This window comes from Pinus tabuliformis, chromosome 3_2 (genome assembly GCF_031772625.1).
Source record: "Pinus tabuliformis cultivar Carrire ecotype Pingquan chromosome 3_2, CPIR1, whole genome shotgun sequence".
Taxonomy (NCBI): Eukaryota; Viridiplantae; Streptophyta; class Pinopsida; order Pinales; family Pinaceae; genus Pinus; species Pinus tabuliformis.
In genome coordinates this window covers 400,337,583-400,409,671 of record NC_142302.1, presented here as the reverse complement: position 1 = coordinate 400,409,671, position 72,089 = coordinate 400,337,583, and positions in this window count along the sequence as shown.

Here is a 72,089-nt window from a genome sequence, read left to right as displayed (position 1 = left end):
AGGGCCTTTGATATGACATCCATTGATTGTGCAATACTTTGCACCCCCAACAGATGCAGTGGCAACTTTCAAAATAACAACAGAGCATATTATATTATATCTATCTGGTTTCTTGTACATAGTAAAAGATATATTGATAGAGGAGTTCTTCTCTTTTGTGGCCAAGAAATAATATGTTTCTTTTCTTGCACAATTATACATACGTATCCAAAGTTTAGGGATGCATATTGGTTTTATTTGGCACATTAGGAGAATTGAAAATGAACTTAAATTCCAGATAGAAGCTGAAGCATGGAAGAAAATTGATATTAAAAGAAAAAAGGAGGGATTTTGAAAAGAGCTTGCAGTATAATGGTCGCTTGTCTAGATGATCAGAGGAGTTATGAAATTTGAAATTATGTCTATGCAGATAATTAGGATAAAATCGTTGTGACACAACAATGAAATAAAACAAATGGAAATGCCATCAATTGGTCACTTGCCTGAAGGTTTGACATTATGAGATGCCAGATGGACAAAGTATAGAAAATTATAATGATATGTTACTAGGTTATATGCCAACGACCCTGAATCTTCAACAATGATGGAGAAGGTAGAATTGATAGCAAGGTTCAGAGGTGAAGGGGCTAACAAGGAGACAACTAAGGCATTAGGGACACAAATGTGTTATTTCCTAGTAGGATGAATGAATGCTACTTGTTGTGTGGTCAATGAATTCTATCAGTAGAATTTCTGAAGAGGTATCATCTATGTGTTATGGCAGTGTTGGCAGCGCTACATAATTATTAAAAGCTTTATATTCAACGTTATATTAAAAAAGTTCACAACGTTATATTCAGTGTTATATTATTCAACGTGTAACAAACAATATATATCGTCTAGAACACCTCAAATTCCCAATTTTTCAGTTATTCGGTATTCATTTCACATATCAACGTTGTATAATGTGTATAATGTGGTAGCAATAATATATGGATGACATTGATATTACTTCATTGAGTACACTATATCCGAATTGACACAAATGTCATATTACAATGATGGATATGTTGATTGGTATGAGGACAACCAATGCACCGAATAATACATCACAGAGAGCATTCAAAACAACACCTTGAGCTCTCAAGATGCCATTTCTTGAGAGCTTTCATTGAAGTGTAAGATGCATTAAGGGAAAATCCACCTTTGCACCCACTTCTATGTTATTATTTCTAGATCTAAGATCCGAGAGGCCTGCTTGGTTTGCACCGATCCAAACCATTCCTGCTCCACGAAAAGTGGTCGATGGAGAAAGTTAATATGGAGAAGATTAATATTAGTTGAAACTTCAATAATTAAAGTCACAAACTTTGATAAATGATATATCAAAGTAAGTATATATATATATATATATATATAAAAGTATATATATATACACACACGTTGCTTTCTTTAAGTATTAACGTTAACATTTTATTATAATGGAGTGTTATTATTATTGAGCATTCAAATATGTATTATGAACATCCTCCATTATTTGGCATTGATCTCGAGTCTTTGAATCTATATTATGGAGCATATATAAGCAACGTACATTACTGCAATGAAGCGAGCAGAATGAACCAACATTTGTTGTCTTCATAAATGTAAATGCATGCAGTGCTATTGGTTGCATAGAGAAATGCAATTGTGCGTTTATTGTGAAATAAATTCTCCGCACTTCACTGAAACTACACAATTTCTCTACAGCTCCGTGCATAGTGATCCAAAAATACATATAGTGCAATTGGTTACAAAAAAAAAGGGTGTTGTGCATATACTGCCCCATTCAGCAATAAATTCCTTTTGGTGGAATAATTCCCTCTGCAGCTCTGTCATGAAGATCCAAAATAAAAATAAAAAGTTCTACCAATAGCAGAGATTCAATGCAAATTCACTTTATAGCTCATTCATTATGTTTGGCCGTAACGGGAAGCCAAGTGTTTTTGGTGTTTGACAGGAAACTGATAAGTATTTAAGGGCCTTATAGCGATTCTAGTGCCCAACAGGGTAGGGTAGCAAAGAGAAGTTATGTTGTTTCAATGTGCCGGCTCAGAAGTTATGGAGCAGGTGATTCAGATATAGAAACACAATACAATTCCTTGGGTGACGTCAAACCATTTTGTTTAAACCATTGAACTGTAATATATATGTATTAGGGTTTTATACCCTAATACATACATGGCAACGGTTATTCATTAACGCAGGGCGGCAAGTGGAAATCAGGCGTGTTTCTCTCATAAACTATGGCCCCGACTATGAGAAACATGAGAACGTGGATTAGTATATGCATAGTTGGTTTGCATGGGATATTTAATATTATCCCCAAATGGTGAATGTAATTCAAATGTTTGATTTATGCCGTAGATCTCCCACGCATGTCAACAAATGACTTTATTTGGAAATTTTGAACAGTGCTCAAACTGAAAAACCAATTTCAATAATATTCCTGCATTGAAGATCACCCACAACTAAGAAGTTCGATGCACATCGCTCAAGATTTTACAACACATGCACATGCACACACAAACGACCAATTTCCAAATCGATACAAAGAATCCAAAACAAAAAAACTCTTTGCGTCAGAACAACGAACCACTGCTTCAGATATGCATCCATACATCATAGTTTTCTGAATGAGTGATACTCTATATATATTTTTATTTTTTTTTACAAATTCCGCTAGTGGTTGTATTAAAAAAAGATAGGGAGGCTAAGTTCCAGTATTACATGAGTAGAGCTCGCAGGATGAGCTTGGAATTGGATTACATTAAAGCATTCTGCTAAATTGCTTTCATTTTCAACTTGAAAAGTACTGAGACAATAATAGATTCGGATAAACTGAAAAAGAAGTAAACAAACTTTACAAAACATCTAATCTATACTTATGTGACTGATCTGTCGAGCAGTGGACTCTTCAAGTTTGTCGTCGGCGGACTTGCTTCAAGCTTGACGACCTTGTTGGAGCTGTGTTTTTCTTGTTGGAGCTGTGTTTTTCTTTTTTGCTGTTCCGTTTTTCCTGCTGTTCCTTTTCTGCTCTTTCGTTTTTCCTGCTGTTCCATTTTTTTTTTTTTGCTGTTCCTTTTTTGCTGTACCTTTTTTGCTGTTCCTTTAGATCGAATGTTCCTTTAGCAGTGATTATCCTGGTAGCGGAATCAATTTTCTCATCCAAGAGGCATTGATGCGTTTTGATTTGCTCAAATTCTTCCTTCAAGTCTCGACAGTGAAGACAATCTTCGCTGCGTGCCATCTAGAGGTCCTCGGCTTTGTCCTGAAGAAACGCTGAAATAATGCTCCTGCAAGCTGTAACCAACGAGACAGTGAAAACCAAACAAGGGATTTGAAGAGCAGGGAAGAGGGGGGAAAGAAGGCTCAGAGAATCGAGAGCAGAGCGATAAGAAATTTTAGAAAAAATAAAGTCTGATGCTGAAGCAAATAGGTGGTCATGGATTCTGCATGGGCAACATAGATTCAAAAAATCTGAGGAGACTGCAGGGAGAAAAGGGAGGATTTCCGGCGGCGTGGAACAGATAGCCTCGGGATTGTTTTTGATTTGGTCAGGGTACGCCCTGAGCAAGATGTGAGTCTTTAGATATGAATTTTTTTTAAAAGTCATGGGAATCAAGGAAGAAATTGGAATTGTTCCTCGTTGTTACAGAGGATATTTCCTTTTGGTCTTATAAAAGCTTGGATGGCACGTTTATCAGCTTCCCGATTGATGGTCCGAAGGATATGGTAAAATTGGAAATCTTGAGTTTGATTGATCATGACTTGGCATCTTCTGATGGTTTGCTGTAAGAAGATGTTGGAGGCTTTTCGTTTGCTAGTCATTAAACTGATAATGATAGCAGAATCGCCGAAGATCATAGCTTTCTTGATTTCATGAATTTCTAGTTGAAGAATTCCTTGATAGAGCACGTTGTTTGAAAGGATCCCTAATCCCCACTCAAAGGTGACTAAGGGGTCACCATTGGGTTTGTAGATAACTCCCCCTGCTCCCGCTGCTCCTGGATTTGATTTGGAGGCACCGTCAAAGAACAAGGAGTGGGTGTTGCTAGTGCGGAGCCACTTGTTGAAGTCATCCTGCTTTAGTCAGATTTTCAGTTGTGACTGTGATTGCTGTTGATTTTTGCTGCTGGCAGGATACTGATCTTATCTATCAAACTCCTTATGAAATCTTTTTCTTCAACCCAAAGACTTGTCATGTCCATTTTTTTGTGCTCTTAGAAGCGGTGGTTTCTATTGCAAGGCTTTTAGCCTTGCTGCAAAGATGCCTGATTGTGGTCTCTTTATCTTTAAAGATCTTGCTGTTCCTAGCAATCCAGATCCTCCATAAGAGGGCAAATGGGAGGGCATCCCACACTCTCTTGGCAATGTTGTTTTTCATGGATTGCCAGGGGTAGTTTTTTTTCCAGTTGTTAAGGACTTCCCCAATGGATTGCTGAGAGTTCCAGGTAAAGGGAACGATTGGGGTAATACTGTTCCAACAAGAAAAAGAAAAAGGACATGAAATGAAGAGGTGCTAGATGGACTCCTCCGCTTCTTGGAAATTAGGGCATCTGGAGGGTCTAGCAATGCCTTTTTTTTAAGATTTTCTGCGGTGAGAGTTTTTTCTTTTAAGAGGGTCCACATAAAAAATTTCACCTTAGGGATGGCTTCTGATTTCCACACTGTTTTCCAATGTGTCCATGTTGGTGCCGGGTAGTCCCTGTTGCATAGATAATTGTATCCTGCTTTTATTGAGTAGTTGGTGCCAGTGGGGTCCCATCATAATCCATTGTTGCCATTTTTTTTTTTATTGTAGGAGCAATATTGTGGAGGTGTATCTAAAATTTGTCAAGATTCTCTTTGAGTTGTTGAGGGATGGGAGGGAGGCTCCATCTCTTCCAAGCTTGGGTATTTGTATCCATTGCGAAATTTGATCTAAAATGTATATTCCTTTACTTTGAAGAAAGAGAATTATTGGAGCCATACCTGGAAGACTGTTAATTGGTTGATTCCCCATAATTTTATCAGTGCCAATGTTGATTTTGCTGCCGCCTTTGGGAACCTTGGAGACATTTTGAGCCATAAAGGAGATGGCTTTTTTACAGAGTTTCCAGATCCTTGTGCTGTTCTTGTTGGGTATTTCAGTTGTAAGCAGATGCTGCCTTGGGTGGCTGAGATATTTGGCCTCCAAAACTTTTTTCCACCAAGTTGATTGGTCTTCAATAAGCCTCCAGACTATCTTGCCGCCAAAGGCTGAATTGGTGAGAGATGGGGATCTAATTCCAAGACCTCCTTTTTCTTGGTTTTGAATTACTTGTTTCCATCCAACCAAGTTATATTTTCTCTTTTCATTTTTCCCTCCCTGCCAAAGGAAAAACCTGAGAATACTGTCCATTTTGCGGAGAAAAGAGGCTGGAGCCTGGGCAAGGGAGAATTGGTAAAGAGGAAGAGAGGAAAGGCCCAATTTGAGCAGTACCAATCGTCCAGCTGGGTTGAGCCAAGAGGCTCCCCACTTTTGAACTTTTCTTTTCATTTTATCTAAAGTTGTTTCCCAAACATCAACTCTTGCATTTCCTATATTCATTGGCATTCCCAAATAACTGAAATGGTGCCAATTTAACTTGCAAGGGACATCGAAGATGTTGGCTATGTTTTGAAGCATTTGAGCTGAGGTGTTCCATCGATAAATACAACTTTTGAAGTGATTAATCATTCCCCCTGAATATCTCATGAATTTGTCTAATAAAGATTTGAATCTTCGAGCTATGATTGTGGACGCCCCTTGAATCAGCAAGGTATCATCAACAAATTGGGAGTGATTGATGTTTTTCACTCCATCTTCAAATTTGATTCCAGTGATGAGGCCTATCTGTTGCTTATGGTCAAGGGCGCAACTGAAGGACTCAACCATTAAAAGGAAAAGGTAGGGGGACTGAGGAAAACCTTGCCTTAATCCTCTTGAAGATTGAAAGGCAGGGCCGGGTCTGCCATTGATAAGGGGAGCTATCCAAGGGCCAGAGATATAGGCTCTTATGAGATCAATAAAGAAGGATGAGAAGCCCATTTTTTGAAGAACAACAAATAGAAAGAAGTGTTTAACCCTGTCAAAAGCATTTGCCAAGTCCAATTTCAGGATGAAGCCCTTTTCATTTCTAGAATGGCTTGAGTGAATGGCTTCTTGGACTAAGAGAATAGAATCTGAAATATGCCTATTTGTCATAAAGCCACCTTGGTTTTCAGAGATTAACATAGGCAACCTCGGGAAGCAAGAATTTTTGTGAAAATTTTGTAGGAAGAATTACATAAGGATATGGGCTGGAAATGGGAGAAATTTGAAGGCCGGTTCTCCTTTGGAATGAGGGCTAGATGTGTTGAATTTGTGTAGCCTCCTAATTTATTTTCCTCTGAATCCATTTAAAGTATTTGATGAGGTCCTTTTTGATCATTTCCCAATATTCCCTATAAAAACAAATAGGAAAGCCGTCTGGCCCTGGTGCCTTGTCTGGCTGGAGGCCCCAAATTGCTTCCTTGATTTCTTCTTCTTTTATTTCCTCTATCAGCCTTTCATTTGTTTCTGTTGCAATCTTTTTTGGAAAATGCTGTAGGAAGTCAGTGTAGTTTTTGTCCTCCCCTGATTCAGTTAGCAGCTCTTTAAAATGTTCTGAGGCAACGTTTTTTATGGCAATTTGATCATTGTGTTGAGTGCCTGCGTTATCTGTGATAGATGTTATATTATTCCTGATTTGCCGAACAGTGGCTTGCTTATGGAAAAAAGCTGTGTTCCTGTCTCCACTCTTCAACCAAGTCTGCCTTGATTTAATTCACCATTTTTCTTCCTCTTCTCTTCTGACACTGTATCGCTGACTGTAAAGATTTTCTTCTTGATTTTTTTCAGCCTGATAATATTCTTGCTTTTCTAGTGCATAGTGAAGTTCTTCAATTTTGGTTTTCACTTCTCTTTTCTTTGCTTTTGGCTCTTTATATTGGGTTTTTGCCCAATTCTTGAGAGCATTCTTTACACTTCTAAGTTTGCTTTCCCAAATAAAACTTGGGGATCCTTCAACATGTTGGCACCAAGTTTGCTGGACCAACACTTTGGCTGCTTCAATGTCATTCCATAAAGCACTGTATTTAAAAGGGAGAGGGCCCAGGGGGCAGAGAGATTCAAGGGTTAAAGCAGTGGGATGATGGTCTGATGCAGAAAAAGGAAGGATGGAAGCGTTGACAACTGAAAAGGTGGAGAGAAGTGATACATTTATAGGATTTGGTCGAGCCTTTCCATACTATTATTTCTCCTTAATCTGCGATTACTCCAGGTGTATTTGTGATTCTTTTGAATGATATCGACAAGATCACCATGTTGCATAACATTTTCCAACTGATTTCTAAAAGGATCTTGGTTGAAGCTGCCTCCACGTTTTTCATTAGCATGTAAAATGAGGTTTAAGTCACCTCCTAAAATGATGTTGCTGCTGTTTTCTTCTGCTATATTATTGCTGAGAGAGTCCCAACAAACTTCTTTATCCCTGTAATGATTCGGGACATAAACATTGTAAATTACTATCTGTTGACTGCTGATAATATTCTGCAATAAAATCTTGACCCAATGCTGTTCTACTATAGCAATTCCTCCTGAGGCTCCTCTGGAATCACATATACATCCTTTGTAGCACTTATGTTGTTCAATAATCTTGTTCATCTCTGGCTGTCTCTGCTTTGTTTCTTGGAGTAAAACAATGGTTGGTTTCTCTTGGTTAATAAGATCCTTTAAGGCATTTGATTTGGAGGGGTGCCCTAGTCCCCTGCTATTCCATGAGAGGATTTTAATCATTTCAGGTGAGAGGTGCGAGGAGTTGCTCTCCCTTGTCTTTGTTTGCTATGTCTTTGTCTATTGGTCCTTGAATATATGATTCAATGGGGTTTTGGAGCCCCAATGCTATGTCTTTTTGTGCATTTTCATACCTGTGCTGTTTGGAAAACTTTCTTCCAGGCTTCTTTTGATTGTCTAGAATGGATCCATGCTCCTTGAAATTGCTTTTGGTTATTTTGAGAGGGGGAGGATCAGACAGGAGGGAAGAGGAAATGACCTGGGGAAGGGGAGAAGAGGTAGGATCATATTGAATCAAGGGAGGGGATTCCTCGGGAAGAGAGAGGATGTGAAAGGGATTAGAAGAGGGAGAAGAGGTAAGGGGATCCGGCTGGTGATCAGAAGATAGGGGAGGTTGTGGCGAAGAAGGGGGAGGAAATGAAGGCGGGGGAGAAGAGGGAGGGGAAATTGGGGGAGGTCGAGAGGAAGGGCCTGCTTCATGGGATGGTTTAGGATTAGGGGTTGTCTTTTTCTTTTTAACGGTTTCCCACTGCTCTTCTTGAGGATTATTTTCTACATTAGAAAGTTTAGTGCAACAATTAGCAAAGTGACCATACTCGTGACATACCTTGCACTTGAAGGGGATCTGTTCATAGTCAAGCTGCTGAATGTGCGTCCAGTCGTCAAACTTGAGCTTGATGGCTTCTGGCAGGCCTTTACCCAAATCAACTTCTACACAGATGCGGGCACAGGCCTGCATGTTATCTTTCGGTTCACTTCGATCAATGTATTTCCCAACAACATTCCCAATAGCACGCACAAATTCGTCTCCCCAGCAATGCAAGGGGAGGTGAGGAAGCCAGACCCAAACAAGGACCGCACTAGGAATATCAAGCTCCAGGTCAAAATCCGGAGTCCATTTGTTTAAATATAAACCTCTGGAATCCATGAAATAAGGCCCATTACGGAAGATTAAATCCTTGTCTTCTTTGTCTCAAAATGAAATGTAAAATATCCCTTTCCACAAAATCTGATACAGATTTTTCCTTGTATTTTGTCTGTCCAATTCCTTTCCACCCACCTCTGGACTGTTTTTGGAGAGGGCCAAAGTCCTATAAATTGCCCAATAAGTCCTTTTTCTACCAAGGCAAGAGCATCCATTCTGGGCAAAGTTGGAGGGAGAGAAACTTCCTGTAACCCATCAAGTTTTTTCATGAACTTTGATATTGAAGGGCGAGCTTGCTGAGGAGGCATGGACTTGATCAAGGCAGAGAAGGCATGTTGGTGAGCTGCCTCCTTCGGCGAAGCATCCGGAGGGGCCATCCCGAGCGGTCGAAGATCGGTTCAGACCTAATGTTTGCAGGCGGTGGCGGGAGTAGAGCGCGACAAGTTTTTTTTGATACTCTATATTTATAATAAATCAAAAGTTCCAAATTAAGGGATATGCCAACATATCCAAGAACAATTTGTTTTAATATAATTTAAAAATGTGAGGCATATTAGAACGTTCATCCATACTTCTTGATGCTAAATGTTTCCATACAGGATGTGATCAATGGGCCCCTCATTTATTTATACAACATTATATATGTCTTCATGTTTTGAATCATGCTACTTAAGAGATATTTATGCCAGATGAGCATGTAGGTGTTAACAAGAAGAATGAATGAAGGCAGAGGCACATCATATTCACAGAATCACATAGCCCCCAGAAAATAAGAGTAATCAAGGGAAAATCGATGTTATTGTTGATAATTATTCGCACAACAGTGTAAAGTTTTTGACCTTTGAAGAATATATCGAAGAATGAATGAATGAGGAAGCACATGGGCACATCAGATTTAACATGTGGTTATTATTATTAAGAAAAATATTGAAGAAGCGTTGCAACCCTGTTGGGATTTTGGGTACATCCAAAACAGGCTCTGAAGGTGGTTTTAACACATGGGAATGCTATCACAACATGGGAAATACAGACTCAAATGGTTTTGTGCTCAACACAAGTGTTAAACTTTTATCAAAGGCTTCATATTCTACAAGAGTTTTTTTTCATATTTGTATGGTCAGGGATTGGAGTGCCGCCCCACAAGGGTGTGGATTAAAATATGTTGTAAGTGAGAGGTTCCACGTATGGATTTTTTTCCAAATTAAAAGGCTCGATATATCTATGGAAAAAGCCACATCTGAAAGGCATAATATGGAACAATTAATATGCACATAAGTTTATTTAGGTTGGAAGTCGAGACCAGGAAACCAAGTGTTAAGCTATGGAATGCAGATGGGCTAAGAATCCCAATCAACAAGCCAATGACCGTAGTCAGTGTGTGAAAAAAAGGGGCATATGATACAACTCAGACAATGCCAACATTCCTGAAAGCATGTATTTATATATGTACAGTAAATGATATAGGGAATGATACGAGGTGTTATAGAGTGGCCTTTACAACAAACTATGGATGGTATTGATACCCCTAGTATGGCCACGACAGGGGTGAGCCTACAATGGAGAAGGGGTCATGAACGCCGCCAACTAGGAATTGGGCCATAGGGCCATGAGGGTGGCTTTTTCAGCACTGAGAGCTTGGAACTTTGATATGGCAATGGATCCAAGATTGGGTTGGGGGAGTTTTCTCGAAGCAGTTTTTTATAATATTGAGATTCTTGTAGGGCCTATGGTAACATTAATTTATCATCTATATTCCTCCATCAAAGAGAAATAGAGTTCGTCTTGGTTAGATGAACAACAATGGCTGGCGTTCTGTACTCATTCATTACATTATTTGAGATTTCCTTCTCTCGGGTGCTAGAATGGTTTCCATTTTGGCCTATGTCAAATTGATAGCCACCAGCTGGGTGGTACTGCCAGTGTTCAATGGGGTAGCTTATGTGTATGAAAACTTTGTCAGACAGATGCTTCTGAACCCCAATGCAAGGTTAGGCCCTGGTTAGAGGATTTTGAAGGCGATAAGCCCTAGTACCTGTTGTGGTCACCAACAACCCCCCTCTTTGTTTGATATTAGTAATAACATCAAGCAAAGGGGGACCCTTAACCAAAAATTCAAAAAATATTTTTGTTTGAAAAATCTTTTGTATTAACTCCCTAAGAGCTATATCGCGTCGCAAAGGAAAAAGAGGCGCTCTCCCAAAGCGCATAAATACACAAAAAGGGAGCGACGCGAGAACTCATCGCACCGCGTGCATTAAAAGCGCTCAAAAAGGGAAAACCTAAAGAATCGCCGACGTCCGATATGCGACGTCGCACGTCGCAATGTCGCATAAGCAGCACAAAATGACAAAGCGAAAACCTTGCGACCTTGCGATCTTGCGATATGCGATTTGCGACCATGCAAAGCTGCGACCTGCGATCTATGGTTTGCGACGAATGAGACCATCAATTGCTGCGATACCACTTATTTACATCGCAATCTTCGACGCTGCGATGCAAATCGCAGAAGCCATTCGTCGCAGGCATTCCTCGGCATGATCTGTGAGCCCAATATTAGGCGCGCACCTTACGGGAAATTAATGATTATACGCCTGTGTATCCAAAGATGATTATGTTGCGTTTTTCGAAGAGTCAAGTCATAATGGGTGACATGATTATGCATTCATTAGAACTTAATTGCTTTCATGTCAATCTTTTCTTCTGTCTCTTTTCATTTACGTGAACTATAAGTCAGCAACTGATATAAATCTATATGCAGGAAACATCTAAGGAAAAGCGCCAGAGCTAGAAGAACAGAGAGGAGATGACTTCGCAGATGGATACCGCATACAGCAGGGCCGCGGATTCCAGAGTATCACTCAACAAATGCTGATGGAAATAGGCTATCCAGGACTCAGAGTCAAAGGCGCACAAAAGCAAAGCGTTTATGAAAGATCCTGAGTCCCAAATTGGGTAAAGCAAAAAGAAAAATGCTTAAGGGGAAAGACGTCTTAGAAAAGCCTGGAACAAAGAATGGAAACAAGTTTCAATTGAGAAAATTGTTCAGGCAACAAAATCCCCAGCTCATTGAGTCATTCGCACGGCCGGAAACCGAAATATCAACAGCACAATCAGTTTGAAAGAAATCTGAGTTGTACTAAGTATACACGCCGTGAAGACACTCCTCCAGAAGAACACTTTCAAAAATATCTTCTAGTTTGTCAGAAAGAGGTGCCAGCTCTTGTTATTTCTAATTTTCAAGCTCGAACAAAAGGAAAGGACAAGCAACCGACTCTTTCACGGCGAACAGCGCATCGCTTACAACACTAAGGAGCAGATACAGAAATGGTTAGAAATTAGATTCAGTTTTTAGAAATAAATTTGTTTTAGTAAAAGGGCGGTCATTTGAAGCCGTTCCCTAAATTTGTGTAATTAAAATTAGCCGGTTAGTAGTATTTAACCCTTCTCGTTGCATTGGAGAAGGGTCCGGAAATTTGTCAAAAAATTTGTCCTCAGAACATGCACTTTTGCACCCTCGGAGGGGGTTTTTGATGAATGGACGGATCGAGATTTATTTATGTTTGCATTTTAATACCTGCTACTGATGTTGCACTTCTGTACTCTTAGTAGGCATTAGAAGTAAGTAGAAATAGATCGTTATTGCTTAAGGTCTGTGAGTATAAAATCAGTCATAAATGGTACTTTTATCTCTTGACGAATTTCTGCTTGCATTCTTAGAGTAATATACAACTGATGTTGTTTATATGTTAATGTATGAATGAGTGGACTACCATTTGGCACTTTTGTACGGTGGATTCATTGATTTGTGCTTAATACATGAATAACTGATTATGCGATATGCTGTTCACAACCGCTTTGCTTAAATTTTTATGCAGGATGGTTCATCTTAATTGATTTATATTCTCATAATAGCTGAATAATCTTCATTACCAGTTATTGTGTGAAATCTTTCTAGATCGCATAATGGAAAAAGTTCTATCCCGGGTTAGCGTAGATTAGATGTGTTGTTCTTGATATATTAAAGTAGTATAAAATTCAGTCTCAGAGTTTAGAATTAAATTAGCTTAGAAATAATTCCAGATTTTCATTATCATATTCTACACACACACACATCACCAAACTCTACACACACACACCCCTTAAATCAGGAAGCTGGTCCCGTTATCCCCAGTCGGACCCGCTACACCAAATGGGCACGGAGCCGCCAACCAGGTTCCCGACTGGGTGGGTATCCCCCTTGTTGTTGACCCGATTTCAGGGCCCTCAACATATTTGGCGCTAGAAGGAGTGAACGAACTATGAATGGCACCTAAAGCAATATCTAAATACCATTCTGAGAGTAATACACCCTCATCAACTCCCTCGACTTCTCCAACACGGTTAAACCTGGAATTTGAAGTCGCTCGAGTATCTACCACTGCTACATATTCGAATATATCAGACCAATCTATCATTGAACCCCCTGAAATTCAAACTTTGATTCGTAAACTCCAGGGATTCTCTATTTTTAACCAGAAGTTTGATAAATCTAAAAGCAGCGTGACTTCGCAGTACAATCTTGCTCATCCCCTTACCAGATTAAAGAGTGAAAAATTTGGCATACAACCAAGTGAACTCCCTCTTCCTACCAGGAAAAGAGCAAGGAAAACACCACCAGAGTCTGACAGTAAGACTCCTTCATCCACTTCGTCCATATCAACTCCCTCACCGCGAAGTCAACCACCCACTCTTTCATTCCAACTCACTCACCCATCTTCTACAAACCTTCCTCTTCAAACATCAAATATCTTTATATCTTCATCTTCTCAGCATCAGGGATCATATTCTGCACTTCCATTAACTAGCAGCTCAACGATGGCCCAGTCTCCATGGAACAATCCTGGGGCGGTTTTAATGCCTCCACCCCTGAGCCCTATACCGGCCCATCCTGAGAAATGGCTGCCTAAATTCAATCCGGAAGCAGGCATGCTAGCCGAAGAACATATCAATAATTTCATGCTTTCTGTTAATCTCAACGGAGTCACTAACGAAGACGCTGTTGTCCGGCTTTTCCCTTATACAATGCAAGGAACAGCCGGGTCATGGTACTTTTCGTTACCTTCCGGATCCATCACAAGCTGGGACATTTTTCAAAGTCAGTTCCTCACCAAGTTTGGTGATGACAGATCCACGGTGACATTGATCAATGACCTATCTAATCTTAAGGCTGAGGCTAGAGAACCCATTAAAGATTTTAACTTACGGTTCAATAAGATCCTCAACAAAATCCCCGCTGCTTCACAACCCAGCGAGGAAGTAAGATGTGAATGGTACATCATGGCTTTACCTCCAAACTTGGCTATCTTCGTAGATAGGGAAAACAAGACCACCTTAGTCGACAACTTGACAGAAGCGTTAGCAGTGGAAAAACGCGTGGTAGCCCTAGAAAAGAGATCTGCTATAGAAGAATGCAAATCTAAGAAGATCTCTTTCAAAGAAGACACCAAGAAGAAGCAAACGAAAGACCCTTTCGATTTGGAAGGATTACAAAAAGTGTTGAAAGCCATGTCCAATGAGATGATTGATATTAAGAAACAAGTAGCAGAGACTTCTTCGAAAAAGCCCTTTAGGACTTTTAAAAGAAATCCTCCCATGGAGGTAAAACCACCTAGTGTTGTCTCAAACGTTGAATCTGAAGAAGACGAAGAAGAAGAGAATACCACTGAAGGGCAGACTGACGAGGAAGAGGTCGTAGAACTACAAGGAATGTGGGACTTCATCCTCCCACAAGAAGAGGATCAAGAAGCATTTCCTGTTAGCACGAGAAGCAAAAATCAACTCGATCCTCCCCTAACTACCCCAAAACAAAAGGGCGCAAGCCCTGCAACAAAAGAAAAGGTCGCAACAAAAAAGACAACTGCTAAAGCGACCCAGCTTAGCCCAGTCCAATCTGATCAAACGCCTCCATCAAGAACACTAATAGTGTCGGATGAAATGGAGTATAACATCATTGATGACATGAAGAAGACTAGGGCTAATATCACTCTGTATGAATTGAGTAAATTGAAACACCAGCAGAAAATAATGATGAAAGAATTACATGCTGTGCCTACTACATCTTTACCTACAGCTGTAGCTTCCCACAATTTGGGAAGGCCTCCAACCAACGCGATCAATAAAATTGATCCAAACGACATCGCCTTGATTGGAGGAAGATCAAGATCTCATACTCCTCCTTTCCTTCTCACATATGAAATCTTCAATAAAAACGTGCACAATTGCTTGGTCGATTCTGGTGCTTCAACGAATATTTTACCCAGGTCAATATGTGCCAAATTGAATGTGCAACCTCAAAAATCCACAGTACGTATAGTTCAACTTGATCGATCCCAAGTCGAAGTGATTGGTGAACTTAATCAGGTGACCATAAGATTGTCATCTAACCCAAAAGTGTGTCAGGTTATCGACATTCTAGTAGCTGATATCCCTGAGTTCTATGGTTTGATTCTTAGCAGGGATTGGTCAGAGAAACTCCACGGATATTTTTCAACCGATTGGTCGCACATGTGGTTACCATACAATGGTAAACCAAATCAGATAAAGGTTGAACGAGAGTTGCACCAAAAATACATAGTGACAGAACTGGAAGGAGAAAATGAAGCCATAACATACAATAGCAGCATTGTAGGCAATTACGCAATAGATTCTTTCCTAGGTAATTTCAATGCTCATATTTCACCATACTTAGAGAATTCAGTTTTATCCCAAGTTGAAAATTTCTCCCAAACTGATGACTCAAAATGTTTTAGTTTTTTAGATAATTCTGTAAATACATCTTTATTTTGGAAATTATATTTTGACGGATCTAAATCCAATGAGGGAGCAGGAGCAGGATGCGTTCTGATTAACCCAGACGGGAACAAGATTATGCTCACATGCAGACTTGAGTTCGATTGCACGAACAACACAGCGGAGTACGAAGCCTTGGTTCAAGGCCTATACAAAGCAATCGGATTAAACGTTAAGTATCTTCAAGTCTTTGGAGATTCGGAGATCGTCGTAAAACAGGTACGTAACACCATACATTGCCTGTCAAGTCATTTAAAGCATTATCAATCATTAGTTCAAGATCTCACTGCACATTTCGTAGCATTCAACATCTCGTCAATTCCAAGAATTCAAAACGCGAGCGCAGACCTGTTAGCTAACGTAGCCTCTAGACTTATCCCTTCCGAAGATTTTAGTCCTGATAGGTTTTCAATAGAATTAATCTTTAGACCATCCATCCCTGACAATATCACCAATTGGAGAGTGTTCAACGACGATCCTGACATCGTAAATTTCCTTACTTCTGAAGGATCCTACTCAAATCAGATAATCGACGAAGACCATCATGATCACCAAATACAACAAAATGGCTCTGACAATGCTATACCGAAATCAGTGGTCAAGTTAGACGATTTATATGATTTGAAAAGTCGGTTTAAAAGGTCCGCCAATGCTAAACTTTGCAGTTCTACCCTGAACTATGAATTAGTAAACCTAGGGACCGATCAGAAGCCACAAAACGTTAACCTAGGTCACGGCCTAGCCCCTGCAGAGAAATCAGCATATATCCGTCTTTTGAGACAATACAAAAACGTTTTTGCCTGGAATTACGATGAGCTAAAGACATACAACACTTCTATCATTCAACATGTTATCCCTATGATTGACAATGAAAAACCTGTCCAGCAGAAGCTCAGAAAAATACACCCTAACCTAGAAAATCAGATAAAAACTGAGCTTAATAAGTTGTTGAGAGCCAGAATAATCTTCCCCGTAAGGCATTCTAAATGGGTATCCAATATGGTGCCCGTTAGGAAGAAAAATGGAGACATTAGAATCTGTATCGATTTCCGAAATCTCAACAAAGCCTGTCAGAAAGATAACTTTTCCCTCCCACCTATGGAGCAAATATTACAGGCAGTAGCAGGCTCAGAATTAATGTCATTCCTGGATGGATTTTCAGGATACAATCAAGTACTGGTGCATCCCGATGATCAGTTAAAGACTACGTTCCGAACCAAATGGGGCACTTATGCATATCGGAAGATGCCATTTGGTATGATCAATGCCGGAGCTACCTTTCAGAGAGCCATGGACATTGCGTTTAAAGGGTTAGTCAATAAATCAGTAGTGATTTACCTGGATGATATAACAGTGTACTCCAAAAAACGAAACAACCATCTCAAAGATTTGAAGCAAATCTTTCAAAGATGCTTGAGGTATGGGATTTCGCTCAACCCAAAGAAATCTTTCTTTGCATTAAGCGAAGGGAAATTGCTCGGATTCATAGTGTCGAAATCTGGTATTCACATAGAACCCGACAGAATCAAGGAAATTTCCGAAATATCCATACCCCATATCAAGAAAGCCATGCAATCCTTCCTTGGACAGATCAATTTTGTCAAAAGATTTGTCCCGGATTTTTCACGTATTATTTCTCCCTTACAAAATATGATAAAAAAGAATTCAAATTTCAAATGGGGTCTAGATGAGCACGAAGCGTTCAACTTAATCAAACAAGCTATCATCAATGCTCCGTCTTTGGCCACCCCAAATTTTTCGGAATCTTTTATCTTGTACACTTTTGCTTCAAAGAAATCCTATGCCGCGATTTTGACCCAAGCAAATCAAGAGAAAGCGGAAGCTCCAATCGCATTCTTTAGATCGAACTTACAAGGTGCTGAAATTAATTACTCAGACGTAGAGAAACAAGCATATGCTGTTTTCAAAGCGATCAAATATTTCAGACTTTTCTTGCTTAAAGCCCACACTAAAGTCGTAGTACCGTTTCCGGCGGTAAGAAACCTTTTGGTGTAGAAAGACGTGGGCGAAAAGAGAGCTAATTGGATTACCGCTTTACAAGAATATGATCTTGAGATCAAACCAGCAAACATCGTAAGAGGTCAAGGCTTCTGCAAGATGTTAGCCGGAGCATCACAAATCCCGGAGAACTCATCTGAAGAGGTACAAGCGTATGAGGTAAGCCTAAACGATGCAGAATCATCATATGTCGACACCATTTATTTTCTTAAGAACCGGTATGCTCCATCACATCTGGATCATACCAAGAAAAGAGCTCTGAGATTAAAAGCTAAACAATACCAGCTCATAAATGATGTCTTGTTTAAAAGGAATTACGATTCTGCACCTCTTAGGTGTCTTGAGAAAACTGAAGCCGAAAAGGTTTTGCAGGAACTCCACGATGGACCAGCGGGTGGACACTATGCCGGAGATGCGACTGCACATAAAATCTTGCGTGCAGGATATTATTGGCCCACGCTGTTCAAAGACTCATACAATCACGTAAGGAAATGCCAAGTCTGCCAGACTGCTGCAGGAAAACAAAGGAAACCGTCCATGCCGCTACAACCAGTCAACATCGACCAACCATTCAGTCAATGGGGCTTGGACATAATAGGTGATATCGTTCCTCACTCTTCTAAGCAGCATAAGTATATCCTTACAACAACTGATTATTTTACCAAATGGGTAGAAGAAGTTCCTCTCAAGACAGTTTATTCTGAAAATATTATTGAATTCATAGATCAATTTATCATCACTAGGTTTGGATTGCCAACAGCATTAATGTTTGATAACGCTTCATATTTTTCTGGAAATACTATGACTGAGTTTGCGCTTAAAAGAGGGTTCAAACTGAAATATTCTGCCAACTACTATCTGCAAGGTAATGGATTGGCTGAGTCAACAAACAAGAACCTAATCAGAATTATCAAAAGAACAGTCGACCAAAACCAAAAGAATTGGCACAAAGCGCTGGTAAATGCTTTATGGGCTGATAGAATCACAAAGAAAGCTTCAATCGGCACTTCTCCCTTTAATTTAGTTTATGGGAGAGAAGTGGTTCTTCCGACTCACCTAGTCATTCCCTCTTTGTCTTTAGTGCAATATATCGATGAAGTATCTACTTCCTCTTTACAATTAAGACAAATGGAAATAATCAAACTAGAAGAACAAAGAGAACAAGCTAGGAAAACCCATGCTCATCACCAAGCGCTAATAAAATCTTCTTTTGACTCAAGCATCATAACCAGAAAAAACTTTCAGATGGGTGATTTAGTTTTGAAATGGGATAAGGCTCATGAAGAAAAGGGAAAACATACGAAATTTCAAAAGATGTGGCTTGGCCCTTTTCAGATTGTAGAAGTCGTAGGCCCGTCTACATTCGTGTTGCAGGATCTGGCAGGTAGGAGAGATTCTTTACCTGTCAATGGGCTGATTCTTAAATTATACTTTCCATAGAAGAGAATTCTTCTAATTTTTGTAGGATAGATTTAGTTTTTAGTTTTTATTTTGTTTTGTTTTTCTCTTTTTATGAATAAAACCCGTTGTAAATGATCATTTAAAAAAGGATTCATGAAAGAGCACGCCAATTCTCTATCAGATTTTGATTTCACTTGTACAAATAGCAATTTTTTTTGAAAATCTGAATTTTATTATTGACAAATAGAGTTAACTTCACTTTGATTACGATACTCGTTTCAACCTCTAAAAAACTTTGACAAAAGCAACCTTTGGTAAAAGAATTGTTTTGTATCAGCACCATGAAAGGTATCATCAATAATAAAATAAGCATTCTCTGCAAAGCTGTTGTTTTCAAAAACTCTATTATTGTCGTCCAGAGCTTTCTTAAGGAAAAACAATGACTTCCTCCCTGCTAAAAGGAAATTACAGCATTCAGAGAAACAATCCAAGGAAAACACTATATCTCAAAGAATAAGAGGTCTCATCACGAGCCGACTTATCATGATCACAGATATTATAACTTGCCGACTTTGCCAATACTGTCTATCAAAACAGGGCAATGACTTAAGATTGTTGCAATCAAAAGACAAGAGGTCTCATCACGAGCCGGCTTGTTCAGCAAAAGTGTAAATCAAGTGAATGACTGTGTCATAATTTGGCCACCAAACCAAGACATTGTTCTTTAGAGAATTAAAAAAGGAAAAGTGTGTCAAAAAGGATTTTTCTCTGGAATGTTGCGAGTAACCTCAAACAGGAAAAAGGATCATCGCTGGATAACATGCTAACCCTGTCGAGGCTATGGACGCTTGCGGGCAGCAGAGGCTCTACCTACGACAAATGAGCATACTTTTAAGCCAGTACGCAGAGAAGACCTTATTTTATCTTTAATCAAGACCAAGCAATGTCTGATGCGAATGCAAGAAAAAACCTGAGGAAGCAAGCAATTGGGATATAAAAAGGGTTGAGACAAAATATCGTTGACAAGGTGAGGGGTAATCTACTCTATCTGTCCATAACATAATTTAGACATATAAAAATTTTTGCTGTTTCGGAAGTGAACGGTCAATAGAAATGCAGAGATAACTGGTTCTTCACAGTGAATCGCCATTGTTGTGGTCACCAACAACCCCCCTCTTTGTTTGATATTAGTAATAACATCAAGCAAAGGGGTACCCTTAACCAAAAATCCAAAAAATATTTTTGTTTGAAAAATCTTTTGTATTAACTCCCTAAGAGCTATATCGCGTCGCAAAGGAAAAAGAGGCGCTCTCCCAAAGCGCATAAATACACAAAAAGGGAGCGACATGAGAACTAATCGCACCGCGTGCATTAAAAGCGCTCAAAAAGGGAAAACCTAAAGAATCGCCGACGACCGATATGCGACGTCGCACGTCGCAATGTCGCATAAGCAGCACAAAATGACAAAGCGAAAACCTTGCGACCTTGTGATCTTGCGATATGCGATTTGCGACCATGCAAAGCTGCGACCTGCGATCTATGGTTTGCGACGAATGAGACCATCAATTGCTGCGATACCACTTATTTACATCGCAATCTTCGACGCTGCGATGCAAATCGCAGAAGCCATTCGTCGCAGGCATTCCTCGGCATGATCTGTGAGCCCAATATTAGGTGCGCACCTTACGGGAAATTAATGATTGTACGCCTGTGTATCCAAAGATGATTATGTTGCGTTTTTCGAAGAGTCAAGTCATAATGGGTGACATGATTATGCATTCATTAGAACTTAATTGCTTTCATGTCAATCTTTTCTTCTGTCTCTTTTCATTTACGTGAACTATAAGTCAGCAACTGATATAAATCTATATGCAGGAAACATCTAAGGAAAAGCGCCAGAGCTAGAAGAACAGAGAGGAGATGACTTCGCAGATGGATACCGCATACAGCAGGGCCGCGGATTCCAGAGTATCACTCAACAAATGCTGATGGAAATAGGCTATCCAGGACTCAGAGTCAAAGGCGCACAAAAGCAAAGCGTTTATGAAAGATCCTGAGTCCCAAATTGGGTAAAGCAAAAATAAAAACGCTTAAGGGGAAAGACGTCTCAGAAAAGCCTAAAACAAAGAATGGAAACAAGTTTCAATTGAGAAAATTGTTCAGGCAACAAAATCCCCAGCTCATTGAGTCATTCGCACGGCTGGAAACCGAAATAGCAACAGTACAATCAGTTTGAAAGAAATTTGAGTTGTACTAAGTATACACGCCGTGAAGACACTCCTCCAGAAGAACACTTTCAAAAATATCTTCTAGTTTGTCAGAAAGAGGTGCCAGCTCTTGTTATTTCTAATTTTCAAGCTCGAACAAAAGGAAAGGACAAGCAGCCGACTCTTTCACGGCGAACAGCGCATCGCTTACAGCACTAAGGAGCAGATACATAAATGGTTAGAAATTAGATTCAGTTTTTAGAAATAAATTTGTTTTAGTAAAAGGACGGTCATTTGAAGCCGTTCCCTAAATTTGTGTAATTAAAATTAGCCGGTTAGTAGTATTTAACCCTTCTCGTTGCATTGGAGAAGGGTCCGGAAATTTGTCAAAAAACTTGTCCTCAGAACATGCACTTTTGCACCCTCGGAGGGGGTTTTTGATGAATGGACGGATCGAGATTTATTTATGTTTGCATTTTAATACCTGCTACTGATGTTGCACTTCTGTACTCTTAGTAGGCATTAGAAGTAAGTAGAAATAGATCGTTATTGCTTAAGGTCTGTGAGTATAAAATCAGTCATAAATGGTACTTTTATCTCTTGACGAATTTCTGCTTGCATTCTTAGAGTAATATACAGCTGATGTTGTTTATATGTTAATGTATGAATGAGTGGACTACCATTTGGCACTTTTGTACGGTGGAGTCATTGATTTGTGTTTAATACATGAATAACTGATTATGCGATATGCTGTTCACAACCGCTTTGCTTAACTTTTTATGCAGGATGGTTCATCTTAATTGATTTATATTCTCATAATAGCTGAATAATCTTCATTACCAGTTATTGTGTGAAATCTTTCTAGATCGCATAATGGAAAAAGTTCTATCCCGGGTTAGCGTAGATTAGATGTGTTGTTCTTGATAGATTAAAGTAGTATAAAATTCAGTCTCAGAGTTTAGAATTAAATTAGCTTAGAAATAATTCCAGATTTTCATTATCATATTCTACACACACACACACATCACCAAACTCTACACACACACACCCCTTAAATCGGGAAGCTGGTCCCGTTATCCCCAGTCGGAACCGCTACACCAAACGGGCACGGAGCCGCCAACCAGGTTCCCGACCGAGTGGGTATCCCCCTTGTTGTTGACCCGATTTCAGGGCCCTCAACAGTACCAAAATTTTTGTATAAAATTTTGTTAAACAATATGGACCTGATGCACTCGATAGAGCCATGAAAAGGAAGCAAAAGTAAACAAAAATGATCTGTTGAGAGATGTAGTAGGAAAATTTCTCTGCATTATTGTATTGGCATATATTTCAAGGGAATAAGCCCAGAGATAAAATTGATTTCTTGGTTTAGGTCAAGCCAATTCGAGCATGCTTTATTTCTTGTTGTTTGGTAGTGTTTTACAATATATGGTAGAACATTGCAAATAAATTTCCCAGCATTAATTATCTAATTTTGATAATACATTGCATTCATTGCGGTTGAACTTACAAACATTCATTGTAAAATGCAGCATATGCATCTTGCTGTGGATTACATAGCATACATATGTTCATTGCAGTGCTCAATAAACTGAATTTCTCATGCATACCATGCTTTCCTTACAAAGTGATCTCTCAACGATATTCTTGCTTTCAGAATGTTCTCACAACAATATTTTGCACCACTCTTACAATGTTAAAATACTTTGTAGCGTATTTGGAGCAATGTTTATATGTCATATGGAGCAACATTTATTCAATATGGAGGAGCCCTAATAAGCCATATGGAGTGGCATTTATTCAATGATAATGTCAACATTGTTTATGAAGAGCTAGACATTATAGGTTATAAAGCATTAATGCAATGATGACAACTACACTTAGGACTTTTTTACAGGCTACAAGACATTTGTGACCCCCTTGCCATTGATTTCAAAGGGGGAGGTAATCAGAGGAAGGAAGACACTTCTCATAATGAAAGGGGGAGGACAAATGTGTTGCCATCAATGCCAAAGGGGGAGGACAAATGTGTTGCCATCAATGCCAAAGGGGGGGATTTTTGGAAATATTTTCATTGATGGAAAAGGAGCATCACAAGGAACAAGGAGAAACAAGGTATGTAGGAGCAAGGGACAAAGGACAAACATATACATTGATGGTTTGGTAGAACATTGTTGTTGGCATGTTGATGGCTTGATGCTTGGATAATGTTGTAGAGATTGTTTAACAAAGAATTTGTGGTGACACTAATTTGTTGTTAAGTTGAATTGTTGTGATGCAAAGGAAAGACTCCATGATAGCAAAGGCAAGACTCCATGACAACAAAGGCAAGATTCCATGACAACAAAAAAAGACAAGACTTCAAGGCAAAGGCAAAGATGTTGCAAAGATTGTTGTGTTGCATTAATGATAAATAGTTATTTGATGTTGGCATTAGGTTGATGCATTTAATCATTACATGTGGCTGAAACTAATATTGGATGGATTATTTATTTTTTGTGAAGAGTTTGGAAACGAATGAGTGGAAGGAAAAGAGTCAAGCCTATTCACTTCATATTCCTATGTGGGATACAAACAACCAATAAACCATCTTTATAAAATATGTGATTTGGAAGTCATTGAGAGGTTAGAGAGTGGGAGAATGTGTGAGAGGTGATTGAGGTATTATGCATTAGTTTCCTGGCACATATGAAGCTTATGTGAAGTAGATTTGAAGGGATGAAGAGGTTGAAATGAAGATGGAAATATGAAAAATTTATGACCAGGTAAACAACGCATTGTTGTTTCTTGTTTGCATAAGGGGATTGTAGTCTTGTTTCATGTAGTGGCTTGATAAAAATCATGTTGGAGCCAGTTGAGGTAGGAGCCTCCTGTGGGTTGTAGCCTACATAAAACATATGGGAGTTGGAGCTTCATTGCATGTTGCAGCTTGCAAAAAACTAAGGCAACAGCCTCCTATAGGTTGGAGCCTACATAAAATCAGATGTAATAAGGAGCAGGAGATTGCCTTTGGATCACAACAGTAATAAAATCACGATTTTCTCCCTTTATGGTTTTCCACATATATCTGGTGTCAATATGTGTTTTTATTATGTGCTGACGTGATGTTTTGGTTTATTTATTACTTTCTGTTCACATATTCAATCTGTTAGTCATTATTTGTTAAGATGCTCATGTAATGTTTTAGTTAATGAGGTTAATGCAAGGAATTTTAATGTCCATGAATATACTAAAATGATTCAACCCCCCTCTCAATTTAGTCAAGTTTTCATCATACTCATCAAAAGTAAGAGAGAACTTAGCTCTTATTAAACATATGCAAAAGCCAACTAGGTTCGGGACTTCCACGTACCACTCGACCATAGATTGACTAAACCAAATCTTTCTTTCAGCCAATTGCCCTTGTGCCATATTCCAAGCATGAATGTTTGATCTCATGGGATAAACCAATCCATAAACAACTAAGGGAATCCATAGGTTAAACCACCTCCACCCTCACCATATTGTGATCTCACCTAAACCGGTGCCGAGATCACAAAACCAAACCAAGCTTGGATGCCTCAGAATTTCTTCTCCAATACCTTGAGGAATTTTCCCGTCTCCACCCTTAGGCTTTACCGTGTATCCCACCATTACCGGTCAAAGGATTCCTAGGCCTTTGGGAATTTTCCTGAGACCACTCACCTAGATCCAAAATCTTCCGAAAATCCAAAGCTCAAACCGAGAAAAGTCCCATCACACCATGACTATTTGGAAATGACAAGGAAAGGCTAAAATGCACTGTTGAAACTCGGTAAAATCCATGCTAATGAAAGCAAAAGAACCAAATACCAACATGCACATGCCATGCATGTCAAAACCAACTAGGACATCATACATGCAACCTATTACCTGCAAGTATTCCTACTGAAGCTGCTTGATCCAACTTTTCCTTGCTTGATCCTTTCTTTCCTTATCCTTCATTTGCTTGTTTGCTTTCCTTCTTCTCTTGGTGCTCTTCTCCCCTCTGAGACTAATTCCAAAACTAAGCTGACAAAAGGATACCAATTGATCCTCAATAGTCTTTTTATTAATGAGGCCTCTATTTTCTTCCTTTTCCATTATTTTCCTTCATTTTCCTCCTCACATGCAACCTGTGACTTTTCACCTTCCTTTTCTCCTAATTTCCGTTATCTTGATAAATAAAATCCCAATTAATTCCTCATGCCTTTCCAAATCCTTTGCCATTGCCTTTTCCTTTCCAAAGCTTTTTCCAATTTCCTTTAGCCATAATAAACCAAAAGTGACATCGATTAGGATGTTTTTCCCACCATTCAACTTGGAATACATGTCCCATGACCTTGGTCTTATATTTTTTACATGAATTTTAACGAGGGTTGTTACATGAGAGTAATTTCAAGTTGTATTTTTCATATGATCTATGATGAAATTGTAGGGATTTTTTTAATTACAATCTTTGAACCAATCGTTGCTAATTTGAAGGAAAATAGTTCATTGTTAATGACCATGTAGAATTGACTCTCTCTGACACCATCTTCAAATAACAGTAATATATTAGTGTCGATAAATTATGTGATCAGAGTAGTTTATTCTTTATCAAGTTTATTTGTGATGAGATTCATCATTCAAGTTGTACTTTTTCTTTGATCAATGATGAAATTGCAGGGATTATTTTAATTACATTATTTGAACCAATCGTGGTTGATTTGAAGGAAAATAATTATTTGTTCATGACCATGTACAATTGACTGAAATTGACTTTCACTGACACTATCTTCGAATAACATTAATATATTGGTGTTGATAAATTTGACCCTGTTACATGAATATGTATATAGTTCACTGCAAGTAAAATAAAATTCATTAAATAGAGCTTGATCTTGAATATCAGTAATAGTGTTGGGTGTAGGTGAAACTTAAATATAATTAAATTTCATCATCCTGCAAAGTCAATTGCTTGTTAGATTGTAAACATCTAGTAGTTGGTTGCAGGAGAGAAAATCCTATGTGGATGCATGAGAGAACTCTATATATGCTACCCAAACCAATCATACATATATTATATCGGTATACAAAATGGTCATCCTTACAAAAATCCACATCCTAATGTGGTTACACCAAAAAAACATGACACCCCTTTGCTTGATGGCCTCCAGATTCTTCATTGATTGTGTGGTATTCTTTCTTGTCATCCACTGTGTTTTGATCACATTTTCTTCTCTGGTCATAACAAGACAATTGTGAATTTGTTTGATTTAATTTTTTTGAAATTGTTTGATTTAATGGAGTAGTGATAGATCAACAAAATCCACGTCATAATGTGGTTACAACAAAAAACATATTGCACCGCTATTCTTGATGGCCTCTAGAGTCTTCAGTGCCCAAACTATTTGAATTCCCTGCTTGATCCAAGTAGGTTTCCCTACCTAATAGTGGATGATTAGGATGCGTTTCATTTCTACCATTTGATTAAGTCCAATTTTCCCCTCGTAGCTATGGAGGAATTGAGTATCCATAACTCACACTTGTGCTACTAACCCTTGGATTAAGTGGAGGTGTATGATAAGCATACATATGATTGACACATGCACTGGTAAGAATATAGAAAGTGGGTAAATCCCCATTCTGATGTTGAGGCACTTGAATGTTTAGGAGGTCTTGGAATAATGGTGTATTATCTACATTTTGGTCCAATGTGGTTGACATCATCCTGGTTTCATTAACTATGCTTGCATCATTGTCAACAATGATCCATTTTTCTCTTTGAATTCTTTGTTGAGCCTTTATTGCTTCCTTTTCCCACCTTTCCATTTGTTTTTAATGGTCCTTCTCTTGCCTTACTTTATCTCTTTCAAGTCTTTCCTCTGCTTGAAGTTGTGTTGCAACAATCCTTGTTGTATTCTTCTCCTTGGCTAAATTGTTCTTTTTCCGTTTTAATTCTTCAATGTCAAGTTTCTTTTTTTCAAACTCAACTAATAGGGCTATATAGTCTTCCGATGTGAGTAACTATGAACTTTGGCCCAAATGAAGATTACTCGGAATTCCATGCTTTTTTTCATTAACACTATCTCTACTGGTAGCTTTAGGAACTGACTAAGTAACTTCTCATTCCCTGCCACTTGCATGTCATTGGTTTACACTTGCCTTTCAATATATGGGATAACTGATTGAACTATATTGTTCTCTTCATATGATTCCTCATTATGTGCACTATCTTCTTCCATTGATCTATTGTCCACAAAAAAATGAACAATTTCATTGTTCAATTCTACTGGTTGTGAAGGCGTGTTCATGCTTTCTTCATTGGTTCTTGAGACAACATGTTTGTTCACTTTCATCATGGCTTCTGCTAGCTATGATGGTGGGGTTACTTGGATTAGGTACATCAATTGGTCATTGTTGCTTCCTAGTGCAATATCAACATTGTCTTTTTCAACCACAGTATCATTGTCAGTTGCATGATCAACATAGTCATTAAGAATATCAACTGTTGAAGTTCCATGTGATTTAGTTTGTAGAAAAACCTTCATGTTACTGTCAATTGGTTCATGATTGTATTGTGTTTCACTTACTTGTTCATCATCATCACCATATAAGTGTGCTTGAGAGAGGGAAATTATATTATTAGCTGCAACTACATCTTCTTTTTCATCCACTTCTTCTTTCATTTCAACATTTGCTTGGACATGCCGTTCTTCTTGACCATTTACATGAAATTCCTAATTACAACCAGTGTCATGCATAAGAGAATCATAGTTCAGTGGCCATATTCCGGTCTTACTAAATTCAGCCTTGATATTTGATGGTGTGAGAGCCCTTTTAAAGGCTTTACTTCCAAGCTCTGCTAGCTAAAACCTCAACCCTTAGATTCTTTGCCATCCATGCAACTCGCTTTGACCTAAAATAGTTCTTGAAATGGCCAAACACATTGACATCAAGGGGTTGCAATATGTGAGTGGTATGAGTAGGAAATGTTAACAGGTTGATGCCCAAATTATTTTCCTCCTCAATTGTTTGCACAACAATGTGGCTTCCATGACCATCTAAAATCAATAGGTGTTTTTTCTCAGGTGAGACACCACCTGGAATAGATGCAACAAAGTGACAAAGCCAATTAAAAAAAAGTTCCTTAGTCATCCATGCACGGGGATATGCAACCATGCATGCACTTAGTTCACAATTTTACATATAGTTTTTCAGGTGATTTTTACCTTTGGATAAATAAAATCCTGGGATTGAAGCACTAATTGCATTAACACATCATAAAATAGTTATCCACTCCATGCTCTTAGGAAAAATCTTTGGCACATTTCGGCCCCCTCTCTTGGAAATTCGCCGCATGCCACAATTCCTTCCTGCCTGTAAACCTGTTTCGTCACAGTTCTATATATGGTATACAATATAAGAATACTTATTGTATGCACTAGAAAGAGTGTCATAGAACTTAGACACAATTGTAAGGCGTAAATTTCAAGCTCTGTCTCTATCAAGGCCCTCAGTTGTATGCAATACAAGGTCTGGATGCCATTTTTTAAACCCAAACCACCATGATTTACTAGGAAACCCATATTTGAATGGATTTGGCCTCCCCTGAAAGACTTGAGCAACTGTGGATTTGAGTTGTATCAAATCTAGCCCATGTCACAATTGGGCCATCTCCTTACACCACTCAACCACCATGACCTCCTCCTCTTCAGTGATAACTGTAAGAGGCCCTCTACATTTTGTACGAGTGAGCCCATTTATCCAATAATGTATTGATGAGGGAGGCATACCATGTTTTTTTGTAGATTCCGAACTGAATATTCATTAAACTCTATGTCGTCAATTGCAGATAACATGTCTTGTTTTTTCAACCTCTTATAGCACTGATTTTATTAGTGTAATTTTCCCCTTGGATTATGGTTTATGGTGGCTCTGTGGTTGATGGTGGGACAACATCAACCTATCCCACATGGCCATCCTCAACAACATTTTTGGGAGCATTGCTAACAATCACATCACCTGTTCCTTCATCATCTGAGGAAAGGCATCGCAACTGGGCACTGCTAGTCACTTGCCTACCACTTCTCCTTGTATGATCAACATAACTAGCTCTTGCCATAGATGCAACTACTTGCAATTTATTGCATGCATTTAGTTAACAATAATTGAAATTCCGCTTTCCTACAACCTATTAGTAATTTTGCTTTCATACAAACAATTAAAAACATATTAGTTTATTTAGAATTTGTAGCAAATCTCAATAAAGATTTTGCAATAACATAGATTATAATAGAGACAATTCACAATAAAAAATAGAAACAACTTAACAATTTCTCATACATATGCCTTTTTGATAGTATCCTTGAAAAATCAAATCTCCAAAAGGAATTTTTTATATCTATTCAACTATATCAATAATTGTTTTTTTGATATCTTGTTTTTCCACTTAAAATACCATGCCTGTGTTTGCAATTGGAAAATCACTGCCAGTGTGTTGAAATTGACCTAGAATTGGTTATATGTCTTCGATTATATGAATAAACGTTTTCGATAAAATGTTTTATGTTTTATGTGTTATAATAAAATGATGTAGTCGTTGGAGGAATTTCAAATAAAACAAGTGACACCTGGTTTATTTTCTGGTTACGACACTGATCTGGTCTAGTTTTTTATTATTATTATTATTATAAATTGTTCTATGACTTAAATTGTTCATTCTCATATCCATGAACACTGACTTTACCAACATAAAACTCAATCAATAAATTTCTTTTTAATGGTTAGTGATTCTCGTATTGTGGGAATGGTTCTTAGTTTTCCAATATTGTTATTCCTATAGATAACAATCTCCAGGCATGAAGGAAGTTGTAGGCTTGCCTTGCTAAAGGAATTTAACAACTCAATAGAAGCTCTAGGCATGAAGGAAGCTCTAGGCTTGCCTTAGTAAAGGTTTTATTGAGTTGCTAATTTCCTTTAAAAATGTTCAGCCTCATGTCCATGAACACTGACTTTACAAACACAAAACTTGATCAATTTCTTTCTAATGGTTAGTGATTCTCCTATTGTGGGAATGGTTGTGTTTCATGCTATAGCAAATATTCATGTTTAAAAACAAAAACATAAATGTATGTTGGGTTGGAAATTAAACTAATGTGATTCCTAAAACTGAAACCTTTTTGGGCCTACAATTTTCTACATGCCTCTTAGCCTAGAATCTTCAAATCAAAACCTAGATAGTGGTAGAATTGGAAAATTGATATAGAGGTGGTAGAGGAGGTGTTCCATGGTTAACAACTCTCTCATAGAAAATTTTGTATGTTTTTAGAGGGGGCCTCAAAAGGTAAAACATGTTGATGGTGGGTGTAAGAGGAAGGGGGACTAGATAAGGCAACCAATAATCGGGCAGAGGCATTTGTTTTATATCAAGGGCTAAAGGTTCTTGACCCAAGGCAGATAAGAGAGTTAATTTCCATTGGAGATTTAGCAATAATCATTAGACTCATGCACTAATATTCTTTGTCTAATGGAAATATAGAAAGGCTCACTTGGTGAATCTAGGAAGCAACCAACCACTTTGAATCCATATGCTTTTCCAAGTCTTAGAGAAAGGAATCAATCAAGCTAAGTGTTTGGCCAATAAAGCCTCATGCTTGGGTTGTGGAACATTGAGGATAAAAGGGGGGTATCCTTCTCCCCGATTGCTTAATAAATTTTGTTAATTCCTAATCCAATGTTATAGATGCCATCATATGACCAAGCTAAGTGGCCCATTGAATTTAAGATGTAAGGCTAGAATTCGAACAACATTACAACCTCTATACCATTTCACAATTCAACCTTTATGCAGAGAAGCTCTATCAATTCATTTTTATTGTAGCCCCAAGCTATAGACACCCCTAATTAATTTCTAGTGTTATATCCTCAGAGGTGGTAATCCTGGAAGCATCTCTCCCTAATCTATGTTCAATGAATTCTTCGAGTGTTTCACAACTTTGCTAGTTGAAAATGTGAGTAGCTCTGTCAATTTTGCAATTTTTCCTCTGTCATCTCCAATTTCAAATTGGTAGTGTAAGTTTGGTTCAGTGAGGATAATATAAAGGATCACCTGAATTAGGGGATTCTTGGTAGTTTTCTTTAGATATTGGCATGAGATGAATTAAGAAGAGGATTTTTTTGCAAATAACATGACCTCTATTTTCACTACAATAGGAGAAAATCATTCTCAGGAGGAAAATCATAGGAGTGGGCTTGCAAGTATAATGGAAACTCTGAAGTAGAAGAAGAGATAGGTCAAACACTCAAGAGGCCAAGTTTTGTGTTCCGCATAAACATGTTCCAAATTCTATGAGCCCTCAGTCATACACCTCCAAAATCAGAATGTCTATTAGTTCAGGTGTTGAAGAAAACAATGAGTAGGAATGGCCTTTATTAACTTAAGGTATTCTCATGTTTTTTAAAGCTGATCTTTTTTGAGGTGTCTTTTTCAAGCTTTATACAAGGAAAAAGTTTTGGACACCCCCTGCAAAGGATAATATCACCTTTAGTAAGGGAAATTGTTGTACCTACTAATGCCAACGACATTCCCCCATTCCTTGAGTATGTCACGAAATTTATTAAAGGTCAATTGTTGTACCTGCTAATGCCAACAACATTCCCCCATTCCCCTAGTATGGCATGAAATTCATTAAAGGTCAATTGTTGTACCTGCAATGCCAATGACATTTCGGGCCAATTGTAGTTTAGAGCCCCCTCATTTTACGATATAAGCAATAAATATAGATTCCATAGGATGGAACAAAATTTTCACTTGAACCTCTCCATGGCCTAAGTGAACTTATGTTGCCTTGATTTTTGACAACGCTAATTATCTCTATATGTTGGTTCAATATTTTTCAAAATATGATCTTATGTGCTTTGACTACTCACAAATTTTGAACATTAGTTCCAACCTCAGTAATCAAATCTATAAGCCTCTTAAGGAATTTAGGGCCTATATTTGGATTGGAGTTCCATACCCTCCTCGTATGAAAAATGACACCAAAATTGCATACTCTTGGCTTTTATCTATAGTCAATCAAAATGATCTAATAACATTTAGAATTAAAATAACTAGTTTGTGTGGCTATTTGTAGAAAATTCAAATCCAAATAGTATAAGCTTAGGTGCAATCATTGACATAGTTGTTGTAGTGGTTGTGTTGGTTCTTGGTATTATTAAGACATCCTTTTATGCTTTGAAGCAAAAGAAAAGCATTGATCAGAATGTTGAAATGCATAGACCATTCGTTACACTATAGTCTCTAGTTTACATAATCAAAATATTGGAAAATTTATTTAAGTTCCATCATTTAAATAAATTATGATATAGTCTATATGGGAAATAAACTGTACAAAAACTGAAATAAATAACCTGAATATATTGTGAAATGTTTTGTGATGGTATGTCTCTAGTGCTGGTGAATAGTTTGAATGTTACAAATGCAACTTCAGCAAGGGTTGAACTTCTTTTATAGTTTTTTGCACTTGAATTTGATTGGTAGCAAGGATTGACATGGATTGCAATCAATTAATTTTGAATGTGTGATCTGGATTAATTTGGATGTGATCCAATGACTGAGAATTTGTTATGGTTGATCCATGTGCTTTGATCTGATTTGTTTTAATGGGAAATTTAATGGGTTGGGTGTCATTTATTGAACATAGTGGGTTGAATTGTTGAATAACACAACAATTATGGTTGACATAAATCAACTATTTATATGTGCAGGTATGAATGTGCATTTGGGATACATAGCTTCAGTTCAATTCAGTGGGGTTGAAGTGATGGGTACTTTGTACTTCTAGAATAGACCATTTTGGAAGGATTTATAGTTTTATTTGTTTTATAGTTTGGACAAGATGTTTTGTACTCTTGGTATTTAAAATACTATTTATGGATAGTTGTGGGCCTAGTCTATATTTTGGGAAATTTTGGACATAAATTAAAATATATTTGCACTTAATGTTATATATTTTTGTTTAAAAGGTGGTTGCACATCTCTCAATTTATGATGGCTTGGGGGGACCAATACTATAACAACTATTAGTCCCTGCACAACATTAGACATCTCTCCCCTAATGCTAGGGTAAGAAATTTTTATTAACATATGAAAGTTTTGATATCTAATTAAATAATACAAAATATCATATAGGGAAAAATTTGAAGCATTGACTAGGATGTTTCAAGGATGATGATTCCCATTTGTTGTTGTTGTTGTTTTTATTTTTATTTTTATTTGATTTCTATATATATATATATATATATATTCCATAAAAGAAAAATTAATGATGCTTAAAGACCTTGCATCACTTCAATGATTTCTTTATCACATACCACAAGGCAAAACCCTTTGTTTCTTAATGTTTAGTTAAAATTAAGAAGATATATAGTCATATAATGCTAAACTAATTCAAGCAACTTGTTTATTTTTTACTTTTTGGTACAATGACACAAAAAATACAACAAAGTTTTTTTTTTGTAAACTGCGGAGGTACTCATTTTTTCCTATTACTGAAAAGTAAACAACATAATGTCAGGGTGGCCTTAACCCGCCCCATGGGGAAACCGGGTTTTTGTCCACCTTAAGTTTTTTACAGCTAACCAAAAATAATATGTCCATATTCTGTTAACCCATGCTAAGTAGACTGCACAGTCATGACAGTTTCTATCACTACATACCTGTATATATCGTCTTTCCCTATCTAGTACAACAAAAATTTTGAAATTAACTGGACTATGTAGGCCCATCAAAATTGGTACATATCTTCCATTATGGGGCTTCTATTGTTGCCTGCTGCTCCGCTCCGCTTCTGGTATCAGAATGGCCTTCTTTTATCAGATTCTGGATTTCCACTAGCTTTTTGTCCCACATTTCCAAGGTAATCTGTATAGTCCTCAATTCACTCCTTAGGTTTGGCATCCCCTGCGCTATCTCAACCATTTCTGTTGCTGCTTGTTCCATAGCTTTCGCCAGTAACCTCTTCATTACCCAGTATATATGCAGCGATTGCTTGAACATGGTCATTCTACCCCTAGTATCACCTGGGTCAGGGAGAAGGAACTCCCAGTCCTCCATTTCAGAGTCTGATTGCGCCTGGATGGCTTCCTCTTCCATATGTTGTATTATTCTTCAAATTTTTGGGTTGGTATTAGTACTGTAGGCCCTTTTTGCTTTCTGCACTTTCTTGTCTATGGATCTACTTGTCTTTTTATCAGGTTTACCTGCTCTCCCTCTGACCCTTCCTCTCTGTCCCCGACCTCTTCCCCTACCTCCTTTGTTTCTATATTGTCCGACCCCTCCTCTGTTTTCTAGCCCTGACATGCTACCTTCGGCTTGGGTTCTCTTTAGCCTGCGGCCTTGACGCTCCTTGACTTCATCCGGCTCTTGATGCTCCTCTAGCTTTTTCTTAATTCCCTTACCTCCATTCTCCCGATACTAGTCCGCCGCTGCCCTGTCCAAATCATGCATTCCCTGCTCTTCTTTAGAGTCGTCCTGTATCACAAAAACTTCCTCCTTTAATTCCACTTTCGCCACGCTTTTTCCTTTTCGCTCCCGGTTTCTGCGTTCCATGGTCGCCGCATCTTCCTCGTGCCTCCCTCTTTTTCTGGTCTCCATGTTGTCTTTACTCTCTCTATTTGTTATTCTGTCTTCCTGAGCTTGGAGATTGCCTTTGTCCTTATCGTTATCCGTCCTCACTCTTATTCTTTTCTCGATCCCGTCTACAGCGGAGATCTTATGTCCTTGCACGTCTTGCTCCTTTTCTTTAATGATTTCCCGCTCCTTGTTCCGCCTGTCTGTCATGCTTGATTGCTTCTGCCACCTGTTGTCTTGCTGGTCGCCTTCCTCTTCACCTACCTCTTTCCGGCTATCATTTTTGTTTCTGTGTTCTGATTGACAGTCGTTTCCTCCTCTCCTTACCACCATTTTGCTTTTAAAGTGTTGTACTGTTTGATTATTTCTGATTCTCGTATGTACCTTATTCATTATTGCCTGTCTGATCGCAGTACTGCTCCCTTGCCTCACCTGACTTACATTTATTATCCTACCTCGTCTCTCCATCATTCCGCTCTGGGATCTGCAAGATTTATTACTATTGTATAGATTCCACATAGTCATGATTAATAATTGTTGTCAGCTCCTCCCATTTCGAGTTGTGTATTACCAATGGCCATTTATTATCGATCCGGTTTTCCTGATTATTACTTCCCCAATTGGCAAGAAAATCCGCCGCCTGATTTCCTTTCCTTCTAACATGATTTAACAGTTTATAGTCAATCCTTTTCAACAACTCTGCCAGCTCTTGAACTATCCCCACCGTTTTCCAACTTACAGCTATTTGTTCCTAGTTTTTCCCATTATTAAGTTTTCTCAGCATTTCTATTACCATCTGAGAATCCCCTTCAATTTCCAGATTTCTATAGCTATTTCTTACCGCAATTCTCAGGCCCTGGCGTACAACCCACAATTCCGCTTCGTTATTTGTCATCTCGCCTCCCCATTCTGCAAAGATCCACTTGGTAGTTTTCTCGCTGTCTCTAAAAATTCCCCCAAAACCTGCATTCCCTAGGTTCCCTTTTGAGGCATCGTCAAAATTTAATTTTACAAATTTCTCTCTAGGGTATCTAAATTGCTCTTAACTCTGAGCAATTTTGCTCATTCGCTTTACTTTCCTGGTATATACCATTTCATATTTCAGGTTGAGTTTTGCTAAGATTTGTTCTTCATTCTGATCTGCTTTCCATTCCTCCTCGTCCCATTCCTCGGCTAGGATCGTTTCTCTTACCGAGCTTAGGACTCTTTTCCATATGACATCAGGGTTTTTATTCTTATCTCGGAAAATTCTACGATTTCTTTCTTTCCACAATAGCCAGATCACAAAACCTATCGTCAGCCTCCAGGCTCTCCCCACTACTTGACAGTGGAAATTTTCTTTATGCCATTGGAATATGGTTTGTCTTATGTCCCTAGGATTTCTTTTAGATTTGCCATACAGGTTTCTTGTCTCATTCCATAATTGCTTCGCATATATACAATCGTTCAGTATATGCTCCTGAGATTCCGCTTCAGAATTGCATGGGCTGCATCTTGACGGCCCGAGGATTCCTCTCTTTTGAATTTTATCCCATGTCAAGATTCTTTCTTTAGCCACTAGCCATGCAAAGAGGGTTATTTTTGGCCACCATTTGTTATCCCAAATGATCTTCCATTCCAAATTATCCTCTATTCTCTCCTGTTGCCCCATCAGATAATAGGCCTCCTTAACCGTGAAAGTTCCTTTTGTTGAATTTCCCCATATGAGAATATCTTTTCCAGTTCTAACTTTTATTTTTCTTGATTCCACCTCCTTTAAGTATGTTCGCTGTTGTTCTTGATCTATGTCTACATCCCATTCTTCTGGCTTTTTCCATTTGCGTCATATTCCATCTGTTTCCCCTTCCTTCCAAAAGTCTTTCACGTACTTCCTGTTATCCCTAAGTGCTATGTGCTATAAATTCTGAAGGAGTTGTATGCTACTCAATTTGTCTCGCTGTTGCCACTTCTCATCCCAAAATCTGGCTTCTCTTCCTCCTCGAATTTCCCAAAAGGCATTATTGTTTATCAGGTCCCTGTTTTGTCTTGCTAAGTCCCAGATTGCAGATCCCTTCGGGGTTTCTTCCAAACGAAGGATTTCCTTCATTGTTCTTGGCATGTAAAAAATACAACAAAGTTTTATTTCCTAGTACATAGGGAAAAAATAAGAGCCTTGATTTCTTTCTCTCATAAACTTTGAATACCAACACTTGCAAGACAAAAAAGTGGAGCAATAGCTTATTGTGTCAAAATATATAATTTATAATACTCTTTAATAAATATGTGAAAATAATTTAGCCACCAACTATTGTACTATTTGAGATGGTGATTCAAGAAATAAAATTAGTGGCTCAATGGCCTAGTTAGGTGTGTGTTTTAGGTGAGTAAATGATTGGGGATATTCAACATATTTACAATTTTTGGTAATAAATTATGTTTTCCCCATGTACTCAAATTCGGTTGAGCCAATGCAAGAAAATAAGCTATAATATTTTATTAACAACTACACCTTTTGCAGTACTAGTATTTACCAAGATCTAGAATAGCCATGTCATATGAGAACATAGGGAATTTATGAAGGATTTATGAAGAATAACCAATAATGGCATCTTTGACCATGTTAAGCTTGCAAAGCGAGTGGTCCTTGGAAAATTTCATAATAACACTAGCTACAACCTTAATTAATGGATAACATGCACCAACTACTAATTGAACAAGAGGACTACAACATTACAAGCAACAACATACTTTATCTTTTATTTATCATCCAATAACTTGTCAGAGGCACAAGAACATGCTTATTGAATAATGATGGAATATATGTTAAAATTTTCTACAAAAGGTTTTATATATTTATATGCTTTAGATGTCATTCTCACTCTAGGGATCCTAAGTAAAATGAAACAAAGTTGTGTTGCACTTTCCCTCAGTTACAAGTAATAGGAAGCCACCACAATTACGTGGAAGTATTCTAAAAGATCACCTTTAACACCAGCAATGACATTTTCCTTAGGATGATTTTCAAATGATAACTTGATAAGAACATTAATTGCATATTTTGTTCATTTTCAGATATTGAACCCATAATTTCCATGAATGGTTTAATAGCTTATTATGAAGCATCACTATATTTAATCTTTTCACCATAATAGGTAAGACAAATTAAGCACTGTCAGAGAGGAGAACTAAATGTTCCCTTCAAGGGTGTACCTTTACCTTTTTAGTTTTCCTATGTATTGATTGAAGTAATACAATTACAAAATTAAAGGTTTTTTGTTTATTTTCTAGTGTGTCTGTGACTTACAAGACTAGCCTTTGGTTTAAGAAATTATGACCCAGGGGTATTTAAGCCATCAAAATCACCCAAGGATTACACCTAGCTTGGGCCACACCAACCCCTAACATGGCTAATTTTTTTTGGCATCTCCTACTGACTACCACAAGTTTCAAATCTTGGTCACCTTATAGAATCAGACCATCGAAATCCAATCACACTAGTGGGACTTGACCTTTTTAGCAAAGGAAGTGGGGGTGGGATTTGATCGACTTATGTGTACATGGGTCACAAGACCATTAATTTAATATCTCTAGGTGCAACTACACATTCAACCACTACCTTAAGGTGTCCCCATAACTTCCAAGGTAAGCAACCCTCATGAGAATTGAACCTTACCCAATGGTGAAAAACTCCTTGTTTTCCACCATTGGATCTAACCCCTTTGAGCTATAAAGATAGAGGTTAATGTTAATGCTAAGAAAGTATAAACTACAATTTTTGAATATTTTGACGATAAAATAAGCTTTATATAGAGCTATACCAATATCATAACAATCCTTTCACATATTACTCAAATGTATATATTCAATTAGATAATACAACATTGATAACCTAAAGTGAAATGATGAGAATATCCTATATTAATTGAATTTCTTCTTGTAATGAAGTAGAAATGATTTACAAAGAATATAAGAAAATTGTTGAATAAATAGGTTGGATAACGAAATACTATTATTAGAAACATAATATTCATCCATGATGCCTTATTTTATTAGAAAAGTATAATTAGCACTAACCACTTGGTGAAGAACACAAGTTTATTAACATGATCCTAAATATTTTCTTGACATTATGTAAATGCAATTTTATTAGAAGTCCTAATCAAATGGTTAGGTCCTCACGTGTTAATAACAAAACTCAATAATTAACATAATGTATTTTTATGGTACACAAGTAATTAACATATTGTCATCTTATGGTACACAAGTAAGGACCGTTATAAGGATCTTAGTTGCTAATATAAATATTATTCATTTAGTAACCTAAGATGTAATTAGGTTGGCCCCTCAAATACATCATTGCTTTAGAACATACTTGAAAGGGTATAAAAATCCTAGTATCTAAAAACATATACATAAATAATCATAAGACAACTCTATCAAGTGATGATAACCATAAGGGATTTGATAATTTTAGATGAACCCACGTAAAATTATTTTTAATAGACTAGAAGTAGCACCATTGCTTGGAGCATAGGATCTTTTGGTAGCAAGATAGGAATTGAAGGCACCTGAAACTAGCTCCAAAATGGATTTGATATTGAAATTGTTACTCTAGGTGCTTCCATTTCTCCTACCCTAACCTCTTCTACTTACCATGGTATTACTATTAGATAGAAAATCTCTTAATCTAGATATGGAACTAAGAGTAGGAGCACTTACTATGATGTGTTTGTTCATGTTTGTGCTTATATTTGAACAAGAAGGGTGGGAATTGGTGGTTCAATTAGAATGGGATCATTTACTAGGATCCCTAATTTATTTATAAAGATATCATTTGGGAGCCACATCTAAGAACAATAATATCTTATTTGAGACAATTTCATACAACTACACTTAGATTAAAATATATAAAGAAAACCTACAAACACTAAAGCAAAAAAAAACAAAAAAATCAATTGAAAATTACTTGACTAACAAACGAGTTCTAGAGACAACAACAAGAAGCAATGAAACTCCACTCTTAGCCACATGTTTCTCTTCTCCCTTCAATCGAGATGATCTCTAGTCTAGCACGAGCTAGGGTGAATTCTTAATATTTGATAATGGATATGAGCCTTAATAATAGGAAAGAGGACTCTTAAAAATCCCAAAAACCTTAGATCATACACCCTACTAAAATCAAAACTTGACGTAACAGATATACAAAATGGAGTTAAAAAATGCCCAAATTAATATAGCCTAAAGATTAGAGCATCATGGCAAACCTTGATATATGCTTGATTTTTTTTATATGTAGAAAGTTTTTTAAAATTAATGCTAAAATCAAACTTCTTTCCACATTATTCCACCACCACCACCGCCACCACCATTTATCTCTTTCTATATATATGCTATAACATATTATTTTAATTTTTTATTATAAAAAAATTTATATACTTATTTAATATATATATTTTTCTACGCTATAGCATATTATTTTATTATTATTTTTTATTTTATAGAAAATTTATATACTTATTTTCTATATTAAATAATATATATATAAGGCCAAGGTCATTGTTTCTCTTGGCATACTATTATAATATGCAATGCAATTAATTAGTTGTCCTTGAGCAAACGATCACACTATTATATGTTTGTATTCAATCCACACTATTATATGTTTGTATGCGATCCTTTTAACGTTCACACCATCATACGTCTAGATGGGATCCTTTTTAAAAGACACAACCCATCACTTGCATATTATAACAATGTGATAAGAGAAACATTGACCTCGCCCTCATAGAATATAGTGGTTAAAAAAATAGTCATATAATCAAACAACGGTGTTTTGTTTTGATAAATTATTGTGTTTATTAAATATTAAATTTATTAATTAGTACAATTCTTTTTTATAGACTTAGTGTAGTATGCATTAGTAATTAAAATATAATTGTTTAATATTTTATCATTTAAAATAAATTTTAAAAATATTATATATAATTAATTAATTAATTTTATTTTATATGAAAAAATATTAAAATATTAGGACTTTTTTGTTTTGTTTTATTTTTATTTATCTTTTTTAATATCATTTTATTTATATATAGAGTAAATATATTAAATTTGTTTTGGTTGCAGTAAATACATGAGGAATTAATTACATTGCAATTTCTTCCATGGGATTTTCTCAAGAGGAACTAATTAGTAGATCACAAAAAGCTATGATAGATGTAGATGATAGGAGGTAGGCTGACATACAAAATTCTTTCAAAATTGTGCTAACAGAAAGACATATTTGTAGAATGAGCCCATTAGAAAATAAGGAAGAGAGCCTCCTTTAGAGGCCTATTTAGATTTAGTTTCATGTTGTCAATGGGGAAGGCGCCTCGAAGTAGTGCTGGCGATATCCTAGTTCCTTAGAACTTGGGATGTGTGCTTCAGGTCCTTTATCTACCTTTGAAGAACATCCAACTCATCATCCTAGCAAAGAAAGCATATATTTAAGAGACTGAATTTATTCACTAAGGAAGGTGAAAAAAATTACCTGTTGGTGAATTTTCCATTTAATGTCCAAATTCTCCATTTGCAAGGCCTTAATTTTTTTTAATTAATTAATTAATTTATTTTTATTTTTATTTTTTATTTATTTTATTTTTATTTATTTAATTTAATTTTAATTTTTTAATTATAATTAATTAATTAATTTATATTTATATTTTTTAATTTTTAATTTTTTTATTAATTTTTAATTTTATTATTATTATTATTAATTAATTAATTGATTAATTTTTATTTTTATTTATTTATTTATATTTATATTTATATTTATATTTTATTTATTTATTTATTATTTTTTTAATTTTTAATTTAATTAATTAATTAATTTATTTTATATATATATATATATATTTTTTTTTTTTCGCATGTGTTATAGTACTTGGTGCTTCTAGTGGTATTTCAACTTGATGACATGGTTTATAGAACAGTGGGGGTGGGGGAGGGGGGCAGTGATTGAAGAAGCAAGGATCTAGATATACAAGCAGAAGATGTAGGGGAAGTCATAAGGGTTACATGAGTCACTAGTGGGCTCAGAGGTGTTAGAGTTATTAGTGACAAGAAGGTCGTTGTTAGGAGGAGGAGGAGGAGGAGGAGTCTTCAGGATGAACAAGTGACTGAAGAAGCAAGGATCTAGATATACAAGCAGAAGATGTAGGAGAAGTCATAAGGGTTACAGGAGTCGCTAGTGGGCTCAGAGGTGTCAGAGATGTTAGTGACAAGAAAGTCCTTGTTAGGAGGAGGAGGAGTCTTCAGGATGAACGGTTCAATTTTGTTCAGAGAAGGCAAACACATGGTGGTAGGATTGATGAAGGGGGTGCTAGCGGGTGCATAATTGGTGTAACAGTCACTAAAGGGGAGTAATCAAGCTATTGGAACAACACAGGGCAAAGAAAACAACTGAAGAAAGGTCCTAAATAGCCAGAAATAACTGAAGGCAAGGAGAACATAGGAATTCACTCTAATGAGTAGAAGATACTAGAACTAGACAGAACTCAGGAAAATCAAACTGATTTGCGAGATTCTTCCTTTGTTATCGAGGTCCCAATTGTTGAGGTAGCCTTGATCCCTATCACTGTCAACTCACTACATAAAATAAGATCTTGTAAGAGAATTTCTCCAATTGACCAGGATGTAGGGAAGGGAATCCAATTTCTTGGCCCACTGACACTGAAGGAGATGGTGTGCACTAAAAACTCATTATAGAGATTCTCATCTCCTGATATAGTTGATACCACGATGAATTCAAAATGAATGGGCACATAGATCATATGGGAGTGATTAAAAGGTAAACCTCACTGAGATTGTGCCCAGATGAATTTGTGGAGGAACCTAAGACAAACCTGGAATTTATCACAGGAGAGTCAACCCTCACACGAAGAAACTGTTGAATCACCACTAAAACTCATAATTCTTAGCTTCTTTGGATTAATCACATAGTGAGGTGGTGGAACTGTACGAGTTAGGAACATCTGTATAAGGCAGATGGAGCGTGTGAATTTACGAAGGCCTTACATGCATGGATTGGGCACTTGGCTGCAACCTGACATTATCTAGCCTAGCCCATTACATATTAACTCCAAAACTTAAGTTTCCCTTTAAAATGTCATCAAGGGAGTGGTGCGATGAGTTTTTCATATGATTGATTAAAGTCATTATATAAGACTTACAATAGAATTTTCCAATATTTGATGCCATTGATTTCAGTTTGACCCACGTCGAGGAAGCAAGCTAGATTAGCTTGATGGTCTACTTTTGAAATTTGGCCTCTGAGAATATGAAAGAGAGACTTCTAGAGAAAGTGTTCCAAAGCATGATTTATTCTTTTGAGGAGGAGCTTGAGGTGATTCTCTTTTGGAGAGGAGCCAATATTCAGATGTTGTATTGTAATCATAGAATCTCCCAAGATTATTAGCTTGGGAATTCCCATTTCTTGGGCCAGAGTTAAGCCTAATAATATACCATACATTTCCACTTGATTCTTGGTTTTCCTACCCAACCCTGAGGAGTAATTGGTGACAATTTTTCCTTCAAAATTAGTGATAATCCCCTCCCTCCTACCACCTCTTATTTTATCATAATATTTACAGATAATTTATACTTATATTAGATATTACATATAAGTGTAACATATTATTATGTATATGTTTATAATATTATATTATATATATAGTTATTAATAAACATTAATTATTTTATAATTATAAATTTTTTTTTGGGTGAATTGGTAATTTGATGGAATGATTTAGATGAGGTTCAAGATTAAATATAACAACTACCATTATAACATTAAAAATATTGTTGGGTTGTGTTATATTCTTTCCACGACTACCCCACGCGTGGGGGGGTTATGGGGGGGGTGGCGGCAGTAGCCCCCCTGCATGGGGTCTGGGGTAGTGCCCCAAGATTTTTTTTTTGGACCCTATATTAGGTGGGCAGACCTACCTATGGTTTTGTGCATGGATTTCGCACATGGTTTTGGGAATGATGGTTTTCTGTCCATGGCATTTTGTAGATCCGGTCAAGGGAACTACGATTATGTTCTAATCCAGGGTTAATGGATTCTTCGACATGTATATATATGTATCGTAACGTTGAAAGGAAAATAATGAAAAATTAATCTGGTAATTCCGGTTTTGGGATCCAGGGGAAAATCTCTGTGTATATATGTTTTATGTTTTTCTCTCGCCATTGTTTATTTTCAGTTTTTAGAATTCATATGTAAGTAATTTATGTATAGGGTTAAAACCTACATTTGGTATCAGAGTTGTTTTGGCTTCAAGGGGATGCCTTTGCTGCTGAGGGGTTTTTCTCGGGCTTGTGGTAGACCCTGTTTAGTGGGAGATCTGCGGGATCGATTCTTGTGGTGAAAGAAGATGGTGATCAATGGAAAGATAGAGATTGAGAAATTTAATGGTTAGAGTTTTGAGTTGTGGAAACTCAAGATGGAGGATCTACTGGTGGATAAAGATCAGTGGATTGCGGCAGATCCGAGAACTAAACCAACAACAATGTTAGCTGAAGACTAGGAAAAAATGGATCGAAAGGCAAAGATCATAAGACAATTGTGTGTCTCAGATTCAGTATTTTTGAATGTATTAGGGGAAACTTTGGCGAGGGCTTTGTGGGACAAGTTAGGGACTTTGTACCAATCTAAGTCTCTAGTGAATAAACTGTTCCTACGGAAAAAGTTGTATAACCTAAGGATGAAATATGGAGACTTAGTGATAGGGCATTTGAATGCCTTTAATACTGTGGTAAGCCAGTTATTATCTCTTGATATTAAAATTTCAGATGAAGATAAGTGCATCAATTTGTTATGTTCTCTACTAGATTCGTGGGATAGTCTGGTTGTTGCAATAGGTAGTAATGCAACTGCTTTGCAATTTGATGAAATAGTCTCATCCTTGCTGTCAGAGGAGATGAGACAGAAAAATATGGAGAGCCAGAATGGTGATTCCTTGTCTGTACGAGGACAATCCTAGAACAGAAACAAAAATAAGTCCTCGAGTGGGAGATCTAAATCTAGAGGGAGATATAAATCTCTAAGAAAACCTGTAAAGGTGTGTTAGAAATGCGGAAAGGAAGGGCACTTCAAAATGGACTATAAATCTAAAGCTCTTGAGAAAGGAAAGGGATCTGATGATTCTCCTTATGCAGAGGCGAAAACCATCTTAGACAAAGGTGGGGATGTGTACTTGGCTTCTTCTTCAAGTACACATGTAGATCATGAGGCATGGTTGATTGACTTAGGAGCATCCTTTCACTTCACTCTCCATAGAGACTGGTTCTGCAAGTATGAGAAATATGATGGTGGTGATGTCTTCTTAGGGGATGATAGGAAGGCTAGAATCATTGGTCGTATAAAAGTCAAGTTGAAGTTTCAAGGTGGAAGGATTAGAACACTTCTGCGTGTTCTGCATATTCCTGCATTGGTCAAAAATCTGATTTCTGTAAGCAAGCTAGATGATGCAGGTGTAAAAACAGTGCTCAAAGATACCTGCAAGATGGATCGGGGAGAACTGGTATTGATGTAGGGAGTTCGGATTGGAACTTTGTACAAGCTTCAGGGTAGCATTGTTATTGATGGGTGCAACAGTTCTGTGGTTCCGGAAAGTGGACAAAAAAATCTAGTGGTCTTTGGAGAAAAGACCATGCTATGACATCAAAGGCTTGGACATATTGGAGAGAAGGGCCTTAGAATACTTCATGGTAATGGTATGATAGAAGGTATGTCTAACTTCTCTCTGGATTTTGATTTATGTGAAAATTGTGTATATGGGAAACAAAATCAGGTGAGTTTCTCCTCTGGTGCTAAGAGGGCGAAATGAATATTAGAGCTTGTGCACAATGATGTGTTTGGACCTGTCACTAGGTAAGCCTATGTACTATGTATCATTTATAGATGACTTCTCAAAAAATACGTGGATATATTTCCTTAGGAAGAAATCTAAAGTATTTGATAGGTTTAAATAATTTAAGGCTTTGGTGGAAAACTAGACAGAGAAGAAGATAAAGGTGCTGAGGACAGATAATGGTGGAGAGTTTTGTTAGAAGGAATTTGAAGAGTTCTGTTATAAGTGTGGTATAACACAACAAAAGACTACTCCATAGACAGCTTAGCAAAATGGAGTCGCATAAAGAATCAACTGGACGTTGATGGAAAAGGCAAGAAGCATGCTCAGTGATGCTACGGGTTAGAACATGACTTCTGGGTAGAGGCGGTGGAGACTGCATGTTACCTGGTCAATAGATCACCTTCATCAACATTGGAGGATAAGAATCCACAAGAGGTATGGACTGGTAAGAAACCCTCTCTTCACATCCGAGGGTATTTGGATGTGATGTATATGTACATGTTCCAAAGGAGAAAAGAACCAAGTTGGATAGTAAATTTGAAAGGTTCATCTTTATTGGATATAAGGATGGTTTAAAAGGTTATAAGCTTTGGAACCAAGAAATAAGGAAGGTTGTGTATAGCCGAGATGTGATGTTTAGAGAGGTGAAAGTTTTTATTAAACATGAAGACTTACCAAAGGAACCTAAGAAGATAGAGTTTGAGTTAAAGGAGGAAGAATCAAACTCTACAACAGAAGAGGAATCAGAAGATGAAGAGCCACAAAATCCAGCTATGAGAAGATTAGTTTGAGAAAGAAGGCAGCCAGAAAGGTATAGTCCATCTGCTTTATATTCAAATTTTGCTTTATCTATTACTGTTGATGATCCCAGAACTATGAGGGAAGCAGTAGATTCAGAGGATGGAAAACTATGGAAAGAGGCCATGGTTGATGAAATGACATCTTTGCACAAAAATGAGGCTTGGGATCTGGTGGAGTTATCGGCTAGAAGGAAACCCATTGGCAGAAAATGGACTTTTAAGAAGAAGATGAATGCAGAAGGCAAAGTGGAGAAATACAAAGCTCGGTTGGTAGAAAAAGGTTATTCCCAGAAGCAGAGAATTGATTTTCGTGATATTTTTTCTCTTGTTTCCAAGGTAGCTTCTATTAGATTACTTTTATCTGTTGCTGCTACTTTTGATTTTGAGGTAGAACAGATAGATGTGAAGAAACCATTTCTTCACGGGGATCTAGAAGAAGAGATCTACATGAAATAACCTGAAGGCTTTGAGATGAAGGGTAGGAAAGAACTGGTATGCAAGTTAAAAAAGTCTATGTATGGGTTAAAACAATGACCAAGGATGTGGTATCAGAAATTTGATATGTTTATACGGGGACTTGGCTTCACCAGAAGCAAAGCATGTCACTGTGTTTATTTTAAATTAATTGGTGATCGTGCTATTTATTTGGTCTTGTATGTGGATGATATGTTGTTGGTTGGAAATGACAAATAAATTATCCAGGATTTGAAGACCCAATTTTCCTCCAAATTCAACATGAAAGATCTTGGTGCTGCAAACTATATTTTATGCATGGAAATTAAACGAGATCGGGAAAAGAGGAAGCTATGGTTAAACTAGAGGAAGTATGTCGAGACAATACTACAGAGGTTTAATATGTAGGATAGTAAACTGGTGAAGGTTCCTATTCCTGTAGGTGTAAAGTTATATGATGAACAATGTCCCAAAACACAAGAAGAGGAAGAGGACATGTCTCATGTTCCATATGCAAGTGAAGTCAGTAGTTTGATGTATGCAATGGTCTGTACTAGACCAGACATTGCACATGCAGTGGGAGTATTGAGCAAGTTTATGTCAAAACCAAGGAAGGAGAATTGGACAACAGTGAAGCATGTTTTCAGGTATTTGCGTGGCACTAGTGATTATGGTTTGTGCTACCAAGGAAGACTAGGATTGGACAGAGTTTTGGACATTCGTGGCTTTGTTGATGTAGACTGGGCTGGAGACCTGGATCAAAGAAGATCTACAAGTGGGTATGTGTTTAACCTATTTGGAGGTGCAGTCAGTTGGATTAGTAAAATATAGTCTGTAATGACACTTTCAACTACAAAGGCATAATACATGGCAGGCACTCATTCAAGCAAGGAAGCAGTTTGGTTGCAAAGATTGTGTTCAAGTATGGGGTTAGTGCAATGAACTATAAGGATAGACTCTAACAATCAAAGTGAAATTTTCTTCTCAAAGAACCCTGCTTATCATTCAAAGGCAAAGCACATTGATGTTCAAAATCACTTTGTGAGGGATATGGTAGAAGACAAAAAGGTGTTGCTGGTAAAGGTGGAAACTTGGAAGAATACTGTAGATGCATTGACAAAGTCTGTGAGAATTGATAAGTTCTCTTGGTGTAGTGCAACAATGGGCGTTGCAGGGCTGGATCAATGACTGTGCTCTCCTGTGGAAAGAAAACAACAAGTGGGAGAATGTTGGGTTGTGTTATACTCTTTCCACGACTACCCCACGCGCGGGGGTTGGGGGGGCAGCTGCCCCCCTTGTCGGGGGTAAGCAAGTGGGTGGTAGCCTCACTGCACAGGGTCTGGGGCAATGCCCTGGGAAATTTTTTTTGGACCTTATATTAGGTGGGCGGACCTACCTATGGTTTTGTGCATGGATTTCGCACATGGTTTTGGGCATGATAGTTTTCTGTCCATGGTATTTTGTAGATTCGGTCAAGGGAACTACGGTTATGTTCTAATCCAGGGTTAATGGATTGGGGTTTATGGATACTTCAACATGTATATATATGTATTGTAACACTGAAAAGAACATAATGAAAAATCAATATGGTAGTCTCGGTTTTGGGATCCAGGGGAAAATCTCTGTGTATATCTGTTTTATGTTTTATGCTCTCACCATTGTTTATTTTCTATTTTTAGAATTTGTATGCAGGTAATTTCTGTAAAGGGTTAAAACCCACATCCAGGGGGTCACAGGAGGGCGGCTTCCCCCCCTATTGGGGGGTAAGTAGGGGGGTGGTAACCCCCCTGCATATGGTTCGGGGAAATGCCCCATAATTTTTTTTTGACCCTATATTAGGTGGGCGGACCTAAAGATGGTTTTGTGCATGGATTTCACACATGGTTTTGGGCATGATGGTTTTCTTCCCATGGTATTTTGTAGATCTGGTCAAGGGAACTACGGTTATGTTCTAATCCAGGGTTAATGGATTGGGATTTATGGATGTTTCGACATGTATATATATGTATTGTAACATTGAAAGGAAAATAACGAAAAATCAATCTGATAGTCCCAATTTTGGGATCCAGGAGAAAATCTCTGTGTATGTCTGTTTTATGTTTTATTCTCTCGCCATTATTTATTTTCTTTTTTAGAATTCATATGCAGGTAATTTTTGTATGGAGTTAAAACTTACAAATATATCCAACAATGTGTAAACTAAATATTCCAAAAAATTATTATAGTTAAAATCAAAGTACCCTTAATACTAAAACAAAAAGATTAGTTGTTATTTAAAAATATTGACCTTGCCACCGAGAAACATGCCACTAAGAAACATGGTATAAAAAAGAAATAGTCATATAATAAAAACACAGTGCTAGAAAAAAGATAGTATATAACCAAAACACGTATAGGGAGTTCAAAATAAAAACACTTATAGGGAGTTTAGAATGAAATTGATGATTGTGCCTTTAAGTTTTTCCTCTACATTTATAATGTCACGTAGAAAGCTTTATTCTAAGTATGTTCATTAAAATCATATGTGTTTTGGTAAATTATTATTTTCATAAGTGTTTCTTGGTAAATTATTAGGTTCATAAATGTTTCTTGTAAGCCTTTTCATAACCTTATTGTAATATGCATTAAGAATAATTGTAGTATGTATTAAGAATTAGGATATAATTACTTCAATATTTATAAGATGCTTTTTTTTAACAATAGTGAGTATATATTTGTATTCAATTCGTGCTTGGACACGACAGATATCTGGTAAGTTATTACATTTCAAAAATTCCAGAGGGTTTTTTTTGAGAGAGTACAAATTATCAGGACTAAGTAACTACAAACCAAAAAGGCTACAATATCGCTACGACATCCATAGATTATGCAGAATTGAGATAACAATTTTTTTTTTTACAAAGGGCACCCATCATAGAGGAGAGTGGGGGGCTTCATTTGCTGTTTAATTCAAGTCAAAGTTTTGAGTGCCCTGAGATGAACTTGTAGCTTTTTTTCACTGAGTTTCACTTTTTGCATTGTTGCCTTTGAGGTAGAGATTTTCAAGTTGTCTGTGGAGAGCATGAATCTTGTCCTGTTGATGAGCATAATTGTGCTTTAGGGAGTGAATTTCTTTAGAGACAAAGATTAGGAAATTATCCTATATGAGGATTTTCCATTTAATATCCATAATTTCTACATGGAGGGGTTGTTTAGGGCTATTGCTGACGAATTTGGGAATGTTAGAGGATATTGAGGAATTTTCGTTGGAAGACATGATTATTGGGATGGGGGGAACTGATAGGAGCACACAGGACGGCAAAATCAAGGCACTGGTAAAAGTGATCGTGAAGATGGGGAGCTCGAAGGATGATAGTGAAAGTGCAGGGAACAAGAGGAGAGGAAGAAATCCAAGAGAGCCTAGAGGATTTAGAGGGGACGTTTGAGGGAATAGGGAGGGAGAAGTGGCAGGGAGCAATTGAGACAAACCAAAAAAGAACAAGACCAAAGAAATTCAAGAAAATCTCGGAAGCACAATTCATGACACGAGAGAAAGAAAATCAGAAAAGAGTGGAATAGTGACTACCAAAACTGATATCATACCCAACTGCATCAAACCACAGAGAGTTGGAGATGACCCACACACTAGTCACGTTGCTAAGCTCTGCAAAGAGGGATATTTAGGGAGAACATATCTTGAATATAACACTATCACCAATTTAGATGCCTCTAACCAACACTTTGTAGAGCCAACTGGAGTAGAGGAAGAATGATGGAAATTGAAGACAACTAGTGGAATCAAAGTCACAAGTCTCGCAGAAGAGCCATAAGAGATAAGAGCAAGTTGACATCACACTTCCTGAAGAGGGGAAGAGCATAGGATATCTAGAGGAGAAAAATTTTCTCGCCATGTATAGAGAAACATAGGAGTGGGAGACGCTAGGCATAGCCATAGATTTAACGCTGACAAGACATCCTTCTCATGTGAGATCAATCTCATCACAATTAAGGCTCCAGGGAAGAATTCACACTAATGCCATTAACTTGCTGAGTGGAGGAGCCATGAACTGTACTTCATAACACTGGATATGAGGGATATAATGGCCTCCCATGCATGGGAGTTGCTAGCAACGAATGCCATGACATCAATATTCAGGGCTTATTTTTTTTTGGATATAATAGTTCTAATTATGTAGAGGGTGGTCTTAATATGACAAGATGGAGGGGAAGACTTAGAGTAAGGGGAAAGCATAAGAAACTAGGGGATGAGGAATATGTCCTTGGTGCTATTTATCTCCCTCTGCCCTTAAGCTAAAAGGTAGGCTAAATTTGCTTGATAGTATTCCTTGATGTTTTGCTTGCGGAGGATGTGAAAGTGAGAGATGGAGGGAATGGGACTGAGAGAACACTTGATTCTTTTGAGCAGAAGCATAAGGAGATTTTCATGGGGGTGAGTGTCGTTGGTTAAATGTTGAATAGTGAGCATTGAATCTCATAGATTGATGAGGTCAAGAATTCCCTCATCACAGGCTACAATTAGTCCCAAAAGAAGACCATACAACTTGTATTGATTATTTGTTTTCTTACCTAGACCCCATGTGTATTTTCCAACCATTTTTCCATTGGGATTAGTGAGGATCCCTCCCCCTCATGCCACCCCTAAATATTTATATGATGTTAAACATAAATAATGTATTAAATTTAATAAGGAAGTTTAATTATTTATGAGGGTTTTCCTTGTTGTACAATTGTAATTCATGGATTAATATCTTCATAACTTATTTACTCGAGATCTTATAGTTGAAGTGAGAAAATTGGATAAGTATTATTATTTAATTTTTATTATCTTTTCTCCTCTTTTTTTTAAATATTAGTCATTTCTTTTTCCTTTGTATAACATTGATTACATTTGTATATTAAAAAAATTAAATATTGTATATCGCTAGTTTAATATTTTATGTGAATGTTTCATTAATAACTACTAAAACAATGGTTGCACGAAGAGGCACACAATAGCTTAGTATGGAAGAAATGTTGTAATGCCCTGTCCTATGTAAACAGTTTGACTCGGTCAAATTACATAAAATTAAAATTAAAAATTAAATAAAATTGATAATTATAAGAATTAAAACATTTTGATTTGGTCAAATTACATAAAAATAATTAATAATTATCATTATAAGTAATAATTAAATAAGCTTAGATCCATCTTAACTGCGAATCTACCAAGCGCCAAGAGGGATCAAATCTCTTGAGGCACAAACCTCTTTTAGATTGAAAAGGGATTTGATCCCTCTTGGTAGATCTAGACTTAAGATGGATCTAAGCTAGTTATATAAAAGAATGAGGAGGAAGTAAGGTTAAATAAGCATTTATATAGTGATTACTAGTAATATTTTTATTGTTTCAACTATTAATAAATGCCAAATTCTTAAGATTTATTAACTATCTTATGGATTATTATTATTATTTTATTTTTAATATTGAAATTATTATTAATTATATATTTAATTTAGAATATTTCTTTTACTTCATTAGGAGTTGATAAAACTTCTCTATTGCTTGAAATAACTGAATGATATGCTTGCTTCTTTCTTTTCCTCAATTTTGTTTGAGATAATTTTTAACGGTGTAACCTAATTTATAGACGAAATGGCCTTTTTCACAACCATTTTTTTGGGTAATTTTAATCAAAATATGACAGATATTTTTAAAAACTTGAGTTTAAATTGTTTAAACTGCATAATTCGAGTGCCCCAAGAGTTTTTCAGGTTGCTGAATCCATTTATGCATTCAAAAATGTATTTTGAACAACAAAAAATCTTGAAATTGTATTGCCAAATATTCGTGAATTTCGATGAAAATGGCTATTTTGTCTATAAGTTAGACTACGCCATTTTTAATGTGTGATGTACAAGAGAAAATTTCCTCCTAATTTTATGGAGAATATTGAATGGAGGTGTTTAAATACGAAAACATTATTATATTAGATCATATAGTAGGATAGATGTTCATTATGACATGAAGTTTGGGCATTTTAGAAATTAAGGATTAAGAAACATATTATGTTTATAATTATCATATGGAAATGTTTATAATTATCATATGGAAAGATAGGGAGATGTACAAACATATTGAAATGAGTGAAAATAGATACATGGTCATATTGAGAGGTACAAACATAATAAGAGGGAGGTTAATAATTTTTTTTTCCATTATATTACAAAAATATTTAGCATGGTGTTTGAAATCACTGGAGAGAAGTTGATAGTTGGACATTTCATGCAATATCCACTATTGGTTGTCTAGTCAAGGTATTGCCATATTAAGTTTTGGATGGTAATTGAGAGATTGAAAGTCTAAATGGGCCTTGGTCTTGGTTTAAAATGATTTTTTTTTTGGCAAAAATAAGCAGCATGTTGCAATATAAATGATTTAGTTTAAACTAAGTAACCATCAAGAAGATGGCATGGCCATTACAAAGATAAACTAAAATAACTTTAGTCCACTCTTTGCCTTGCAAAAAATCAATTTATATGAGTTCTTGCAATGTGGCTTCACCTTATTAAGCATATTGTAGTTGCGATTGCACCCAATTACATCCTTAATACCTTCCATGAGAATAATTATAAATCACAATACTAGCATAAATTGTGATGGGGAATCCATTGTAATCATGTTGGAATCATATGTTTTTATCATAATACTAGCTATACTAGTATGACCTATCATGTGATCACTAATTAACCATAAAGCTATTATTCCATAACAATAAATTTGATAGAATATCATAATCAATGATTGTTATAATTTTACAATATCAACATTTCGAATTAGCAATTCATAGGAAGAAAAGAGCATTGATTATTATAGGAGCACAAAAAACACTTTTCACAAGGCAAGCATGCCAACTAAAATGTCATATTATCATACAATAGTTCCATATCTAATATATACCTAAAGATGCCACTTATTGATGGTTATGCATAAAGCTTTATTATGCTTCATGTCCTATAAATTAATAATAAAATGATTGGTTCTTTGTAATTATTTAACCACATCAACATTTTTTTCCCTTAATAGCCATATGTAATGTAGTATGCCATTTTTTCTCTTTCCTATTAGTGATAATTGGATCATTATCCAAAGGCAATTTAATGACCTCCAAATGTCCAAGCCTAGTAACATAATGCAACAAATTTTTGTGATTGCTTCCCTAAATCTTTATCAACTTTAAGATGTGCATTCACAACATCGGTCTTTTGGCAAGGCCCTTCTCTGCAACTCTCTTTACAAAGGTGTCTATGGTAATAGTAAATGGAGCGCCATTATTAATCAAAAATATTTGAAGGGTCGATCCATGGTTTACTGGTTCAGAAAGAAATCTCTTGGCTCAAAAAGGGGGTCCGCTATTTGGCTCGGATTTAGAAAGGTAAAGGACCTCTTCTTTGACTTTCTTAGGTGGCGCTTTTCTTCCGGCTCCAGCATCCTCATCGGCATTGATCCTACTGTATACGGCCTGGAAAAAAAGCTCTCTCCCGATCTGCTTGCTTGTTTGCACACACGGGGTCTGTTCACATGGGATAAATTGATTTCGTCGTGGTCTTCTTCCTCGCCAATCTGGAAGGACGCTGAAGAACTTGGTCTGCCTCAACCGCTGCGACAGTCTTGGGAGTTGGCGACAAAGTATTTTGTGGACATAGGAATCAAGCAGACAGGTATCACTGATGAATTGTCATGGTCAAAGCAGAATTCATCTCTTCCAGTTCGCGTCAAGGACTTATATGAAGCTGCCTCATTAAATCTTCAGACACAGCCCTCTCCAATCTTCCCTTTTAAATTCTGGAAAGCATCTTGCCCGCTCAAGGCAATTTTATTCTCTTGGCTGTTCTTTTCCAATCGGAACCTCACATGGGAGGTCCTCCAACGAAAGGGATGGTCTGGACCAAGCAGATGTGTAATGTGTGGACAAGCGTCTGAATCCAATGTCCACATGTTTTTTCAGTGTCCAGCATCAGCTCTAATCTGGTATGAACTTTCTACATCTCATGGTTTTTCTCTACAGGTTTTCTCTACAGTTCAAGAGGGATTTAAGTGGTGGAGTGCCCAACGCCCTGAATGGCGATCCTTATTTATCATCACGTGTTGGTGTCTTTGGAAATGGAGGAATGCCTGCATTTTTCAGGACTCCAAGGATCCTATTAGCTCTACGTTGGTGCACATATCAGCTTTGCTCGAGCCGGCTTGTCAATGATGGTTCTTCTTCTCTTGTTTTGTTTCTATCCCCTCTCAGCTTTCTCTCTCTGTCCTATGCTGATCTTTTTCTACAGTATTTCCCTCTCTTTTTTGGATGATATCCTGGATGTTTTGATATATTGGGTCTTCACATAAGGAATTGTTCAGCTCTTTCTTGACATTGGCCCAGATTTTGAGCTTATGCTAGGCTTCAGCTATATATTCTCTGCTCTTTCAGAACTGCAGGCCGACATGTTTTGGCTCTTTTGTATGCTCATTATATTTTCTTAATATAATACTATGATGATTTTCTTTCTGAAAAAAAACATCTAAATGACATTGAATAACAGATTGTTGAGTACTTAACACACCCTTTAATTTTTCTAAAATTTGAGGGCACCAACGACGATCTTTTGTTTGCATGTTCAACACTATCATGCCTATTTTATCCTCGAAGTATATTCTTTTCTTTTAGCAGTTTGTTTGAATTCACTTTTCAAGTCTTCTTCAACGTTGAATTTCAAAATCCTAGAAAATACCATTCCTTGCTTGAGTAAGAAGAAAATACCAAAAAATTGAATAAAGGAACGCTTTCTCTAATGTGCAGATGAAGCCATTAACGATCGGTTAATTCCATTGGGTGCAATAAAAAAATCTCAAAAAATTCTATAGATCACTGATAAAGTCATTGGCATTTGGTGAAATCCTTTAGGTACTGTAATGCTGAATCACAAAGATTCCACTATTCATTAATGAAACCATTGTGTTTGGAAAAACCCTTTGGGTGTTGTAATGACAAACCACAAATATTTCATTGATTGTTGACAAAGCCATTAGTTTTAGGTGAAATTCTTTGGGTGTTATAAGGATGAACTAGAATAGTTTCATGTATTACCGATGAAGCCATTAGCATTTGGAGAAACCCTTTGAGTATACAAATTTCAATGCAACCTTTTATGTTGACACCAATGGACCTTCTACCAGAGTACTAATAAGACATCCTAGCCATCCATTTCATCAAGCAAGATTAAATCTTGCTCGTTGATCCTTCCATTGGAACTTTCCTATGTCATATTTGTATAGTCCACATCATCCATCACATGAAAGTTTTCTTCATGGAAATGGACACATCATCATTCATGTCATCTTTCAATGTGCTCCACATTAGCATCTGTATAACCAAAATATTTTGGACTTGGAGCATTTTTTTGATCATCAACACCAATGAAGCCATTTAAATTCAATGAAATGATTTGGGTGTTGTAAGGATGAACCATAAATATTTTACTTATCACGGTTGGATCCATCGACATTCAACAAATTTCTATCAGTATCAAAATTGTTACACAACCTTTTTTGTCAATGTGTATGGACCTTCTACCAAAGTATTGATAAGCCATCTTGGTTATACATTTCATCAAGCAAGATTAAATCTCACTCATTGATCCTGCAATGTGGATCTTACCTATGTCATATCCATATAGTTCACATCATCATCCTCATCATTACCCACACAATATTTTTGTACCCTCCATGTCATCATATGTATGGTTAAAGTATTTTCGAGTCAAAGTTTTCTCCCAAATGTTGATGATCGATAATCAAGAAATTGCTCCAAGTTTTTCATTATTCAATTTCACGAAATCAGTCAAAGCTTGATGAACTAGATAAATCACGTTGAGATTTCATGAGAATATGCCCCATAATATATTATTCTTGGCATGCGCAGGGTGACCTAGGGTTCCAGAAGTAGCCAATAAAAACCCCTCAGACATCGACATATTCAACACTCGCAAGTAGGTGAGGTCTCACTCGAGGCATCATGATGGGATTGCAAGAGGTTTTGAATATTTTGCAAGAAAATGAGAGATATATACAATCTAACTTAAACTATTTCCTTCAACCATCACGATTCAAAATACAATGCAAATATAATCAAGTACATAGTACAAATACTCATATTCATCGCAATGATATATACCATATCAAAGAACTTAAGAGGCATACACATTGCACTCTAAAGAAAATCAATACATTTCAAAGTTATTCATTATCATTCCAGTACACAGCCATAGATGCAAATAACAATATGTAAGAGAAACTAGCGAATTCATATTTATTCATCATAGCAAGGTATTCATTACACAATAACATGTAGATCCTTCATATTCGACTCTACAACTATACATTCTTTCTCATACATACATCCTCTATTTTTAATCCATCTTTCATCCTCTCTTGCAATTACAGTTACAATTACACTCATAATTACAATTACAATTACCAAAAGAAAACTACTAATCATCCCTTCCATCGAAAGAATAACAATCATGATTCTCAACAACCATAACAACTTCTACAACAACCTATGAATAACAAAAATGACTACTCTATTACAACTTAATTGATTGAAAACTCCAAAAGAAATTTCTACTAATAGAATGGATTTGCATGTCACAAACAAATATCAACAACTAACTTTGTCGGGAGGATCTAAGAATAATTCGATTGGATGTAACTAACCACTTAGAAACTACTTGTTGTTGTTTCTGTCATTTTCCTTCCTATATTCGTCACACACCTACGTGATATCCCTACTTACCATTACACTGCACATGGTGTTCATCATTCTTTGCACTGTGCAGTATCCTTCATAGTCTTTCCACACTTAGCCAAAATTCCAAAACTTTACAGAACTTTTTCTTTGGTGTCATATGCTCCAGTAGGCCCCCAACACCATTTGTGGCTCACCCCCCAGCCACTATAGTTTAAACATATGCTGAGTGAAGTGAGTACATGTTTGGTCTTCGATAAAAAATGCTCAAATGTTTGTTTTGCTATCAACACCATTGCTTTTTCTTCCTCTTCGTGATTGATAAAATTTTTTTCTACTTCGATAGGCATCATTATTAAGAAGAAGACTCGATTTTATTGAATGACATGCTTGGATGTGTGCTGCAATAAAACAATTTTATTAGTAACCTAAAACATTTCATCCTATAGCTGATCTAGTTTCTGTGCAAGTTCCTACTGATCTTCCTTCAGTTGATTGATTTGCTTCCCCAGAGCTACACTTTCTACCATGGGTAACTTATGTTCTAACAGTGGAAAAATTATCATACTGCTACATATTGATTCAATCCTCTATTGTGCATTCTAAATCTTAGTGTAAAAATTATTTAGATCAACATTGTCCTGCAACTTATTCCATATGTTTAAGTCTACTTCATATAATTTATTGCATTAAACGTCAAGTCCTCGTAAATTTTCAAATGATTCAAATGATTTGTTCACCTTTTCTCTCCATTGCAACACTTCTGGTGGAGTGGACGACTTTTCCTGCACTTATAGTTCTTCAACCTTCACTTTTAGGCCCTAAACTATGTCATCAATCTTTGACAGTTTCCCTTCCACAAGTGTGTCAATGTCATCTCAACATCAGGGAGGTGGCTATATACCCGTGTTGGCATTGTAGTGTTGCCATTGATGTCAACCAGTGCTCAAATTTTTAATCATGATTTCTATGCCTTGTATTGGTCAAATGTATCGTCCTCATTGTTTGTGACAATGTCTCATGGTTGCATATCATTGTCTTCAAGCTGAGCTGCAAGTTAGGTTCTTGAAGGAGGATTTGGAATGGGTAAGTCATGTTAGATGAAGACAACCAACATTATAATGCAAGTAAGTAGCTATGTAGGGTGATTTATAACACACTTTCTGAACAGAGAGGGAGTGTTACTCCTTGTAGGTGGATTTTCCCAGATTGTATGCACATTCCAGACAATTCCAGGGGTAATTTCTACGATATTTGGTCATGGTAAATGGTATAATAGTTCAAGAAGGTTTTATCCTCATTTAGAAGATGATAAAATTTGAAAAGTCAAGGAGAAACATTATTTATAGGAGAATACCTTGAGGAGTTACAGTTGGATGTATTTTGAGAGTGAGGCATTAAGAGAGAAGTAATGTAGCTGTAGGAGGTTATTGAATATCAGAAGCAAATAAGAGATTGTTGTGCAAGAGATGAAGAACATGGATTAGAGTGTTATATTTAGGTAGTGGTGTTCAAAGATAAGGTGAAGTTGCAGATGATTGTGTGTTCAAGAGAAGACTTTCTATGGAGATATGTTGTTGCTGATTTATCGAGATTGTGATGCAGAGATAGTTGCTTTGATGATTAGGGTCTAGTTTGAAATACTTTGAAAAGTTTCACTAGAGAGTTTGAGGAGGTTATGGCCTTAGACAAGTGGTGGCTTGCCAAGAAATGGGTAGTGGCTCCTTCTTGGTGGTGGCCAACTAAATTGTTATAGGGGTAGTGGCTCCTTACTGGTGGCGGCCAACTAAATTGTTGAAGGGGTGGTGCCACCTTGCTAGTAGTGGCCAAATAAAAGATGTAACTGAGATTTGAATAACAAAATATTCATAGCAACACAAAAACAACAAGGTGGTTTTTATCCCTTTGGCGTTTCCACGAGAATACTTGCGTCTCTTTCTGCATGCTTAAATTTATGTTTATCATGGCTTTTTTGTTAAGTTTATGTTTCTTTTATATTGAGATATATTGATAATTATGATGCATATCGTTATTCAGTAAACCAGAAAATTATATAAGTATCTTCACTACTGATTCACCACCCTCTCAGTAGTGATCTGATTTCCAACAACCTATTCTACCACTTGTCTCAATTTATCCTCCCTCTCTACTTCCCGCTATCACTCCTCGAATAGTGGTCCATTCTCAACTTGAAAAGTTCCATAGTCGTTAGCCAACTAAGCTTATTTTATTGAGGTAGCATGCGTGTGGAACTGCAACTCTTGCATGAAACTTTGTTGGATATTATTCAAGATCTAGAAAGGTAGTTGTGGCAAAATAATTTCAATATGTCACAATGAATGTGTGCACTACTGGATTTCAATATCTAAAAAATGTATGACCACTGGTGGAATGGACAATGTACGATACTTCACATATGTAGAGGAAGGCTAAGAATATGTCAAACTATATTTTGGTACCTGGGATTTTCTCGTCGCCTATGTGGTAACAGTGGGGTCTGTTGCTACTAGTTGTGGCATCATAGATCTGGTGGAATCGAATTACTGTCAGAATTGCTCCAGTGTTCCTATATTCTAATATGTAAGTCCTTTGGATCCTAGATTTCCTTCTGAATGGTGGAGAGAAGAGGGGTGTTCCCTTGTTTGACCACCTCTTTTATTTGTTTTCCAATCCTTTGTAGGTCCTCCTCTGACAAAGGATGTTTCTGTACTAGTAATATTTGTGGCATTTCACTTCTTTCTCTATTGGTGTGTGTCACCTACTAGTTGATCCCTCTATGACCTTTTTCTACCTAATGGAAACATCTCTTCTTCACTATATTCTTCATGTGGTAGTTCATGATGTTCTTCCTCTACATATTTAGTGGACCTCTATTATGACCCATCATGTTGTTCCTCTCTACCACTTTCTATATTTTGTACCTCTGATTCTATTGTAGTAGGTGTCCTTCGCCATTCTGGTGGCCGCTCATTCACAATATATGACACAATCTCCTCATTGAGCTTGTACTAACACTAAAACCACTACTTCTCTGGGTCCACTTGGGCTTGAATATACATAGAGTGTGGTGCAGTGTGAAACTTCACCACATATTTATAAGCTTCAACATCTTGAACAAGAATGCAAGGTACCTTTTCGATGACATGGTCAATGGCCTCTTCCATATGTAGAATGGCACTTTGTTATCCATTTGTCACTATTTGTCCACATTGTGCCACAAAGACCCAAACCTTGGAACAATGAATTTTGGTTTCTTTGGTGGCAGAAACTGAATGTCTTTTGGAAATTTCCATGTGATGAATGCTATCAAAATTCAGAGCCGAGAGTAGTGAAACTCCATGTTCTTGTCTTGGGCTTCAACAAAATCCGAATAAACCAATTGAACAAGAAGATCACCCACTTTATTTGGACACCCTCTACACTTTTTATAGCTGCAGCCGCCGTGCATGCGGGGCATTAATCTTTCCTACATTTTGTTAGTAACTTGCAGACCATGAGCTGTGTGGTGAACCTCACATGCTCGTCATCTATGGTGGATATCATCACTCCATGCGGTCTGTAAATAATCAAATACTTTTTTGTGATATCTCTTCCACCAACTTCTCATTTTTCTTGTCAAACAAGGGTTTCAGATCTTCGTTGTCAGTTAAGAACCCTGTTATTTAACAAATTAATCGGGTATTAATCTCAATTGGCTCATCCAGCCATAGGAATTAAACTCTGCGCTCCTAGCAAAATGGGGGATATCCAACAAGTTTAGGATACTTGATTTCTCCAAGCTTTTGGCCCAATGCTGAACTTCAATGACAATAGTTTGGGGTGGTCATTCGATCCTCGCGGCATACTTGTCCACTACAAACTTCAGAAGTTTATTTAAATCCTAGACATCATGGCCATTGTATTTCAGTTTGTCCACCATCCCCAACATGTATATTTCCTGTATTACTCCAAGTGGAATAGGTGCTATATGCAGTTTATAGTGGCTCTTTAAGTGGCTAGGCCCTAGGTTTTGCAACTGGTTCTAGAGGTGGCACAACACCAACCCCCTTTGTTCTTTCTTCTTAGGTACTAAAGAAGAGGCCATGACAGTAAGTAGATACTGGAGGAGGTTCTTACAATTGATCTGTTGCTTCTGCAACTCACTCAACTCTTTGGTTTGTTACTTGGCTCTACTCATAGAATGCAAAATCTCAAACTGAATAAGGGAAAACTTGGGAGATCCTTTGGCTATATTAATGAATTTCCATGCTTTTATAAGTGTAATAACTTCAAATTTTTTGTGCCATGATGGATCACTCGAGCTGGTGTTATTTAACCGACTCACAAAACAGAAGAAAAGATAGATCAACGACTTAAAAATTAGCCTCTTCGAGGGGGAAACCTCCTTTACATTAAATAAATGAATAATTAATGGATGATTCAAATGATAAGACCTCCTTGGTATATATAGGATTCTATGGGGTCACAATATAATCAGAGCCTACATAACAATAATAATGTAAGGGCACAACAATAACAATAGTGGGCTTCTATGGGGCACAACAATAAGACCATGGGGGATACATGGGCACAACGATAACAATAAGGGGCTACAATAATAATAACAATAAGGGGAATACACTAGTATTATAGGGACATAACATGCCCCTCTCCTTCAAAAAAGTGTTGTCCTCAACGCTTGAGTAGTTTTGGATGCTTCTGTATAAAATTATCATCCTCCCATGTGGAACCTTTAGCGAGTAAGTTATTCCACTTAATGAGATACTCTAAAATTAATCAATTCCATAGCCGTCGGGTTCTTGTTTCCATGACTGCTTCAGGTTCAAATATGAGTTTTACTTCTTCGTTAAGTTCTGGCAACACTGTTTGAACTGGGAGCTTGTCACCGATAACCTTATTTAAGCATGAAACATGGAAATATGGGTGTATTTGGGAAGATGAAGGTAACTCCAATTTGTATGCCATAGTACCAATATTTTGCAACACCTTGTAAGGACCATAGTACTTGGGTGATAATTTATTATCCTTCTTAACTTGCTTGAGGGACATTTTCTTGTATGGTTGTAGCCGTAAAAATACCCAGTCACCTACATTGAAACTTCTTTCACTGCAATGATGATCTGCCTATCATTTCATTTGATTTTGCGCCAGAGTGAGTTATCCTTTAAGAGTTGGAGAACTTGTTGTTGATGCTCGATGTGATCTTCCAGTACTTGAAACTTATAATTTTCTCTTAAAAATGATGTTATGGATGGTGGATGATATCCATAAAGTTCCATACAAGGAGTCATGTTTGCTGCAATATGGAAGGAAGTGTTACACCACCATTCAACTAGAGGTAACCACTTGATCCATTATGTTTTCTTGTCAAATACAAATCAATTAGGATATCCTTCCAAACATTTTTTCACTATCTCAGTTTGTCTGTCAGATTAATGGTGGTAAGATGAGCTATGAGCTAATTGAGTGCCAAGATAAGAAAATAATTCCATCCAAAAATTTCTAGTGAAAATGGGATTTCTGTCACTTACAATAATTTTTGGGTTTCCATGTAGCTTATGATTTTTTTTTTTTTTTCCATAAATGCAGTAGCAACTGTATTAGCTTTAAAAGAATGAGATAACGCGCAAAAGTGTGCATACTTGGTAAGTCTATCAACTACCACCATGATGACACTCTTTCCTTCAGACTTGGGTAAACCTATGATAAAATCGATTGAGACCTCCTCCCAATGCTGACTTGGAATGGAAAAAGGTTGTAACAAACCGAGGGTCTTAATTGTCTCAACTTTATTTTGTTGGCAAACCAAACATTCTGCCACAAACTTTTGAATATCATATGTAAGGCCATGCCAAAAAAATTCCTTCTTGATCTTGTGGTAAGTTTTTAAAAATCTTGAGTGCCCTCCTAAAGGGGAGGTGTGCAATTCTAAAATAATCTTTTGCTTGAGTTGGGAATTCTTACAAAGATATAAGCGATCTTTGTACCATAATGAATCATTTTTATAGCTAAATGTATCAGATGTATTAGGATCTTGTTGCAATTTTTGGATGAGTGTCCACACCTCTTTGTTATTCTTCCATTCATCCCTTGCTTCACTTATCCAATCAGGTTGGATAATAAAAATAACACAAAGCAATGCTTCCACATCCTCATCCTTTCTTTAGAGTGCATCTACAACAACATTTTGCTTCCTTTTTTTGTAGATGATTTCAAAGTCATAACCCAACATATTTGTGACCCATTTTTTTTGCTGTTCTGAAGATAATATTTGTTACAAAAAGTATTTAAGACTATCATGATCTGTTTTTAACTTGAAGTTTCTTCCCATTAGGTAAGGTTGTCATTGCTTTAGTGCATGTAGTATTTCCAACATTTCCTTCTCATAAATAGTTTTTTGTAAATATTTTCCTTTGATTGTATGACTTTCAAAAGTAATGGGTCTTCCTTCTTGCATTAAAACAACACCAATTCCATTTCTTGAGGCATCACATTCCACAATAAAGGTTCTTTTGAATTCTGCCGTAGCTAAGACTGGTGCTTGACACATTTCCTCTTTAAGATGTTCAAAGGTCTTAGTTGCTTCTAGAGTCCAAGAAAATACATCTTTTTTCAGTAATGTTGTTAGAGGTGTTGCTATTCTCCCATAATTTATAACAAACTTGTGATAATACCCTTTCAACCCAAGAAATCCTCGAATATGCTTTATTGTTGCGGGGATTTTAGATTCCTTAATGGCTTTAATTTTGTTCGGGTATACCTTAACACCCTCATGAAATACAATATGACCGAAATATTCCACCTCCTGTACTCCAAAGAAACATTTCAAGTATAATTTGTTTCTCCTCCAATAGTTTGAGCACCCTGTAAACATGTTGAACATGATCCTTCCAAGACTTGTTGTATATTAGTATATCACAAAAAATACTAACACAAATTTTCTAAGGAAGGGTTTGAAAATGGAATTCATCAAACCTTGAAATGTGGAATTCATCAAACCTTGAAACGAGATCCTTGCCATCAAACTTACTCATATCTATATTTGGAATTTGGTGGTTCTTATACCCCACATTGGAGTCTCTAACATCATAATTCATATTCCTTTTTTCCTCATTATGATTTTCATGGATTACCTTGTCACCACCGGGAAGCCTTTCTTGCAACAACTTTGTCAAACCTTCCAACTTGACATTCATCGCATCCATGTTGTATATTTTCCTATAGATTCACATCTCATGTAATGTACTAAAACACAAGACAAGAATCTACTCTACTCTTTAAACAATGAAAACCAATGATCAATGAAAACAATAATCGATAAGAGGAAGATAATCAAAGGCACATAAAACAATTGTTTCTCTAGGGAAATCCACTACTCAAAACCCGACTATATATTGCATTAATCAGAAATCTGAGTGATAATATAAATTTTGCTCTCAAAAGAACAATTCCTGCAAAATTATGATCAACTCTCTTCCTCACAAGCCCGCACTGACCAACACTTTGCCAATTTATACTATCTGCTGAGCCCCTATTTCCTTATGCAATTCCTGAGAGGAATAGCCCAGATTTAATTGGGAATTCCTTCTTCCATAACTGCGCAATCCAAATCTAGGTCCTTTTCTAATTTCATGCATGATCTGTACAACTTGGATCATTCTACAACTGATAGTACACTGCCCCGCACTCGAGTCTCAACTGGGTCTTTCTCTGAACTGACATGCATGAGTTTCTCATGAGGAAATCTTCAGTTAACTGGAGTAGCACTAAGGATGCATCTTTGCACCAACTCACTACTAGACCTCTACTAGTCCCACAAATAATTAGAACTAGTTTAACTATCTATAACTCAGTCAAACTGAGTTATCTAATTACAACTCAAATAAAATCATCATTGACCCCTAAAATTTAGGGAGAACATATACATGACTAAATAAAGACTTCCAACTCGAAATTCATAAGCTAATTAAGTAAATTAAACTTAATTAACTATTTATAAGTTGCTATGAGAATAGAATTTGATTTTAATTCACAATTTAACTCAAGGACAAATTAAATTGGAATTTCTTGTTGCCATTTCTCAACACTCCCTCTCAACAAGAAAGGGATTATTAGCTACCCCAATCCTATCTCTGCGAAACTCGAATTTACATCATGAAAATGCCTTTGTCAAAATGTCAACATCTTGCTCCTCCGTGGGAATGTAATCCAACAACAGAATCTGCCTCAATTTACAATCTCAAAGATGATGATATCAGATATCTATATGCTTGGACCGATCATGAAAAACTAGATTTTTTAGAGAGTTTGATACAACTTTGATTATCACAATAAACCAAAGTTGGATCCATTTGCTAACTAAACAAACCAACTAGAATCTTCCTCATCCAGATTGCCTCACATGCTTCCTGACTTGCATCCATGTACTCTACCTCTGCCGAACTAAGTGCAACTGATCTCTGTTTCTTGTGTACCAAGAAACTGCTGCTGAACCAATACTAAAGATCCCTCCTGATGTGATCTTCCTGTTGGGTGGAGTCCTTGCCCAATATGCATCGGTGAAGCTTTGAAGCTTCACTCCCTCTGTCCGTCTGTACCATAATCCATACTGAGTAGTGCCCTTTAGGTATCTCAACACACGCTTCGCCGCCTTCCAATATAGCTTGGTAGGCCTAACCATCGCTTGAATAAGTTGGTTAACTACAAAGCACATATCCAATCATGTGTTCACCAAATACATGAGTGAACCCACAAGCTGCCTGTAAATAGTAGCTTCCCCTACTTCCCTTGGAGAAACATATTCCTTCCTCTAGTTACCTGCTAGAGGATTCTCCATGGGTTTTCTGCTCTCCATGCATAACCTCCTGAGTATCTTGTTGGCATACTTACCTTGAGACACAACAAGTTCCCCATTACCCTGCCATACTTCCATGCCTAGAAAGTAATGCATGAGCCCCATGTACTTCATCTAAAACTCTCTTGCAAGATCCTCCTTGCAAGACTTGATCAACTGATCATCACCTGTAAAAATCAAATCGTCGACATATAACGCAATGATCAACAATTTACCTTCCACCACTATGTGGGTTCGAATCTGCTTCACTCTTGGTGAAGCCAAACCCAGTGAAGTAGCTATCGATCCTAGTGTACCAGACATGGGGTGCTTGCTTCAGCCCTACAATGCCCTCTTGATCCGACATACATGCACCTCACGGTCTTAGGTCTCAAAACCTTTAGGCTGCTCTATGTACACCTCTTTCTCAATCGTGCCATTAAGGAAGGCTGTCTTTACATCCATTTGATGTGTTTCCAACCCATCTACACCGATAGTGCCAATATGGATCTGATCGATGAGTACCTTGCAATAGGAGAAAAGGTCTCATCATAGTCAATCCCCTCTACCTGTGAAAGGACACGTGCCAAAAACTTGGCCTTATGCTTCTCCACACTACCATCTGTAGCTTGCTTTATCTTGTAAAGCCATCAGGAGCTCACCACTGACTTGTCCTCTTGTCTCGGGACCACATCCCAAACACTATTACGAACTATGGATTCATACTCCTCCAGCATGGCATCAACCCAAACTGGTTGCTGCACTACGTCCTTAAAGGAAGATGGCTTTGTCTCAAAACATCCGCTCATAAGAGCCATGTATCTACTGTACCTCTCAGGTGACCTCCTCTGCCTGCGTTGAGATGTGGGTGCTCTGTTGATCTAAAGATGATCTGAGGTTGTCATTGTTGTCAACCTAAGCAGCACCAGGGGCTACCCTGATCTTGAAAGGAAAATTTGACTTGACAACTTACTCTATTTTGAGTCAAGGATCTTCTAGATAGATTCTACTCGTTGAGATGTTTCCGTTGATATATGGCACGCCAAGTAATTCTTCATGGTTTGAGAGATATTCATGTTTGAAGTTAGTAACCCCAGTTAGTAGGCTAAAAACCTACGGGGTTGTGGCGTGACACTCATAATTGGTTTTGGTCATTGAATAGTCATTAATTAATAAATTTTTAAGCTCCTAAAATCCTTCCAACATTCTAGATAGAAGCCCCTCTCAACTCTATAAAAAGAAATCTCATATATCCTCCAAATTAAGTGATCATGGCATTTTCGCTATAACTTCATTTCTACAAAGTCTTAGATTCTAAAATGAAACCCATTTGATTCACAATCCTGATGAACGTCGTGATCGAATTTCAGATCTTTGTTCGCTATATTTTCGAAGATATGATCTGTGGAAGTTAGGGTTTTTTGCAGGCTCCCGAATTTCATCTCAAAGAAGTAACCTTGGGAAAATAATCATAACTCTCTCTCTAAGAAGAGGATTGGAATTCTGTAAAAGGTGGTGAATAGTGCACATATTGTAGTTTTTTGTGTATCAATTTCAGAGCTGAAGGAGGAAATAGTGACACGTGGCACGCTATACAAGTTCGCTCTACTGAATTAGTCCATAATTAGGTCATTGTGAGAGATTGAGCATAACTTTGTCTTGAAGAGTCCAAATCAGGTCATACTTATGGCATTGGAAAGAAAACTCAGAGGGATACTACAGGACTGAAGATCACATATTGGGGATCTAAAATCACAGAGATACATCATATTAAATATCATGCTGCTAGAAGGCGAGAAAAACTAGATCAAGTGCTGTCAAGGGGTGCAAAGGACCAGACTTTCTAGGGCAACAAAGAGAAAGGTGCAATAGAGGTAAGCTACATATAAATATCTTCTGTATATGCATATTCATTTCTTAATTGCATTAGGTTCTTTGTATTCTAATTTTTTGTTTTTGTTTAGCATTGACATATGCTCTGCAGGATGAAGTAAGTTTTGCTATTATCATGTCATGGGTATTTCCTTGAAGACTTTTTGCAGATATTATATATTCATCAAGGGAAGACTCAATGCATAATCTAATGTTATGAAGAGTGAGAAAGGGTAGCATGACAAGAGCAACAATCAAGGTGCAGAACTGCAGCAAGAAGTTCATCATATGGAGTCTTCAAGTGGGAATCACTGCATATAATCATTGTAAAAGTATCATTGTATAGAGTCATTGTAAAAGCACCATTCTAAAAGTTTTATCTTTGAGGTTTCTGGGAGTTTCATCATTATGTAGATTATCTTCCGGATACATCGCATTAGGTTTCTTTTCAGATCGACGTTTCGAACCAGACGTTTCGAACCAGCGACAGTGGTTCACTATCAGGGTGTGAAATATTATTGAAAGACTGTTCTCATTTTTTTCAAATAAATAGAGATGAGATGCTTAGCCGACAGATATTAGAATTTAAAAATTTTTAATTTTTAATTTATTCTATTAATTCTAATTGTTTTAGAATTAGAATTAAAACATTATAATTATAATTAAAACATAATAAAATAAATTAAAAATTAAAAATTAAAATTTTTTAAATTCTAATATCTGTCGGCTAAGCATCTCATCTCTATTTATTTGAAAAAAATGAGAACAATCTTTCAATAATATTTCGCATCCTGCTGATGAACCACCGTCGCTGGTTCGAAACATCGATCAGAAAAGAAACCTAATGCAATGTATCCGGAAGATAATCTACATAATTCTAAAAGTTGTACAAGTGTCTATCTGCCAAGAGTTGAAGAGGCAGTGTTGGGAGGTCTAGGATTATCATTAGGTGGTTGTGTCATAGTTTGGGTTATGGTCTAGTGCGTCTTCTTCTTCTACATAATTTTATATCATTGTAAAGTGGACCATTTTCTTTGGTATGGGAGTCTATTCTTCTTTTATTCTTCTATAGGGTGGTAGGGTGGTGCTAGGCTAGTGCATGAAGTCACCAACAGGTTCAAGCCTGTGAAAAATTTAGGGTGGTAGGGTGGTGCTAGGGTGAGTTGTAGCTCATTGGGTGTTGGGGCATCCGTTTAGTTGACTATTGAAGAATCTCGGGCGTTGGAGCGTCCATCCAGTGGGAGCTGGAGAAGAATGCTTTTCTAGATTCTAGGAAGTTGGAGCTTTCTTTTCAATTGGAGTTGAAGATTAAAGAATTATTAGAAAAGCGTTCGGTGGTTTTTGACCCGGAGGGGGTTTTCCACCTAAAAATTTTGTGCCTCCTGTGTTCTTTTATTCACTATTGTTACTGCATAAACATTAATGATAATTGAAGATTAACTAATGCTCTGAAAAGATTTAAAAGTGATAATTTCTGAGGAATACTGATTCACCCCCCCAGTATTTTCCAACATGCTCCCACATTATCCTGTGCATTATGCAATAACCTGTCAGCCTCTCTAGTGCGATTTCTTCGATCTCTAGAAGACTCTCCCTAAGTGGATGTCTCCACTTCTAGATCATCTACATGTGGCTGCTCCACATCAATCTGAGGCTCCTCAATCTTAGGAGCTAAAATATCCTCTATCGCATGTAGCTCAAGCTCCCTCTCAAGGGAAACTCACAAGGCCTTCTCCTCATCGAATCTGACATCCCTGCGAACCACTGTCATCCTGTTGGTTGGCAAGTATACCCGATAGTTATGAGGTGTATCAGTGTACCCCACAAATATCCCCAACTCTAATGTCGGCTCAAGATTCTTCCGTGCATCTTTGGTCACATGACAATATACTAATGACCCAAAAATCTTGAAGTGATCAACATCTGGTCTCTTACTGAAATAAGCCTCCTCTGCTGTCTTCATCCCAAGTATCCGATGTGGGCTACGATTTTGTAAATTAATCACTATGTTGCATGCCTTAGCCCACAAGTGTAGTGGTAAGCCCTGATCATGCAACATCACCCGTGCTGCCCCTACAATGCTTCTGTTATTCCTCTCGGCCATCCCATTCTGCTGTGGGTTATGGGGTGCCATCAAATCCTGTTTAATCCCTTCTGCTGCACATAAGTTCTTAAAATGATTTGAGACATACTCACCACTGTTATCACTTATTAGAGCTTTAAGCTTCTTTCCAGAATCTTTCTCGACCAATGCTTTAAATTCACAGCACTTTGTGAAAGTTTGATCCTTCTTATCCATGAAAAATATCCAGCATTTATGAGAAAACTCGTTAACAAATATAACATAATACCTATGTTTGGCCATGGATGCTGTCGAGAATGGTCCACACACATTTGAGTGGACTCGCTCTAGAATCGCCTCTGCTCGATTGTCTTTTTCATGAAAGGAAGCCTTTGTGTATTTTCCAAAAGTACACCCCTTGCATGTATCAAATTGCTCTAGCACACCTTTGGGAAGACCAGTAGAGATCTAATGCATGATTTTCAAAGCCCATGATGCAAGTGGCCCAATCACCTATGCCACAAATCACCAAAGTTTTGGCTCTACATCTTCTCTGATTTCGTGCTCAAAGTAGGACAATCCTCTACCTCCAACTTATAAAGATTCTTAACTCGAATCCCTATCTTCTTTACTTGACCTGTGGCTATGTGTCAAAGGAACACCTTTCCTTTCAAGAAAATCACATCATAGCCTCTATTCTCAAGCATGGCGGCCAATACTAAGTTCTTCTTCAACTCGGGCACATACATAACATCCCTCAAGGTGAGAGGAGCACCTTGCTCCCTCTGAAAAGTAATCATGCCCAATCCAGTAGCACTCTACCTCCCATCATCATCCATCTCGATATGTATATGGAGATCGTTCTCCTTGAGGTCACTGAACAAATCCTTATCACCAGTCATGTGGAATGAAGCTCCACTGTCAAGGACCATACAATACCCATAATTGATGACACCATGAATGCAATGAGAGTAAAGTCCAATTCGAATTGAGAGGCCAAAGCCTCACCAACCATTCCTCCTGAGGACTTCTTCTTGGACTTCTTGAGCGAACAATTTGTGGCAAAATGATTTAGCTCATGACAATGAAAGTACTTAACTTTCATCATGTCTTTCTTCGTACCTCCATGGCAAGAATCTGATTTAGAATGGGAAACCTTCCCTTTCCCTTTCCTTTCCTTACTCACTAAGGCACAATTTTCCTCATCTTTAGTCTTTGATGAGGAAACATCTATGATGTTCCTTCTAATCTTCTCGTGCATCAAATCTAACCATAGTCATTCCCAATATGACTGCTTCTCACTCCCATTGCCAAAGTCCTGATAGATATTCCAACTCTGGGAAGGCCTAAAAGAGATAGGAACACCATATCATCCTCGGAAACAGTTATTCCAACACTTCCAAGCTCATCACGACAACGAGTGAAATTCGTAAAGTATTTGGAATGGTCTTGCCTTTCTCCACCTTAATTTTTTGAAGTTTTTCTTTCAATGCCAACTTCCTATGGTCACTGCTATTCTGGAATAGGTCCTTCAATGCTTTCCACATAGCATACGGAGTTTCCTTCCCATGGAGACTTGAGACAATGTGCTCTCA